Genomic DNA, 72,089 nt, shown 5'->3' with positions numbered 1-72,089 from the left:
ATGGTGATGAGGCGACCGTCATGGTCCCCGAGATAGACTTCTCGCCCAGGCGTCAACAAAGTGACTAGTTTGTGAGAGAGGGATTGTGACAGGTTGGGTGACGATCGTCATGGTGGTGATGGGTTAACTGTCATCCCTTGGAGTTGACAGTTCTGAGCAATTGACTCGATTTTTCAAGTAATTTCTAATGGCGATGATTGTTTACTATTGTTTGTTGTTGTTTGGTGAGTTTGGTGAGTATAGTCGATATGTTGGTGTTGGGTGAGTAAGTGAGTGATGTATTGAGTTATCTTATATGTTCCGAGTTGAGTTAAAAGGTAATCGGGTTGGGGTTTAGAAGGCGCCTGGACTCTAAAATTTCCTAATAAAACTGGAAGAGTCATGTACGAGCTCTAGTGAGTCATGAGTTGATTTTGTTGAGTGTTGAAGTGAAAAATTATCTATTGGTGGGTAATGTTGGGTATGGATATGTCTATATGTATTATGGTGAGTTATTATTATATGATGTGATGCATTATGGTGAGGTATGTGATTCGGATAAGAACCATTGGTGATGATTATTGTATTACATTGTTGTGACATTTCATGCATCATGTATATCATAGATAAGTAATTGACCATGATTAGTGATGCGACTAAATTGTAACACCTCATACCCAAATTCTCTTAATTAAAGTAAAAACATGCAATAATCATATTTAGCCTGCAAGGATGTCACACATCATCCTCAAATAATCATACTTTTCAAAACTTTTTATAACAACGCAACAGTAATCAACTTTAAACATGCTTTATAATATCTCAACAAAATAAAACATTTGATTAATAAAATTAATCCAATAACTCGAAAACATAAAAAAAAGCATCCCAACCCAGTGTTCCAGATCGGAGCACCGACGAAACTAAATAACGCACAAAATAACAAATTAAATGAAGATGCCTTAATGCCCTCCTCGAGATAAACATCATAGTGGTGTATTAAACATCAAGGATAGTTATACATAACATTAATTATCATTGTCACAGAATCATACACACAAAAAAACAAATCACAATCCAAATGTATTAATGCAATATACTCCTCCTCCAAAAATGCATGTGGTATCAAGGTTTGGATTTTAGAAGTATGTTACTGATTTGTCTACGTCTCTGGTTCCACTCTGAAACAGAGTGTTCTCTCTAAATAATGAGATCGTCATCAGCTCTCTCTGACCACTTGACCTCGTTTGACCGAAGTCCTTCCTATCTTCAATATACATGAATGCATGAGACTCAACAATAATTCTCAAAAAACATATTCAATAATTCAACTTGAAAAGGCAAAGAAATAGGATTCACATCTCATACTCAAAAACTCATCTTTCTGAACAAAATTCTCTCTGAAGAAGGTTCTCTCTAAACCACAATTTGCCAATGCAAGGCCAAACATTAGTTCTCTCTAAACTACACAACTCGAAAATATATTATACATTTATAGCTCAATTATATAAACATATAATATTTACACATACTCATAAACAGTGCAAATTTATTAACATATTATCTCAATAATACTCATCAATAGAGTAATTCACATTATTACTTATGTCAGATCAACAACAAGATAAGAGAACAAATATTAAAGGCAAATTCTAACCTTATCAAAACAACACTGAACCTGTTAGATTGCTCAATTTTCAACTCAACTCAGTAATATTATTATAAATTACTAAACAACTCATTTTTTATTCTTTTGCACTGACAACCTTAAACAAATACAAATATTACTCAAAAAATAACCTTATAATGTCAAAAGGCTTCAAACTCAACTCAAGTGTATACTATATTTTGATTTCCAACTCTAAATAACTCAAGAGAAACTATGATAATTCTATAACAACTCTAAACAAATAAAATATGACTCTTAAACTCATAAAAAAGGTAATGAAAGGTCACCGAAATCATGAACTACTCAAAACTCAAGCTTCTAGATTCAACTCGATCAATCACACGATTAAACTCTAAAATAGAATGTTTGACTTCAAAATAACGCCAAAAACTACAAACTTGTGATAAAATTATAAAACTCTCCAGTTTAAAATATCATTTAACTCTCTTTCTAACACATCTGACGACACACCAAATGGACTTAAGAAACTCAAGTTACGAGTGAAACATGATGATTAATTCAGGACTAAAATTGACTACGCCTCTGGTATAAAAATCAGCTAATTGCTATTGTTGTGGCTCTCCTAGACCCAATTTACCCACTTTAAAAGAAATAATATTGTGTTAGATTTCTAACACAATTGATAGCACCTCAAATAGACTTACGAAATCAAATTACACATGAAATAAGACGATTAATCCCCTTCTGTGTCTACCTACGATTTTTTGCATTTTTCTCCCTATTAAATAGATTCAAAACTCGAATATTTTACCTATTTGAGTTCTAACCCCCCCCCCCCCCCCCCCCCCCAAAAAAAAAAAATACACAGATAAGCAGCACCATTGAAAGTTCACAAAAATTAGGAAAAATCCGCCCTTTGAGATTTTTGTGACTTTTTATAATTTTGTCCAACAACACAAATTAAAGCATATTAACGGTACATGTAATATATATTCTATGATCCAATTATTATAACAACAAAGTATCAACAAGGATTTCAAGGAAAACAATACAACACTACCCAAGAATCAATCAGAAAGGTTTTTGGCCAAGGTTGTCAAACTTGCGAGTCTACTCAGACTCGTAAAGGGTCTGTCGACTCGACTCTCAAACTCGTACGAGCCTATGGAAAATTGAAAATGACTTAAAAAAATCTATAAGCGACACATACATGACACACACATATATTTTTAAACTTTTAAATGCCTCGTATATGACATAATTATATATAACAAAACACTAATTAACATGAAATATATATTTCATACTCCATAACAAATTTCTTAACAAAAAAAACTCGATAATAAAATAAACAAAATAGAAAAGTATGCAGCTAAAGACTTAGAGTACTAATATCTTATTAATTAGCTACTATATAAAGAAAGAATGATAAAATCGATAAGCTAATGACTTTAAACATCCAAAGCACCCGTAAAATCATCACTGTTAGACTATGGCACGGATCTAGAAGGGGGGGTTGAATAGATCCCAATTAAAAACTTTAGTCGGCGCTACCAATTTAAAAGAAAAATTGGTTTTAAAAATGTTTATAGGTGCGGAAGCGGCCGAGGAAAATTTGTCTAAAAACGAACCGTTATTGGAAAACCGGATATGCGTCAAGCTAATGGATATTGGATTAAAAGAGATACACTTCACTACACAAGATGCACAATCAATGATAGAGTTCACTTATTTGCAAGCCTAGTTCCAATGAACCAAAATACCAAATTGAAACACAATGCAAACTTAAGGCAACTTTGGCTTAGGCAATTTTACAAACACTTGGTGTGCACAAACACTCCAAGTGATATTTGAGTTGAGTAAGTGAATCAATTTATCCTAGTACAGTATGTTATTATACTTGGTATTTCAACAGCATTTTTTAAACACTTACTCAGCTTATATCAATGTTTGGCTAAAATTGCTTAAACTAAAATCACTTAATTTTAAGCAGAAAAACAGATTATGCTGAAAATTAAAGGAGACAGAGATTTGATGAGGCAGTTCCCCCGCCGTCCTCGCTTCGGGGTACGTCTGCCCTCAATTCTAAAAGTAGAATTGAGATGATTAATTAGATATCACCTGTGAGATTTAATCGTTTTTACAAGGAGTGCAAAGTATGTAAACAACAGAATTTGCAATATGTTGAATGATACTTCTTCTCCTTGCCCCTTGATTCAAGATGAATCAAGACCTTTGATTGTTGATGTTTGACCTCCGTTTCCTGCCACTCGTTGATGAACCTTCCGTTCTTCAACCCCTTGGCCCGGCTGATCACGAACACGAACGAATCAAACCCGGATTCTTCACTACTCAAACACCGACTCCGCTACTAAACTGATGAAGACTTTCTCTTATCAGTTACCTTCGCTCAGCTGAAAGATAATGAAGCAACCCGTCCAAAAACCCCCAAACGCAAACCGGTATTGGAGGATAAAACCCTAATGGTTTTATTCAAGAAAGAACCTGTCAAGACTTCAACTCGAACCCGATTCTTCAATCGCTACCTCGAACCTTATCACCTTCAAACTATCACAAAGCGCATCAAAAGTTATTGTGTGCAGTTGATGTATTGTGGACTGTTGAAGATGAAGATGATGAATCTTTGACAACTATTTCACTCTTTCTTGTTTCCTTGAACACTTGTACTCAAAAATAGCAAATGTTAGTTAATAGAAGTGTTTTGACTTCTATTTATAGTAACAGACAAAACCAAACAAACATAACAGAAATTTAAACTTTGAAATAACTCAGAAAGCTGAGTTTGCGCGCGAACGGTCGACCATAGGGTCGGCGTGCGCTGACCCGTGGGGCACGCGCCGACTGCATGCGTCGACGCAGGGATTTTTGCGCTGACCCGTGAGTTAAGCGTCGACCCTATGCGTCGACGCAAGGGGTTTTTGCGCTGACTCCCTCCAGTTTGGGCAGAGCCTTTGCGCCGACCCGTGAGCTTTGAGCTGACCCCTATGGTCGACTCAAAGCCTTCAAATCTGCAAAAAAAGCTGTGATTAGTGATTTTCATGTATTTGGTCATGATCGCACTTTGTCTATATGTTTTTGATGATTATAGTAGCTTTAGGATAACGTGAAAAAGAATATGGTGGGTAATGTGTTGCATTTGTTCGTAGACGTGCATGATGGTCTTTTGTCATCATCGAAACTTGATATTGTATGTTGTATGACACTTTGTCTTTACATACTCCCCCTTTTTGATGGTGACAACCCGTATAACTCAGCGTGACGAACATCATGCAGTATTGACACATTTTGCACACTCCCCCTTTCTTTTGTAATCTAAGGCCATTTGCAGTTTGTCAGACTGTTAGTTTGTCAGCATGTCAGCATTTTTCTCCCCCTTTGACAACATCAAAAAGAGAGACAGAGTAATTATTCAAGATTGCGACGACAAATTCACAGGCAGTAGTAGAAATATAGATACCAACGAAATAATATCACACAAATATCATTTCTTAACAGTAGTCATTAATTAAGAAGGAGAAAATACATAATGAAGTTGTGGTGCATAAACAGGCAAAGCAACAACAAAATACATGCAAAAATAGCAAGCAACATGTAAAGTGCATATGAATGGCTATTGTCTTAAGTGACGGTGTCCAGGATGGTAGCATACGCCTGGGTTTCTGCTGGGGTCAGCCAGAGTTTCTAGGTAATCAGTAACACCTTCCAGATGCCTAAGGCTCCCGGTGACTTGCCGATCCAAATCTGCATACCGTTCATTTAGGCTTGTGGAGAGATTGTCGAGCCGCTCATTTTGGGTTTGAAGTTGACTGTTAATTTGAGCAAGTCGGTCATCTTGGGATTGCATGAAGGTTTGTTGGGCAAGTTGCATGCTTTGCATCATCTCCAACAGCTCTGAAGTATCAGCTTGATGTGGAGGGGATGGAAGAAGTTCTTCCTCAACTTGGTGATATGGCTGGTAAAATTCACGTTGAGTTGTCCAACCTGAATGTTGCCATTCACCCCAGCCACCCCATTGTGGAGCATCTTCTTCATATGTATCCGGCTGATGTACCCAAGCAGAGCCGGAGTAGTCATCTTCACCATTGTGACCAATGGGTGAAGGACTGTCATCACCACCATTGTGCCCAACATCGTGCCTTGCTTCTTCCTCTTCTTCTTCATTTCCCTCTTCATCTTCTTGTTCTTCGCTTTCATCACTGTCAGCCCTTGGAGGAACGTATCCTCTTCTAACAAACTTATATTTCTTCCGCTCCTTGCACCACATATATCCCATCATAGACATGGTTTTTGTGCTAAACTCTTTGTCAGGTGAGATTGAAGTTAACGGGAAAGACGGATGACTAACATTGGCTGCTGTAAGGACTTCTTGGATGAAGGATCCGTAGGCGAGAGCAGTTCCTCGTCCGGAGTCCCGAAGATTATACATTCTACTAGCAATGTAGTATGGCCAGTTGATTTTTATCTTATTTTTCAGAATGTAAATCAAATGAACCTCGGACTGTTCGACTCTGGAGAGGCCTCCCTTCTTGGGCCGCAGGATGCGTGAGACAATCCATTGGAGAATCCTTTCCCCGGCGCTCAGTTTGCCAGCAGTGACGGTTCGTGGGAACAAGTCACTCTGCACAAAATCATCAGAATATGGCCGTTCCAACATGTCATTTAATGCACTCTTAAACTCATAGCCATCTATGTGATGAGAATCAGTCACCTCAGGCAGGGGATTTCCAGCATCATCCACAGACAAATCAAAATATTTGTTCCAAAAATTTGATTTAACTGATACCTTTGTAGAGCCAATTTTGGAGGAAAGCTTGTGTCCGCGAAAGTTCTCATGAAGACCGGAGTAGAAAACTCGGACAAGGTCTTCACTATATTTAGTGTTGCACTCCAAGAAGTTGATGAGACCTTGATGTTGTAGCAGAGACAGAACTTCCGGTAAGTGCATGCGTTCAGCTTCAAGTCTGTAGAACGCATGTTGTTGCACAATTCCTCGTTTACCGATGTCTTTGTTGAACATTTCGACACGAGCAGGTGGAACGAGTGATACAGCAGATACGGGAAGAGATGCACTGGATGATTCTCGGGGTCTTTTGCCGGAGGGTCTGCGTGATGAGGAAGCCATTTGAGTGGGTTTGAGACTGAGTGTTTGGATGTATAGAGAAGGTTTAATGAGGGTTTTGAGAGTGATTTTTCAAGAGAGGGGTTTTTCCCAATTTATAGTGGAAAGGTTAGGGTTTTGGGAAGATGGAAGATCAAAGAGCAATAGCCACTAGGTAGATGCAAGTTACAAAGTAGTGGGTAGTTTGAAAGGTAATGGAATGTAATTGCACATTTAATGATGTGAATGCATGAGAGATGATTTAAAATTTTGCAGAAAAACGAAATCTGTGAGCGTTGCGTCGACCATACCCCTGTATGCGTCGACGCATACTGTTTGATTTTTAAAAAAAATGCAAAAGTTATTTAATCATGCGTCGACCATAACCCTGGTGCGGTCGACTCATACAGTTTAAAATTTTCAATTTTCACTACTCAGCACATGCAATGATCAGTTTGATGCATAATTAACACCACATACAGCAATACACAACCAAAGGGATATAATAAGAGTATATATATATAAACCACATCATTTTGAGATAACATTTTGAAGTCATGAGATTTAGCAGAGAGATAGAAAGAGGAACAATATCACCTTAATGCTGAAGTGACTTAGTGAACATTAGACATGTGCTTGCAATAACATAAATTTGTCAGAAGTACAGTATTAAGGCTTAAGATGGAAGAATGTAAACAGCAGATTAGAGTGCCCTTTCAGAAATATCGAGGATGCCAAGTTCTCGGTGAATATGAAAGAAAGGTTCATTGGCTAGCGGCTTTGTGAAAATGTCCGCTAGTTGATTTTCAGTGTTTACGTGTTCAAACACGATGTCACCTTTCTCTACATGATCCCGAAGAAAGTGGTGTCGAATTTCGATGTGTTTAGTGCGAGAATGTAGCACAGGATTTTTGGTTAGGTTAATAGCACTCGTGTTGTCACAAAATATGGGAATACGTTCCAGTTTTAGGTTAAAATCCAATAGTTGTTGCTTAATCCATAAGATTTGGGCACAGCAACTACCGGCTGCAACGTATTCCGCTTCGGCGGTTGACAAGGCAACAGAAACTTGTTTCTTGCTATGCCAACTAACCAAAGAGTTTGAAAATAGATGACAAGTGCCACTTGTGCTTTTCCTATCCGATTTGCAACCGGCAAAGTCGGAATCGGAAAAACCTACCAAAGAACAATCATTACCTTTGGAATACCATAGTCCGTACTTCGGAGTACCGGATAAATATCGAAGTATCCATTTAACGGCTTTTAAATGGGATTCCTTGGGACATGATTGGTATCTTGCACACATGCATACGCTAAACATAATATCGGGACGGGAAGCAGTAAGATAAAGGAGTGAACCAATCATACCTCTATACCGTTTTACATCTACTTCCTTACCGTCTTCATCTTTGTTCAAGTTGGTACACGTAGGCATGGGGGTGTCTTTGGCCTTAGCTTTTGCCATGTCAAATCTCTTGATAAGGTCCAAACAATACTTTGTCTGGCTCACGAAAGTTCCTTCTTTGAGCTGTTTGATTTGTAGACCGAGGAAGTATGTGAGCTCCCCCATCATACTCATCTCGAACTCACCCTGCATAAGGTCAGAAAACTCTCTCACAAGCTTCATGTTAGTAGATCCAAAAATGATATCATCTACATAAATTTGCACTAGTATCAAGTGCTTTCCTTGACGTTTAATGAAGAGGGTTGTGTCAACCTTTCCTCTTGAGTAACCTTGATCTAGTAGGAACTTGCTTAGTCTCTCATACCAAGCTCTAGGAGCTTGTTTGAGGCCATACAAAGCCCTTTTTAGTTTATAAACATGATCAGGATACTCATGGGATTCGAAACCCGGAGGTTGTGCGACATACACTTCTTCATTTATGTGACCGTTAAGGAAGGCACTCTTTACATCCATTTGAAATAGCTTAAAATCCTTTGCACAAGCGAAGGCAAGGAGAAGGCGTATAGCCTCGAGTCGGGCAACCGGCGCATAAGTTTCCTCATAGTCGATGCCTTCCTCTTGGTTATACCCTTGCGCGACTAAACGCGCCTTATTACGGGTTATTACCCCGTTTTCGTCCAGCTTGTTCCTAAACACCCATCGGGTGCCGATTACTCGATGATCTCGCGGAGGAGGGACAAGGTCCCAAACCTCATTTCTGGTGAACTGATTAAGTTCCTCCTGCATTGATAAAAACCAGTGTTCATCGAGTAGGGCTTCTTTAGGGTTTTTAGGTTCCATTTGCGAAACGAAAGCGAAGTGATAACAGAAATTACTTATCTTAGACCGAGTTGTTACACCCTTTGAGATATCTCCGATAATGTTGTCGATTGGATGGTCTTTGGAAGACTTCCAAGCTTGTGGAAGATCATCGTTTGAAGGCGGATGATCTACCTTGGTTTCATCATGGAGTACATCTTTGTCCTCCTCAATTTTGATTGTGTCGGGTTGATCAATCCCCGGCTCGCCATTATTGAGTATGTCTTTGGTAGATGTACCTGCACCATGAAAAACACTATCCTTTCCGACGTTTCTCGGATTGGATTCATCAAAGGTAACATGCACAGACTCTTCTACTGTAAGTAATCGCTTGTTGTAAATTCTATATGCTTTGCTAGATTGAGAGTATCCGAGGAAGATACCTTCGTCGGCCTTAGAGTCGAATTTCCCTAAGTTTTCCTTTCCATTGTTTAACACAAAACATTTGCAACCAAAGACATGCAGGTGAGAAACATTTGGCTTTCGCCCTTTTAAAAGTTCATACGGTGTTTTGTTTAGAATGGGGCGAATGAGCACCCTATTCAAAACGTAACAAGCCGTACTAATGGCGTCAGCCCAAAAATATTTTGGTAAGCCACTTTCATTGATCATTGTTCTTCCCAATTCTTCCAAAATTCGATTTTTACGCTCCACAACCCCATTTTGTTGAGGAGTACGTGGAGCGGAGAAGTTATGATCAATGCCATGGTTACCGCAATATTCTTCAAATAGGTGATTTTCAAATTCACCTCCATGATCGCTTCTAATTGCAACAATGTTTGTGTTTAGTTTATTTTGAGAAAGCTTAGCAAATCGTTCAAAGGCGGCGAATGTGTCACTCTTACTTACTAAGAAAATAGTCCAACAAAATCGAGAAAAGTCGTCCACTATTACGAAACCGTAATAGTTTCCTCCTAGACTCTTAATCCTAGATGGCCCAAATAAATCCATATGGAGAAGCTCGAGAGGTCTCGTTGTTGAAACGATGTTTTTGGATTTAAAAGAGATCCTCGTTTGCTTCCCCTTTTGACAAGCATCACAAAGGTGATCCTTGGTGAACTTAATTTCGGGGAGACCTAGGACTAGATCTTTTGAGACTATTTTGTTAAGTAAGTCGAAATTAACATGTGCTAAACGTCTATGCCATAACCATGAATCTTCATTCATTGTTACAAGACATTTGTCACTTGTTAACGATACTTCATTTAAGTCAAGCATATAGACATTGTTCACACGAAGACCATTAAACATGCTCTTCTTATCATCAGTATGCATAATTTTGCAACAATCTTTTGAAAACGATACATTGTATCCTTTGTCGCATAACTGACTGATGCTAAGTAGGTTATGTTTAAGACCTTCGACAAGCAATACGTCAGAAATAGTAGTGGAAGAGGGATTACCTACACTACCTTTACCAAGTATTGCTCCTCGGTTATTGTCACCATAAGTTACATATCCCTTCTTCTTAGCCACGAAGTCAATGAAGAGAGATATGTCTCCTGACATATGCCTTGAGCATCCACTATCGAGAACCCATCTTCTCTCGGTAGTCTCGAGGCATTGTACCTGTGATAAGGTAATTAACAAAAGGAGGTACCCAATGGCTTATTGGGTCCTGAGTGGTGAGAAGCAAATTGGTTGCATTTAGGCATCCATTGATAAATGCCTTTAGGAACTAAAAATCTCCTAAATCTACACTTAGCAATGGAATGGCCTTTCTTGCAACAATAGAGACAAGAGAACTTTTCATTTTGATTACTTTTGCTATCTTCGTCCTTTATAACATATTTGTATTTTTGATATGGATTAACCATACTTTTTCGAAAGTTAGACTTATCAATAGCAAATGTAATCTTGGGCTCGAGAGCCTTGTCAAGTTTGGCTTTTAGGTTCCTTACTTCACCTTGCCAAATGTAACAAGTATCACACCCATAGTTCATCATTCTACTTTTAAGGTCCTCATAACTAGTTTTTGTGCTTTCCACTATAGAAGCCTTAAGTGCCTCAAGTTTCCTTTCGGATTCTTGAATTTTTTGTTCTAAATGAGAGAAAATTTTCTTATTTGAGGCAAGCCTTTTAAAGGCTTCTTTTGCTTCACAGTGTAAAGTTTCAAAAACAGTTTGCAGTTCATGATGAGACATACTAGAGGAATTTTCATATTTAGCATGTCGTACCTGTTTCTTCTTATTCTTTTGATGAGCAGAGAGACATAAATTTGCATTTTCATCTTCATCACTTGAGCTTTCATCATCGGAGGAGTCGCTATCGCTTTCCCAAGCAATGTATGCCCTCCTTGGCTTTGATGGTTTCTTATGTGATTTGTATGAATCTTTTTCTTTTGTCTTTTTATTCATCGGACAGTCCGGTTTGTAGTGACCCGGCTTTCCACACTTGTAGCACGACCCTCTAGTTGTTTTTCCTTTGGAGTCATCATTTTTGGAGAACCTAGATTGCTTCCGGAAGTTAACTAAGTTCTTCTCGGAATGTTGGATGCCGTTCTTTCTCACGTAACGGTTGTAGCGTTTGACGAACAACCCCATATCTTCACTCTTGTCCTCTTCTTCTTCGTCACTCGTAGAATAATCACTTTGCTCTTTTGCTTGAGACTTTGAGGAGGAAGTCTTTAGAGCAATTGATTTCTTTTCGCTCACCTTGGCTTTGTCTTTCTTATCTTTCCTTTCATGTTGTTCCAAGCTTAATAGAACTTGTTCGTGCTCTTGTAGTTTGCCGAACAATGTTGTTAAGTCCAATATGGTAAGATCGTTTGCCTCTTTGATGGCGGTCACTTTCGGCTGCCATTCCCTGTTAAGACATCTTAAGATTTTATTAGTAGCAACATCATTGGAAATAGGTTTACCTAGTGAATGTAATCGATTGATTAGATGAGTGAATCTCTTTTGCATGTCGGCAATGGTTTCCCCTTGCTCCATGAAAAAGAGATCAAACTCTTGCGTTAGTGTATTGATTCTAGCCAATTTAACATCGTTCGTCCCCTCATGGGCAATTTGAAGTGAATCCCACATGGCCTTAGCAGTAGGACAATGGGATACACGATAGTATTCGTCTACCCCTAATGAGGAGATTAAGATGTTTTTGGCTTTCCAATCATAGTTGTATTTCTTTTCATCATCATCGGTCCATTGTGCTTCAGGCTTAGGCAATATTTCATTATTCTCATTGGTCATGGTTATTTCAATTGGACCATTGAGAATAACATTCCATATTTTTCTATCTATGGAATTTATGTGCACCCGCATACAGTCTTTCCAATAACTATAATTTTCACCATTGAAAACGGGAGCTCTATTGTAAGCCCCTTTAGGTTCGTTAGCCATTTTCTATCAACGTTGTATTTTTGAAGCACGGAGTGAACCGGAGCTCCTGATACCACTTGTTAGACTATGGCACGGATCTAAAAGGGGGGGTTGAATAGATCCCAATTAAAAACTTTAGTCGGCGCTACCAATTTAAAAGAAAAATTGGTTTTAAAAATGTTTTTAGGTGCGGAAGCGGCCGAGGAAAATTTGTCTAAAAACGAACCGTTATTGGAAAACCGGATATGCGTCAAGCTAATGGATATTGGATTAAAAGAGATACACTTCACTACACAAGATGCACAATCAATGATAGAGTTCACTTATTTGCAAGCCTAGTTCCAATGAACCAAAATACCAAATTGAAACACAATGCAAACTTAAGGCAACTTTGGCTTAGGCAATTTTACAAACACTTGGTGTGCACAAACACTCCAAGTGATATTTGAGTTGAGTAAGTGAATCAATTTATCCTAGTACAGTATGTTATTGTACTTGGTATTTCAACAGCATTTTTTAAACACTTACTCAGCTTATATCAATGTTTGGCTAAAATTGCTTAAACTAAAATCACTTAAATTTTAAGCAGAAAAACAGATTATGCTGAAAATTAAAGGAGACAGAGATTTGATGAGGCAGTTCCCCCGCCGTCCTCGCTTCGGGGTACGTCTGCCCTCAATTCTAAAAGTAGAATTGAGATGATTAATTAGATATCACCTGTGAGATTTAATCGTTTTTACAAGGAGTGCAAAGTATGTAAACAACAGAATTTGCAATATGTTGAATGATACTTCTTCTCCTTGCCCCTTGATTCAAGATGAATCAAGACCTTTGATTGTTGATGTTTGACCTCCGTTTCCTGCCACTCGTTGATGAACCTTCCGTTCTTCAACCCCTTGGCCCGGCTGATCACGAACACGAACGAATCAAACCCGGATTCTTCACTACTCAAACACCGACTCCACTACTAAACTGATGAAGACTTTCTCTTATCAGTTACCTTCGCTCAGCTGAAAGATAATGAAGCAACCCGTCCAAAAACCCCCAAACGCAAACCGGTATTGGAGGATAAAACCCTAATGGTTTTATTCAAGAAAGAACCTGTCAAGACTTCAACTCGAACCCGATTCTTCAATCGCTACCTCGAACCTTATCACCTTCAAACTATCACAAAGCGCATCAAAAGTTATTGTGTGCAGTTGATGTATTGTGGACTGTTGAAGATGAAGATGATGAATCTTTGACAACTATTTCACTCTTTCTTGTTTCCTTGAACACTTGTACTCAAAAATAGCAAATGTTAGTTAATAGAAGTGTTTTGACTTCTATTTATAGTAACAGACAAAACCAAACAAACATAACAGAAATTTAAACTTTGAAATAACTCAGAAAGCTGAGTTTGCGCGCGAACGGTCGACCATAGGGTCGGCGTGCGCTGACCCGTGGGGCACGCGCCGACTGCATGCGTCGACGCAGGGATTTTTGCGCTGACCCGTGAGTTAAGCGTCGACCCTATGCGTCGACGCAAGGGGTTTTTGTGCTGACTCCCTCCAGTTTGGGCAGAGCCTTTGCGCCGACCCGTGAGCTTTGAGCTGACCCCTATGGTCGACTCAAAGCCTTCAAATCTGCAAAAAAAACTGTGATTAGTGATTTTCATGTATTTGGTCATGATCGCACTTTGTCTATATGTTTTTGATGATTATAGTAGCTTTAGGATAACGTGAAAAAGGATATGGTGGGTAATGTGTTGCATTTGTTCGTAGACGTGCATGATGGTCTTTTGTCATCATCGAAACTTGATATTGTATGTTGTATGACACTTTGTCTTTACAATCACCACCACCAATATCATCACCATCATCTTCATTGGTATCTTGAGCATCATCATCAAACTCTGGCTTAGATGAAATACCATCTTCATCATTAGCCAAATTTAGATTGCTTGAAGTTATACTTCCACCTAATTCAACATTGCCACCACCACCACTTTGCACAACATTAGTAACAACAATATCAGTTTCCACAACATTGTTAATAATAACACCATCTTTCTCAACTTTAACTTATGTTTGCACATTTCTTTCATGAGAATCTTCAATTATCCATTCATCATCTGAATGAATATCTTAAAATGAAAGAACAACACTTTTTTCTTTTCCTTTTCTATTTTTCAACTTCAAATTATACATGACATAAACCAAGTTATTAATCTTTTTTTGATGCAACATATTTCTTCTCTTTGTATGAACCTACAAATCAAATAATAATTCAACACAATATTTCTAAAAAATTTAAAATAAAGTATATAAACAAACAAATAATAATTCATTACCATTTCAAAGGAACTCTAATTTCGTTCACAACTAGAGGAGCTGCAAGTTAAGTTTAAAACACGAATTGCAAACCTCTTTAATTATGGAGACACATATCTATAGAAATTCCACCATTCAAGAGGTAACATATCCTTCCAAGAGTTCTTTGTAGCTTCACAACCAAACATGCTTCTAGTATAATGAAAGTCAATCATTTGCTTAAGAATTTTGTTGCGCTCAACAACATCATTTACCATCCTATTTAAACAACTGAGCAACCTATTTTTAACTTCGGCATCCTATTCTTTAAAATTATATTCATATTGGAACTGAGGATTAAGATGATATGATGTGGCATGTTAGGGCCTACGAATTTGGTTATCCCAAAGTTCATCAATGATTTTCAAAATAGGTGCATATCTAAAAATACCAAAAATTCTATATTACAAACAACAAAAAATTAATTAAAACATTGAAGAAATTAAAAGTAAGAAGGTTTAGCTTTTCTTAACATTGTTGAATTTGTTTTTATCCTCTCTTTGACTGAATCCGTCTTTGCATATAAGAAACCCATGGAGGGATTTTCTTCAGAGTCTACCAATTTGAGGACCTCCGTGAGAGGATAAACTGTCTTCAAGCATATGAAAGTGTTTCCCCAAAAACCCCTATCTAAAGTCATAAATGTGACTTATTTCCCCTCTTTTGTAGATCCAAACCTGTTTGAATTCCATTCTTCAGAGGTGAACAAACTCATCGAAGCTCATTTATTATCATTCAAACAAGAAAGTGTTAAATAAGTTATGACAAATCTCATAATACCAGGTCTGATCAAATCTTTTCCTTTAATATATTTCTTCAACATGCTTATGAGCATTTTTCTCTCTCTCTCTCTCTCTCTCTCTCTCTCTCTCTCTCTCTCTCTATATATATATATATATATATATATATATATATATATATATATATATATATATATATATATATAGTGATTTATCTTTTTTTTATAGTAACTTGATGAACTTTCATATTTTTCTCAAAATCCTCCAAAATCAAATCAATATAATGAGCAGCCCATGGAGTCAAATATAAATTCTTCCGTGTTTGCATCAACATTTCACTCGATGCTTTGTAATTTGCGGTATTGTCAGTAACAACCTAAATCATATTCTCCTCTCTAACATCTTAAAAACTTTGTCAATAGTTTTTGAAATACCAGAAGTATTTAATGAATATAGGAAAACCACCCCCCTTTGGACTATTCACTAAAAAATGGTGAATCGATTGCCTTTTCTTATTAGTTCATCCATCATACATAATTGAACAATCAGTTTTCTTCCACTCCTTTTTATAATCCTCAAGCATAACATCAGTATCCTTCATAATTTTATCCAAAAGTGCTTCTCTTATATTATGATAGAAATGAGGTTTATAACCAATTCCATACTTTCCAATCATCTCACACATTTTTTCAAACTCTTCATTTTTAATACATATGAAAGGAATTACACTTGTATAAAAAACCTTGCTACCTTTTCATCAACTTTTTCTTTCAAGTATTTTTTCACCATTTAGTTAATTCTTTTTTGAATTCCAGTAGAAGAACTAGTAACAAACTTCCTTTTCTTTTGAGATGTAGAAATTATATCTCTTGAGATTCCACCTCACAAACATCGCTCTTAATGTCCATCCATTGTCTTTTTTTGGAAGCCAATTGATATGATTTAGCAACAATCTTCATAAACAAATATCTAACATCATCAGGCACAAAAGCACAAGGTCCAACACCATCTATGTTACCAACTAAGTGGCGTTTGAATTTAAATATTCTTCCACTAACAATCTTGGAGCAGTATTTGCATTTAACCTTTTTACCGTTTCCAAGAACATCAATCTCATGTTGCTATCTAATATCAGTCCGACTTCCAACATAATTTTTTCTAGTCCCTTTAGCTCTAGGGTTATGTTTCAAATTCTTCTCAATCAAAACTCACAGCGCAATGACTATAATACACGTCAGAACAAATTTCGCTGGAGTATGTTTCAAATTCTTATCAATCAACAATATGTTTCAAATTCTTATCAATCAACGATATGTTTCAAACTTGAAAAAATGTCTTTGGAAGTCGGACTGATTTAACAGTGTGTTTCAAATTCTTCTTAATCAAAATTCACAATGCAACAACTACAATGCGCATCAGAACAACTGCAATGATTGCAATCACAATATATGCAACCGCAATTTAAAATTATGCCTCTGCTCAAACTCTTTTATCCTTATGTCAAAACTAATTCTGAATTGAGGTGCTTTTATTTCAGTATCATCAACGTCATTCAGTCACCCATCTTTTTATAACACTTGGTATGCACGTTCCTTATAATTATTATCATGAATAATTAGTTAATTACTAAAACCTCTAGCATGTTTTCATTATTTCAAAACTACGAGAATGCATTTTGTCATAACGTTAATCACAATCTTGTCAAAGTTGTAGCAATGTATTTTCAAAACATACAAAAACGTTTTCGTCCATGTATCAAAAGTTTTCTAAACAATTTATTCATGTGAAATTGATAAATGGAGATCGGAGTCAGTGGACCTAAATCACCTAATTAACCAATGGTGCATCACGTTTACATAATATACAAGATAAACATGAACACCCAAATAAAACATATAAGAAAATACTTACAACAAAAGATTGATTTACGACAGCAAACGCGAACGAAGCAAGAGATAAAATGAATACACGCCGTCAATGAAGGGAGAAAGAAATGTTGCTAAAACAAGAGACTATGAGAGAGACTTCTAATTTTCGTACAAGCAAAAAAATGTTTTTTATTTAAAAACAAAATAAAATATTTGGGGAATTTGGGCTTTTTTGGGTTTTTTAAAATAAAAAATAACAATATTTAAAAAAATTCATAGACTCATAAACTTGTCATAGACTCATAAACTTGTCATAGACTCGTGAGTCTATACGAGTTTGTGTGAGTCTACCTGAGTCTACTCGAGTTTATCAAAAAACGATTCTATGTACGAGTCTATCCGTGTTTGCTCCCTAGGCTCGTAAACTCGTACGAGTCTACTTGCGAGTTTGACAACCATGCCTTTGGCCACAAATATAAAGGATATAAACACAAACAAGACAAAAATTCCAAAAGTAAATAATTAATAACCTTATACAAGGTATTCAAGAACATGACATAAGGGTTTAAGACAACCTTTTCCCCACAAACACACAAACAACAATCACAAATACAAAAATTTACAAGAAAAGAGATAAGAGGGTTATGATCCCTTACTACCCTACTGCCTAAACACCTCTATGTAAAGAGTTTCTCCCCTTACCTCGAAATTGTAGTACGCTGATTTTTCTTTCCCTTGAGATCGACCTCTCTCTCCTTCTTGCGATCGTTCAAAGTCTTTTGCCCATACTTCTCCAAAATCTCACGATCTTCCTTTTTTCCACCTTTTTCACGTACTGTGTCAAAGTCCCAACACTTTATCTATTTATTTAACCTAAAATTTCCAGTTACTTTCTTCATGTTGAGTGTAACACCCTTCTAAATACCCCAAAATATTTAATTAAAAATAATAACATATCAATCAGAGTAATTATGCCCCGAAGGGTGCCACACAATCATTTCACAGCAATCATCAAAATATCCTGTCATGCTCATTTATTTGATCAAAATAAGACTCTCTTGCATAATTCGCAGCGGATACAAAATATCGGCATTCAAATCATGTACTACATTACATGTAAAGTTGATCAACAACTAAATTAAAACATAGTCAAACATCCCCTCCCGATGTTACATCTACCAGAGCATGACCCACTAAGGACGACACTAGACTTCATAGCACTAGCTTCTACTCAACTCACTGCTCGTTACCTGAAAAATAGTTGTAAGGGTGAGTTCCTCAATCAATATAATAAGCATTATAGAACAACATGTAATGCTAAGCAAATAACACATTAATTCACCCTAATCAGACTACGCACTCAGCAACGGCAATATCCGTTCAAACATCATACTCAACGATAAAATCTCAACCATATTCAACATTAACAACACAACACACAACACGCATATAATACTGGAATACATCCATTCATATTATAGGCCATACATTCATTATGCAATGAGACTCTATGCATGCGGTACCGACTATGTTGTGAACATATAGTTCAACCTCACCGTCCAAATCCAGGCACGGCTACCAAGCTCACTAGTCCCACTCATTTGAGACATAGTGACTCACTCACTAATTCCTCACCATGGGAATTAGCTACCACCCCAAATGGGCCATGCTATGCACGCTAATCACCTAGCATGCAAACATCAACAACAACAATCAAAATGATTTACTCACTAATTCCTCACCATGGGAATTAGCTACCACCATAAAGGCCACATATGCATGCTAATCATCTAGCAATGCAACATCAACAACAATTTAAGAATAGACACATGCTCACACTCTAAGCCATAAAATAGTCTATTCACCAATGCATACATTCACATCATCATGTATACCGTCATATATCATCAACAAAAGCATATCATATCATGCCACATAATCAAACATAGTATTGGCACGCTCTACTAATACCTATACTATTCAAAACAACGGGAAATGATCCCTACAACATCATACATCAGCTAAGTTACATCACTCAGCCTAAACAACCAAAACTGCACGACCACTGTTCAGGAAAATCACAAATCTGCCCATACGCGTATTGCCTATGCCCATACGCGTATTGCCCACGCCTGACCAAATCCATACGCGTATTGCCCACTCTCATACGCGTATTGCGCATTGCCTCGCTCAACTCATACGCGTATTACCTGTCTCATACGCGTATGCTACGCGTAACAATCTCCCATTACGCGTACCAACAGAGACCAATTTACGTTCAAAATATCATCTTTTTCACCCATACGCGTAAGGCCTCCTCCATACGCGTACCAGCCATCTCATACGCGTATTGCCTAGTGCCATACGCGTATGACCAGAAACCAGAACTCTCAGATCTGCAATGGCTTTCTCTGCTACGAGATCTATCCAGTTCACCCTTCCACAGTCCAAATTTCACACAATATTACTCATATCATCTAACCCGAATCATCCCCTATTCGATTTCACAAATCCTAACATCACTACATATAATTTCTACGAATTCCTTCGATTAAAAATCCCAATTTCGTTCATCCCAAAATTTCACAGATTTTCAGCATACATCAATCTAATCAGAGGTAAAACAATGGTTTATTACTACCCAGTACATATCATCCCATAATACCCGTTAGTCGATGATAAACCCCCCTTACCTGAGTTAATCCGGCAGTCTCCAAGCTCCAAGCTTTTCCTTCCTTCAACCTTCGTTCTCTGGCTTTTTGCCCTTTCTGCCTCTTTTCCCTTTTCACGTGAAAATAACCTTTTTACCAAAAATGGGATTTTTCTAAATTCCAACTTATTTTATTCCAATAAAATAATAACCCAATAATTATTATTCCAAAATAATAATAATAATCCAAACTTCCAATTATTCAATTAAATTAATAAATAAAAATATTAATTTAAATTAAATAATTATCTTATTTTAATTGGGGTGTTACAACTCTCCCCCACTAAAAGAGTTTTCGTCCTCGAAAACATACCTCAAACGAACAACTCCGGATAAGACTCCTTCATCTGGCTCTCAAGTTCCCAAGTCACATTGCCACCTGCTGGTCCTCCCCAAGCTACCTTCACCAAGGCAATCTCTTTACCCCGCAACTGCTTCAACTCTCGATCCTCGATCCTCATAGGTGATGTTTCAACAGTCAGGTTATCTCTCACCTGTACATCATCTATTTGGACTACATGCGACGGATCATGAATGTACCTCCTCAACTGAGACACATGAAAAACCTCATGCAAATTCGCAAGCGACGGCGGTAAAGCGATACGATAGGCTACCTCTCCTATCCTCTCCAAAATCTGATAAGGACCAATAAATCGAGGTGTCAACTTCTTCGACTTCAAGGCTCGACCAACACCAGTTATCGGAGTAACACGAAGGAACACATGATCTCCCTTTTGGAACTCAAGTGACTTCCTCCTCTTGTCATGATAACTCTTCTGACGACTCTGAGCAATTCTCATCTTCTCCTGAATCATCTTAATCTTGTCCGTAGTTTGTTGAACAATCTCCGGTCCAACCACAACACTCTCACCGGACTCATACCAACATAAAGGCGTCCGACATCTCCTACCATACAAAGCTTCAAACGGTGCCATACCAATGCTCGAATGAAAACTATTGTTGTAGGTAAACTCAATCAAAGGTAAATAACAATCCCAAGTACCTCCTTTTTCCAAAACACAAGCTCTCAAAAGATCCTCTAGTGACTGAATCGTCCTCTCAGTCTGACCATCAGTCTGCGGATGATATGCAGAACTCAATCTCAGCTTAGTTCCCAAAGCTCTCTGCAACCCTTCGCAAAACTTCGATGTAAATCTAGGATCTCTGTCCGAAACAATACTCGACGGAATACCATGCAAACTTACAATCTTCTCAATATACAACTCAGCCAATCTCTCTAACGGATAATCCATTCTGATCGGAATGAAATGAGCCGATTTTGTCAATCTATCCACAATCACCCAAATAGCTTCAAAATTCTTACTTGTCCTCGGTAACCCAGAAACAAAATCCATACTGATACTATCCCACTTCCACTCTGGAATAGCCAACGGTTGCATTAGCCCAGACGGCTTCTGATGCTCAATCTTTGACTTCTGACAAGTCAAACAGGAATAAACAAAACTCGCAATTTCTCTCTTCATTCCCGGCCACCAAAATAACTTCTTCAAATCATGATACATCTTCGTAGCTCCAGGATGAATACTCAAACCACTACGATGTCCTTCTTCAAGAATACTCTTCTTAAGCTCAGTAACATCCGGAATACACACCCGATTACCAAATCTCAAAACACCATTCTCATCAACTCTGAATTCACCACCTTGACCTTGATTCACTAGAGTCAACTTATCAACCAAAAGCACATCGGATTTCTGACCCTCTCTGATCTCATCCAGAATCCCACTCGTTAACTTCAACATTCCCAATTTAACACTATTGTGAGTACTCTCACACACCAAACTCAAGTCTCTAAACTGCTCAATTAAATCCAATTCCTTAACCATTAACATAGACATATGCAATGATTTCCGACTCAATGCATCAGCCACTACATTTGCTTTACCCGGATGGTAATTCAAACCAAAATCATAATCCTTCAGAAATTCTAACCATCTCCTCTGTCTCATATTCAGCTCTTTCTGATCAAACAAATACTTTAAACTCTTATGGTCACTGAAAACTTCAAATCTTGACCCGTACAAGTAATGCCTCCATAACTTCAGAACAAATACCACGGCTGCCAACTCTAAATCATGTGTCGGATAGTTCCTCTCATGAACCCTTAGTTGTCTCGAAGCATAAGCTATAACCTGCTTATTCTGCATCAACACACCGCCTAAACCCAACAATGAAGCATCACAATAAACCTCGAATAGTTCCGACGAACTCGGTAATATCAGGATAGGAGCAGTAGTCAACCTTTTCTTTAACTCTTGGAAACCTTCTTCACATTTTGAATCCCAAACAAAAGCTTGCCCCTTTCTAGTCAACATTGTCAACGGTAACGCCAACTTGGAAAATCCCTCAATGAATTTTCTATAATAACCTGCAAGTCCAAGAAAACTCCTTATCTCAGAAACTGACTTCGGAGCTTCCCACTTAGACACCGCTTCTATCTTAGAAGGATCAACAGCAACACCACCTCTTGAAATTACATGACCAAGAAAACTAACTTCTTCTAACCAAAATTCACACTTAGACAGTTTAGCAAATAACTTCTTTTCTCGTAGAACTCCCAAAACCACTCTCAAATGCTCAGCATGCTCTTCTTCAGATTTCGAATACACCAAAATGTCATCAATAAACACTACCACAAACTTGTCTAGGTACGGATGGAAAATCCTATTCATATACTCCATAAACACTCCAGGCGCATTAGTCACACCAAAAGGCATTACAGAATACTCATAATGTCCATACCTTGTTCTGAAAGCAGTCTTCTGAATATCTTCAGTTTTCACACGTATCTGATGATACCCAGATCTCAAATCTATCTTGCTGAACACACTAGCACCAACCAATTGATCCATTAAATCATCAATCCTCGGTAAAGGATACCGATTCTTGATCGTCACTTTATTCAGTTGCCTGTAGTCCACACACAACCTCATAGTACCTTCTTTCTTCTTAACCAATAACACTGGAGCACCCCACGGTGACACACTCGGACGAATAAATTTCTTATCCAACAAATCTTCCAACTGACTTTTCAATTCAGCTAACTCAACAGCAGACATACGGTACGGAGCCATCGATATTGGTCTAGTACCAGGTACCAAATCAATCGAGAACTCAACTTCATGTTCTGGTGGTAATTCATTCACTTCTTCAGGAAACACATCAGGAAAATCACACACCACTGCTAGATCGCCAATCACCAGTTTATCTTTAGCCTCCAAAGTCGCTAACAGCATAAACAACTCTGCCCCATCTGCTACTTCCTCATTCACCTGCCTGGCTGATAGAAACAAACTCTCTCCTTCCTCAATCTCAGGAAATATCACAGTCTTATCAAAACAGTTGATAGAAACTCGGTTAAACACCAACCAGTTCATACCCAGAATAACATCAATCTGCACTAGTGGAAGACACACAAGGTCTATCCCAAAATCCCTACCAAAAATACTCAAAGGGCAACTTAAACAAACTGAAGTAGTAGTCACTGAACCCTTCGCAGGAGTATCAATCACCATACTACCCAACATCTCAGATATCTCTAACTTAAGTTTCACCGCACAATCCAAAGATATAAAAGAATGAGTCGCACCTGTGTCAATAATAGCTACAAGAGGAAAGCCATTAATATAACACGTACCTCGGATCAAGCGATCATCTGCAAAAGTCTCAGAACCTGATAAAGCAAAAACCTTGCCTCCTGACTGATTCTCTTTCTTTGGCTTAGGACACTGTGGACTGATATGACCCACCTCTCCACAGTTGAAGCAAGTCACAGTCTTCAACCGGCAGTCTGCAGCCAAATGACCACCTTTTCCACATTTGAAACACTTCTTCTCATTACTGGTACACTCATGGATACGATGTCCAGCCTGACCACATCTGTAACACTTAGCAGGAGCACTAGAATCTCCCCCACTAGGCCTCTTCATCCCACTCTGTCTCTGGAAACCCTTGCCAGCTGCATACGGTTTCCCACGATCAATCTGGTTCTTACCTTTCCTATCAACCCTTTGCTGATAGCTCTCTGCTCTAGCCTTGGAATCCTGTTCAAAAATCCTGCAACAGTCAACTAAATCAGAAAACACCCTGATCCGCTGATATCCAATCGCCTGCTTGATCTCGGGACGCAACCCGTTCTCAAACTTCACACATTTGGAGAATTCCCCAGTAGCCTCACTATAGGGAGTATAATACTTTGACAGTTCTGTGAACTTAGCAGCATACTCAGTAACAGACCGGTTACCCTGCTTCAATTCCAAGAATTCTATTTCTTTCTTTCCTCTGACATCCTCTGGAAAGTACTTCCTCAGAAATCTCTCTCTGAACACTGCCCAAGTAATCTCAGCATTCCCAGCAGTTTCCAACTCAGTGCGGGTAGCAACCCACCAATCATCAGCTTCCTCTGACAGCATATGCGTACCGAACCTGACCTTCTGGTTATCGGCGCACTCGGTCACTCGGAAGATTCTCTCAATCTCCTTCAACCACTTCTGAGCACCATCTGGATCGTATGCTCCCTTGAACATTGGAGGATTGTTCTTCTGGAACTCACTCAGTTGACGAGCAGCTCCCATTCCCACCACATTCGGATTCCCTCCAAGTACTCCAGCTAGCATACCCAGAGCCTCAGCAATCGCAACATCATCTCTACCTCTTCCAGCCATCTCTATTCTGAAAACCCAACAAGTTAAAACAATAAGTACTGATAGGGTTACACAACACCTATCCCGTACAGGGGAAACAGAATAATTACGACTCGACTCGACCGACTATGCTCTGATACCACTAATGTAACACCCTTCTAAATACCCCAAAATATTTAATTAAAAATAATAACATATCAATCAGAGTAATTATGCCCCGAAGGGTGCCACACAATCATTTCACAATAATCATCAAAATATCCTGTCATGCTCATTTATTTGATCAAAATAAGACTCTCTTGCATAATTCGCAGCGGATACAAAATATCGGCATTCAAATCATGTACTACATTACATGTAAAGTTGATCAACAACTAAATTAAAACATAGTCAAACATCCCCTCCCGATGTTACATCTACCAGAGCATGACCCACTAAGGACGACACTAGACTTCATAGCACTAGCTTCTACTCAACTCACTGCTCGTTACCTAAAAAATAGTTGTAAGGGTGAGTTCCTCAATCAATATAATAAGCATTATAGAACAACATGTAATGCTAAGCAAATAACACATTAATTCACCCTAATCAGACTACGCACTCAGCAACGGCAATATCCGTTCAAACATCATACTCAACGATAAAATCTCAACCATATTCAACATTAACAACACAACACACAACACGCATATAATACTGGAATACATCCATTCATATTATAGGCCATACATTCATTATGCAATGAGACTCTATGCATGCGGTACCGACTATGTTGTGAACATATAGTTCAACCTCACCGTCCAAATCCAGGCACGGCTACCAAGCTCACTAGTCCCACTCATTTGAGACATAGTGACTCACTCACTAATTCCTCACCATGGGAATTAGCTACCACCCCAAATGGGCCATGCTATGCACGCTAATCACCTAGCATGCAAACATCAACAACAACAATCAAAATGATTTACTCACTAATTCCTCACCATGGGAATTAGCTACCACCATAAAGGCCACATATGCATGCTAATCATCTAGCAATGCAACATCAACAACAATTTAAGAATAGACACATGCTCACACTCTAAGCCATAAAATAGTCTATTCACCAATGCATACATTCACATCATCATGTATACCGTCATATATCATCAACAAAAGCATATCATATCATGCCACATAATCAAACATAGTATTGGCATGCTCTACTAATACCCATACTATTCAAAACAACGGGAAATGATCCCTACAACATCATACATCAGCTAAGTTACATCACTCAGCCTAAACAACCAAAACTGCACGACCACTGTTCAGGAAAATCACAAATCTGCCCATACGCGTATTGCCTATGCCCATACGCGTATTGCCCACGCCTGACCAAATCCATACGCGTATTGCCCACTCTCATACGCGTATTGCGCATTGCCTCGCTCAACTCATACGCGTATTACCTGTCTCATACGCGTATGCTACGCGTAACAATCTCCCATTACGCGTACCAACAGAGACCAATTTACGTTCAAAATATCATCTTTTTCACCCATACGCGTAAGGCCTCCTCCATACGCGTACCAGCCATCTCATACGCGTATTGCCTAGTGCCATACGCGTATGACCAGAAACCAGAACTCTCAGATCTGCAATGGCTTTCTCTGCTACGAGATCTATCCAGTTCACCCTTCCACAGTCCAAATTTCACACAATATTACTCATATCATCTAACCCGAATCATCCCCTATTCGATTTCACAAATTCTAACATCACTACATATAATTTCTACGAATTCCTTCGATTAAAAATCCCAATTTCGTTCATCCCAAAATTTCACAGATTTTCAGCATACATCAATCTAATCAGAGGTAAAACAATGGTTTATTACTACCCAGTACATATCATCCCATAATACCCGTTAGTCGATGATAAACCCCCCTTACCTGAGTTAATCCGGCAGTCTCCGAGCTCCAAGCTTTTCCTTCCTTCAACCTTCGTTCTCTGGCTTTTTGCCCTTTCTGCCTCTTTTCCCTTTTCACATGAAAATAACCTTTTTACCAAAAATGGGATTTTTTTAAATTCCAACTTATTTTATTCCAATAAAATAATAACCCAATAATTATTATTCCAAAATAATAATAATAATCCAAACTTCCAATTATTCAATTAAATTAATAAATAAAAATATTAATTTAAATTAAATAATTATCTTATTTTAATTGGGGTGTTACAACTCTCCCCCACTAAAAGAGTTTTCGTCCTCGAAAACATACCTCAAACGAACAACTCCGGATAAGACTCCTTCATCTGGCTCTCAAGTTCCCAAGTCACATTGCCACCTGCTGGTCCTCCCCAAGCTACCTTCACCAAGGCAATCTCTTTACCCCGCAACTGCTTCAACTCTCGATCCTCGATCCTCATAGGTGATGTTTCAACAGTCAGGTTATCTCTCACCTGTACATCATCTATTTGGACTACATGCGACGGATCATGAATGTACCTCCTCAACTGAGACACATGAAAAACCTCATGCCGCCTTAAAAAACTGGAATTCCTTATTTTTCTATTTTTTATGATTTTTTTTTCTGTTTTGATAGTTTTAGAAAATTCCGAAAAAATTCTCAAAATTTTTAATTGACGTCATTAGATTAATTTCGGTGTTAGTTTATTTTTCTAAATTTATTTTAATCATTTTCCTTCATTGTGTTTGTTTTTGACTATGGTTGACCAAAGAACTTTAAGGCAGTTAGCTGTCCCTGATGTGAATTATAATGACATGTGTATTGAATATCCTGAAGCTGACACTCCTTTTGAACTAAAATCTGGTTTGATACACTTGTTGCCAAAGTTTAATGGTCTTGCAGGTGAAGATCCACACAAGCATTTGAAAGAGTTCCAGGTGGTGTGTTCTACACCATTGAAGCCTGAAGGGATCACCGAAGATCACATCAAACTTCGAGCTTTTCCTTTTTCATTGCAGGGTGCAACAAAGGATTGGATTTATTATCTCGAGCCAAACTCAATTGTAAGTTGGACAACCCTGAAAAAAGTGTTCTTGGAAAGATATTTTCCTGCCTCCATAGCTGCCTCAATAAGAAAGGAGATTTGTGGTATTAGACAAGGCAATGAGTCACTGACCGAGTATTGGGAGAGATTCAAGCACTTGGTATCTAGCTGCCCTCAACACCAGATCACTGAGCAACTCCTCATCCAATACTTTTATGAGGGGTTGTTACCGATGGACAGGAACATTCTTGATGCTGCTAGTGGTGGAGCATTAGTCGATAAAACTCCAGCTGCTGCCAAAGCCCTTATTGAAAATATGTCTCTTAATTCTCAACAGTTCACCACTAGAGACAATTCTGTGCAAAGCAAAGGCGTGAGTCAAATTCAAGTTTCTTCCAACAAAGCTTTAGAGACCAGAATTGACGAACTCACTGCCTTAGTCAAACAACTGGCAGTAGCAAAACCTCAAACAACAACTTAGTGTGGCATTTGTACTTCTCCTGAGCACCCGACCGATACTTGTCCTATTCTGAGAGACGAGTCCATTACTGAGCTGCCATAAGCTTATGCAGCCAACCTTTACAATCAAAACAGGTACAACAACACTCCTGACATGTCCACCAACAAATACCATCCCAATTGGAGGAACCATCCCAACCTTCGATATGGAAACCCGCAAACCAGCCAACAACAGAACTCACCTCAAGTGGCTGCCCCTGCACCTTCTGGACCATCCTTGGAGGATCTTGTTAAGCAAATGGCCGTGAACAACCTCCAGTTCCAACAAAGGACCGATGCTAGCATTCAGACCTTGAACACACAGATGGGACAACTTGCTACTCAAATAAATAACATGCAAGCTCAAGGTTCGAACCAACTTCCAGCCCATACAGTTGTCAATCCGAATGGTCCTAATGCTAATGTGAGCGCAATTTCTTTGAAATCTGGAAAAGCTACAAAACCAACCCCTGAAAAAAATAAAAAAATCATTGAGGTAACTTCTGAACTTTCTCCTTCTGAGCCTCACCCAGCTGAACTTTCTTCTCCTTCTTCTATTGTGGTCGAAACTGAAAAAATTAAAGAAAAGGAGTATGGGCCACCAGTCCCCTTCCCACATAGAGTTCTGAAAAATAAAAGAATTGAGGAGGGAGACAAAGAAAGAGAGAGACTGGATGTTTTCCGAAAGGTTACGGTAAACATTCCGCTACTTGATGTTATTAAGCAGGTTCCAAAGTATGCAAAATTTCTAAAAGACTTGTGCACAAGTAAGAAAAGGTTGAAGGGCAATGAGAGAGTAAATTTGGGACGAAACATTTCAGCCCTTTTCCAGCCTAAACATTCACCTGAAAAAGCTACTGTTTCATCCCTCAATCAGGCTATACCCCAAAAGTGCAAGGATCCAGGAACTTTTTATATTCCATGTACCATTGGAGATAGTAAATTCGACAATTGCATGCTTGATTTGGGAGCAGGCATTAATGTTATGCCTACTTCTGTTTATAATAACCTTGATCTTGGTCCTTTACAGCATACAAGTTTAATCATTCAACTAGCGAACAGAAGTAATGCTCGCCCTATTGGAGTAGTGGAAGATGTGCTTGTTCAAGTTAATGACTTGATTTTTCCTGCAGATTTCTACATTCTGGACATGAATGGAGAAACAAATTCAAGCAGATCGCCCATCATTTTAGGCAGACCGTTCATGAAAACGGCGAAAACAAAAATTGATGTCGACGATGGAACCATGTCCATGGAATTTGGTGACATTGTCGCAAAATTTAACATTTTCGATGCCATGAAACATCCCTTGGAGGAGAATTCTATTTTTCATATTGAATTGATCTCTGAGTTGGTTGATGACACCTTTTCTGAATTATTTTCACTTGATTTTCCATCTCTATCTGAGTTTGATGATGTTTATTCATGTGATGATTGTACTAACACTAACCTTTGTGTTGTTTGTGCTGAGATTGATGCTGCCTTGCAGGGTGATAGTATAAACGAAGTTGTTTATTTGGATGAAGCTCTTGACATTCCGGCTGCCCCAAACATACCATGCATTGAACAACCACATTCTTTAGAGCCTAAACCACTTCCCGAGGATTCATATTATTCATCAAAGCTTCAACTTAATCAGAAATATAAGAAGGGAATTGGATGGACCTTGGCTGGCACTCGTGATATTAGCTCATCCATATGTATGCATAGGATCTCACTTAAAGATGAAACAAAAGTAGTGAGGCAGCTCCATAATCCTTTAATTCTTGATGTTGTAAAAAATGAGATCACTTTTACGTGTCCATTCAACACTTTTACTTATCAAAGATACTTCTTTGATCCTGGAATACAAGACAAATGCATTAATCAAAATTTCAAGGTCAATGGACACTCCCCAAAGCTACTCCATGAGAACCCGACTTTGGAAGAAGAGACTGTAGAAGAGATCTCTTTGGGAAAGGCTTCTTATGCAATCACTTATCCGCCTTGACTCCTCGGGTGTGTTCTTTCCTTTCTCTCACTCTTATTTTATATTTATGCTCTTTCATTGAGGACAATGTATGTTTTAAGTGTGGGGGAGGGAACCATTTATTTGTTTGTTTTCTTTGTTTTATTTTTCTTTGTTTTTAGTCATTAAAAAAAAATAAAAAAATGCATCTTCTTGAAAGTTTTAGGCTATAGGTTACTTTGAGTCGAGTTTGCGGAGACTTGGGAAAAATTCACAAGATCGGTATTGTTTTAACACCGTAAGTCTCCTGCATATGGAAATTGAGTTGAATTTTTATTATGTTTTAGCCTTACATTCTCATCCTCTGACAGCTCTTGAGTAGTTTATTTCAGTAGTCAGCACTATCTCACACACACTCTACGCAGGGAAGCCGATGAATATAAGTGAGTGTTCCGAAAAAGAAAAGAAAAAGAGAAAGAAAAGGGAATGCACCTTCTAAGTTTGGTGACCCTCACCCGGTCACTTAACCCAACGGATGTAGAACTATAAAAAAAATGAAAATAAGACTCGTTGTGAGTTGGTTCAGTGGTTTCTGGTGCTGAACTTGGTAGGGAGGATTACGGTCCGATCCCCCGCAACTACAACTGAGTAAGCAAAGGGTTATGTCACGTAAGTACTAGAATCCCGTGCAAAAAGGATCAGAGTCACTATCCGGTCGCCTTGCTATGAGTGTGTGGAGATAACGGGCTTAATGTGATTGCGCCTGAATGAAAAAGAGCCAAAGAAGGATGAGTAAGTTAGGCTTTAATATAATAACATGATTCGAGTTGATTTGTGTATTCAGGAGGTTTATGTCTGCATAACTGTGGATTAGTGTTCTTACAATGTCCTTAGTGTGCAAGATTAGTACCTATCGAAGCAAACTTAACTGAAAATGACTTGTAGCCTAGAATGAGTAACCGTTGATGTGTCTGTGTTTTGTTTTGTTTTTCATTTTGCTCGGAGTGCAAAAGTTCAAGTGTGGGGGAATTTGATCAGTGCATTTTGATGCACGTTCTTCCATGTTTGTACTTAAGTATTTCTTCGGTTTGCTTTGATTATTTTTATATTTTAATGTGTTTTCATAATTTATTTTATTTTTGCACTTATTTAATTTTCGTATTTAATTTTCAGCATTAACAACTTTTGCGAGAAAAATCATATCTTGAGCTAGGAGTATCGGATCGAGGCATGCTACTAACCGATGGAAAGCTAAGAAAAAGATCTACAACTTTTATATTGAAGCCAAAAGCTGATTCGGAGTGCATACATCTCAATTAATTCGTTGGAGTTTCGTACTTTAGAAAATATTTTCTTTTGGGCCATTTGTTGGGCCGAATTTAGGTTTTCCGGCCCAGTTTGAATTATTAGTGAAACCCTTATTCTGTTTAAAAGGGAAGCCGCGGTACTGTAGCAAATACACGATAACTTTTGCTTTTGTACGATCATGAAGAGAAACTAATCTCCTAGAGTCAATCTGCTGTAATCGAATTTCCAAGGCTTTGAGGTTTTTATTCTATCAATTTAATTTCGTTCTCTTTCAATTCTATTCTATGAAATTTCATTTGCTTAATCTGTATTTTGTGGAATGGTTTTGATTAAATTCGTATGATTGCATTCCTAACCATTAATTGCCGTTTTCGTCGCTTTGTCGTTAAATTGCGTTTGTAAATCGTGTTTGCTTAATTCACGATTGTATTTATCAGTTTGCTTAATTCAGAATATAGGAATATAAATCTGTCATATATTTATTGCGCTTGTCAATCGAAAAGTCAAAGGAGCCACAAAGGTGGTTAGTAAGAAACGTTTCGTTGAAGAGTGTAAACGACGCCAGAGTGGTGATTAAGAAAACGTTTCATGCGATATAGTAGTTTGTGTAAGTAAGAAGAGATTCCACTTGAGGGGGAGCATTGTGGACTCACACTTGAGGAACATTAAGTGAGAGAATCCACCCACCTATCTATCACCTTAAGGTTTTGGGTGAATATATGGCGTGTCTCTCATAAAGGTGTTGCTATAAAAAGAAGAACTCTTACAATGTTTAATGCTCCCTAGTGAGAAACTCCCCTAATAAATGGTATTAAAGTCTGGTTCGAGAACGAGATCGACTTACTTGTATCGAAAAGTCAAAGGAGCCACAAAGGTGGTGAGTAAGAAACGTTTCGTTGAAGAGTGTAAACGACGTCAGAGTGGTGATTAAGAAAATGTTTCATGCGATATAGTAGTTTGTGTAAGTAAGAAGAGATTCCACTTGAGGGGGAACATTGTGGACTCACACTTGAGGATGAGTGTTGAGAATGTATCAAACGTGAGTAATATGAGTAATAGTCCTACATTGATTGAAAATATGGAGACTTGAGTAGTTATAAGTGAGAGAATCCATCACCTATCACCTTAAGATTTTGGGTGAATATGTGATGTGTCTCTCACAAATGTGTTGCTCTAAAAGAAAGAAGTCTCACCATATTCAATGTTCCATAGTGAAAAACTTCTCTAACACTTCACCCCAATTTTCCTCCCACTCCCACTAAACCCTATTTTCCATTTTATTTTTATTATTCAATATAATACTCAAAATAATTATTTTATTTTAATTTGAATAATTCTCTCATCCTCGATTAATATGGTAATGAGAAAATTGTTCCACTCTACAAAACTGAAAATAATTGAATACAAATAAAACTAAAAAATTAATATTATTCGAAGTTAACTTGAAATTATTCACAATTAACTTTAATTATGTGTTTTTGTGATTACTTAATACATTAATATCTAAGTTTGCATTTTTGTTAGAGTCATTAATGCTATCTCAATCAAAATCCAATATCCATTCCAAGTATGTCGGTTGAAGGCACATGTTAGAGTGGAAACAACGCGTAATGAAATTACAATCCCATCCTCTTCTTCTTCTTCTCTGAAACTCTGTTCCCATCAAACATTTCAAATCCATAAAACACCCAAATCAATTTCATGGCATAAAACCTAGAATCGATAAACAAAAACACTACCTTTAAGAAAATTAATATTTATAGAAAATCTCAAACCTGGCAAATCTTGGAGGCTTGAGGGCTCGTTCTTCGTTGAAGCAACCTTCCCTTGATTTGAACGACGACCACGAGGACTGTAGACCTTGGCGTCGTAGAATCACCATGGTTTTTTCCTGGGCTTCTGCCTTCAGGATCACACTTCTTCTTCTCCTTCTTGCTGCTGTTATTGCGGCGTGTTTCACTCTTCCTATTGAGAAGGTTTCTTTTTTCTTACACCCTGTCTTCGATTTCGCTTCTGGGTCTTTTCAATTTTTTAGGTTCAATTGTTCTATCTTATTATTGATTTTGAGGCTTGTCGATTGCCCTTAATTGGATTTCATGTTTTTGTTATGCAGATGATGAAGGACTTCTTAATATGGGTTGATCGTGATCTTGGCCGATGGGGTCCACTTGTTTTGTAAGTTAGTTTTCATTTTTTATGGGATTTTTTGGGTCTCATAGTTGTGACATATTGTTTGAATCTGTGTAATTTTATATAATTGCAAATGATGGAGTTGTTAGTTGTTAAAAGGAAATATTTTGTTGTGAAGGAGCTTATTAGCTTAGTTGAAATATCTGTTGCTAGAGCTTTGATATTGTTTTTCCTGGCTATAACATAAAGATTGTTATAGTTAACATCATTTAGGTTTGACTTATTTGTTTTTCATGTTATATCTTATTTCTATTGATAAGTGTAATGGTTCAATCTTCAATTTGGAGCTATTCTTTTCTGCTAAGCCTAATTTGGAAGCTGTCTCTTATTAAATAAGTTTACAAGTTTTAGAAGAACTTCATTACCCTTTGGACTTACTAGTGAAAGGCCTGAGATGTTGCTGTATGCATGAATTAGAGTTATTGATTTCTATGAATGTTGAGTTGAGTGTTCCTTAGATCATATTGTTTTTGTCAAATAGCGGTTGGAGCGGCGCTAAACTGCTAGAGTGTAGCGGAATTTGATTGGAACAAGTTTCTATTGTTCTGCTATTCGCTATTTTAGTACATTGTGTCTTCGAATAGTTACTGTTGTGGTGCTCTGGCTCTCTAGCAAAGCGGAATTTGAACAAATTGCTATTTTCTGCGATCCGCAATTTACAACATTGGATGAAGTCCCTTTGTCATAGGTGTTGATGCTTGATAGTATTGTACCATATTTGGAAGTCTCTTTCGTAGATTTTTTTTTTGCAAAAAATATAGCAGGAGTGTAACATGTTTGTCTTAAATCTTAATTGTAGGTTACATGTATCAGTTGGCACAATTCATAACTCGATATTTTTTTGACGATTTTCAGGGCTGTTGCTTACATTCCATTGACTGTCCTGGCAGTTCCAGCTTCAGTTCTTACTGTAAGAACTAAGAGCTATTGTGTTAACTTGGCATTTCTTGCAAAAGTTGTTTATTTTTTGTGAAATGATATTCTTCACTCAAATACTAGCAATATATCTGCTTGCAACTTTTGCTTAGGATTGTTAGATAATTGTATCATCTTTATGCATTTTTATATTCAAAAATTGAATTCATCACGGGTTATCATGATTCATATGTCAGAAACTGGTATCTATAATGATAAAATTAGTAAACACAACAATTTATTTATAACAATCTCTGGACTGTTATCACAGAACATACTAAGAGTTCTTACAATGCTACAAATTAGGATATGACACATAAACTAAGAGGTCTAACATCCAATCCCATAACGACTCAATAGTCAATACTATCCAATCGCAAATAAATAATTCTCTATTTATTCAATAACTGTTTAAAACTTACCTACTGGCTAATAACATAATAACTGTAATTGGTTCAGATCATTCCATTTGAACCTCTAGGCCGCCTCTCATAATGTTATACTACTAAGAGGTCTAACATCTTGTTGCTGAGATCTGGCACCCGTCCAAGGTAAGGGTGGGAATCGTCGACCTGCTCGCTGCCCCTGTTATTCCCTGTCCGTGTCCTCTGGCCCCTCACAGCCTTCTTTGGGCCCCTAAAATTGTCAACAAAAAAAAAGAAAAATAAACAAGTATGACTGATGATAACACTTATCGGTCTGGAAATGCATCACTGGTATTTCTAAATCATCAATTGATCCAAAAACGTACTTGTTTTAAATGTCTGGTTCTTATCACATGGAACTCAATGCCAGTTAGGATTCAGATGCTAAATGTGCTTTATCTGTTCCAATAAAGTATGCTGCTGGTTGAATAATAATGATAACAGAGCGGGAATCGATGAGTAGTTCTACTGCAGAGGATGGTCGCTGGACAACATGAATGGACACATCTACCCTTCCTAGTATTAACTAAGTTCTATAAAGTCAATCATTCTCTTTACTGGTTGAGCTTTGATATCTCTCTTCAGTTTGTAACTCGGGATAAAGGAAGCATGCATCAATGATGCGAGCAAAATAAGTAATCAGGGAGATGATTTCCCGTGCAAGGACTTGCATTTATTCATTTCTTTATAGATTTGTTGCGATTTTCTTCATGTTATGAATTTTTAGCTGTGATTGTTACTTTCAGTTCACCTTTTATTTGCTTCATGCTTTTATTTCCAACTTTATCATACAATCTGTTGAATAAGAAGAAAGCTTGTAAAAGCAAAGTCAGATCAGTCTCCTTACTTGTTACAATATACTCCCTTTTCAGCTTGGTGGTGGTTATCTTTTTGGGCTTCCAGTGGGCTTTGTTGCCGACTCTATTGGTGCAACTGTTGGTGCAGGAGCTGCATTTCTTCTCGGAAGAACGGTAAGTTTTCAGGCTTTACATTTACAAGTTTTTTGTCAAAATATACGAAGTTTTTGGTCCACTACTTTCCACCGAGTAGCTAGATGATTCCAACAGGGTGACCTTTCTTCATCACGTGATTTTGCTATCTTGTTTTCATTTCAGTTGGAATTCATTATGATACATGTTATTCTATATAATGGTATAGTTATTTGTATCCTGTGAGGTTTACTTATTTAAATCATTGTCAAATTGTACAGATTGGAAGACCATTTGTTGTTTCTAGGTTGAAGGATTATCCTCAATTTAAATCAGTGGCAACTGCGATACGGAGATCTGGATTTAAGGTTTGTAGGCGTCTAATTGATTAATAGTGTGAAATTATTGAGTCTATTTTGTGATTTTATTGTCATTGCTTAAGAAGTCTATTACTGTGGTATTTCTTTGTCATCTGATTTTTTTAATTCAAAATTTCCTTATTTGTCCTTACAGATTGTATTACTGCTTCGGTTTGTTCCACTGCTACCATTTAACATGTTAAATTATCTCTTGTCGGTGACTCCTGTTTCACTTGTGGAATACATGCTGGCTTCCTGGTTAGGAATGATGGTACCGTCTTCTCCCTTGAGCAATTATATATTGGGAATTATCCTAATAAATTTCATTGTGCTTTACGATTTATAGGTCGTTTAGACCTGATTGAATTTCTTCTAGCAATCACTCTCTTGCTAGCTGTTTGCCGAAAGATGCATAGGCTTAGCGATGATCTTGAAACCTTTGAAAGCTATCTTTTTTACTGCAGTATGTTAATGCTTGATACTGTTTTTATTGCAGCCAATAACACTGGCACTTGTATATGTCGGAACAACTCTTAAAGATCTTTCGGATGTAACACATGGTTGGAGCGAATTCTCCAAGACTCGTTGGGTATGAGATACTGTCATAAATTACTTATCTTAATGTCTTTGAGGCACTGTAGTTTGTCTTATGCCTGATTTCGTTCTCTTGTCGATGCAGGCATTTATCATTATCGGTCTCGTAGTATCGGGTAAGTTACATTGTTTTTCATATTTTTCATTTTGAATTAATGTTTTAGTTAATAAGTTCTGTACTCTAAGTTGGGATGTTTTGGGTTATGTGCAGTGGTTCTTATGATATGTGTTACTAAAGTTGCAAAGTCTGCTTTGGATAAAGCCTTGGCCGAAAACGAAGATATCGACATCGATGGGGTTACATCATCCTCGCCAGAATTACCAGTTGTTGCTGAACAAGCATCAGAGCTTAACCACCCACTCATAATTAAGATAGATTCTAATGAAGACAATCATGAAAAGTAAATTCATTTTTTGTGTAAATTCTTTCTTCCTCTCCTTATAGTTGATTTTTTTTTTCCATTGATGTTCAAGAGATAGCTACCTACCAGGTCTTCATATTTGTTTGTGATTTGTACAGTTCCAACATTAGAAATATAGTCTGTGACAGGAGTTTTTAATCCTACCATCAAGATGACATTATTGACTATGACAAAAAAGTTCATGCTGTTATTTTGTACTTCACACATGCTGCATTTTGACTTCGTGTTTTAGATTTTACAGTTTCTTTTTATATGCCTTCCTTTTGCATTCAAAACGAATGTAAAACTGACAGAGTATACACTATCAAGAGATGGGCTCTATGAGTTCCCTCTATAGCCATGTCTCCTGTTGCTGAGACCTCTTTCATGTCTTCTCCTGCAATGTACCTAGTGTTAACTTTACATCTGTAGACTATAAGTGGCTAAGTGTATGGCATCTTAGACTAGGTCATCCTAGTGTGAATTGATTAAGACTTACTGTTACAAGACTGTAATATTCCCATTCATTTTAAGGAAAATAACTTGTTTTGTTCAGCTTGTTGTATCGACAAAGCTCATAGATTTCCCTCTTTTACTTCACACACCGCACCCTCTACATCTTTAGAACTGGTTTATAGTGATTTGTGGGGTCCTTCTCCTAATTCCTCCATCTTAAGTTTTATTACTATATGTCTTTTTTGTAGATGCTTATTCCAAGTTTACTTGGATTTATATACTTAAATCTAAGGCTGAAGCGCTCTACCTTTAAAAAATTCAAGTACATTGTTGTTCAAGCTTAAGCTTGATTATAAATTGTTAAGAGTGTTTTGTTGTGTCTGTTTTCTTTTTTTAGGCCTTACAATGCTCATAAGCTTGACTTTAGGTCTTAAGAGTGTTTGTTCCTTAGTTACTCTACATCTCATAAAGGATATTATCGACTCTCTTTAAATGGCAGGTTATACATCTCCAATGAGTATGGGTTCCCATACCTTGACCTTTTTCCTAAGCACAACTCTAGTCTTTCCCCTACATGTATTCCTTCTTCCTCTTCTATTCATACTGACACTCAACAGTCCGCTTCACCATCTACTTCCACCATTGAGTCTTTTCACTCTGATGAAATTACAACCATCAAATCTTCCAGTTTTAGTGGTCTCTCCTATTTCATTTGGTTCGGTTCGTGTGGTAGCTTCTAGCTTGTCCCAGTAAATTGATATACCATCCTTTAGTTCCTCTCAGTCTCTTTCTCAACATAAAATGTTATTTCCATTTCTTCGACATACTGGTTAACTCACATCATATGCAAATTAGAGCCAAGTCAGGTTTCTCTCAACCTAGACTTGAGCCCATACTACTACTTACTTACTCTGAACCTAAAAATGTTAAGCATGCCCTTGCTGACTTGAAGTGGATGTCTGCAATGCAAGTTGAGTATGATGCCTTGATATAAAATAAAACTTGGTCTCTTGTTTCTCTATCCTCTCATAAATGAGTCATTGGTTGCAAATGGATCTTTAGGATAAAGGAAAATCTTGACGGGACAATTAACAGGTTCAAGGTTATATTGGTTGCAAAAGGTTTCCATTAAAGGCATTGCTTTGACTTCACACAAACATTCTCTCTAGTGGTCAACCAGTCACACTTATGGTTATTCTTACCATTGCAATCACTCATCACCGGTCTATCCAACAAATTGATGTTAATAACACATCCCTAAATGGGTTGTCTAATGAGGAAGTCTACATGAAACAACCTTAAGGATTTATTAGCTCCAACTCTTCACTTGTGTGCAAGTTACACAAAGCACTATATGGTCTCAAACAACCCCCTAGGAAATGTTTGAAAGACTTCAAGTTGCCCTGCCCAACCTTTAGCTTAAAGAAAGTATATGTGATCCTTTTCTCTTTACTTATTTCATCAATGGACTTCCTCGTAGTTCCAATACTATGCTTCAAGACATTACCACCAAGATAAACATTGCATTTTCTCTCAAACACCTTAGTGACCTTGATTATTTTCTAAGCATTGAAGTCAAACAGGCTTCTCATGAGTCTCTTCTTCTCACTTAAACTAATTATATTAGGGGTTTTCTTCAAAAAATGAATATGATTGATTCTTACCCTATGACTACTCATATGCAATCAACTTACAAACTTACCAAAATTGGATCTGCTGCCTTGATCGATCCTTTCCTCTACAAATCTAATGTAAGAGCATTATAGTATGCCACCATTACAAGACCTGATATAGCTTATGCAGTCAATAAAATGTGCTAATTCATGTTTCACTCTCATGAGTCTCATTGGGTGGTAGTCAAAAGGGTTCTCAAGGACACTCTTGGGCATGGCTTGCATCTTTCCCTTCACTCACCTAAAATTTCACCATCCTTGCAAGTCTTTTGTGCCGTTGATTGGACAGTTGGCCCTTGATGACAAAAGAATCACTTTTGGTGCAACCATCTTCTTTAGTTCAAACAATTGTTGATTTATTTTGGATTCAAACACTTCTTAAGGAGTTATATGTTGCTACTAAACTTCCTATGATCTTGTGTGACAACCAATAAGTTGTTCTCCTTGCACACAATCCCATCATGCATTTTGAAACTAAGAATATGGAGATTTGTTATTTTTTTTTTGTTAGAAAGAAGATCTTGACAAAACAACTTGATGTTGTGCACATTCCTAAGACTGACCAGCTAGCTGATGTGTTCATTAAGCCCAAGGGGTGTATTAGAGATAAGTTAGTTTATGATAGTTCTAACTAGTATAACTGATATCTATTTGTTCAATTTGTAAGTCACCTGTAATAACAGGTTAGCTGGTTACTACTATAAATGTAACATGTTACAATAATCTATAACTACCAAATCATCAAATAGAAAGTTAATTACAATTGAATATGAACTAACATTATCCATCATAGTTTATTTTTAATGAAATTTTTTCAGCAACTCAATAATTAAAAGGCTTAATTCATCTTTTAGTCTCTCAAGTTAATTTATGGTTTCTATTTAGTCCCTCAATTCAAAGACGTTACAATATAGTCCTTTAAGACACATCCGTTAGACTTATATGTCCCTTCTGTTAAATTATAGTCGAAAAACATTAAAAAAACGCCAACGTGACATAGTGAATTAGTGAAATGACATATTGTTGTTGTTGTTTCAATTATTAATACACATGTTGTTATTGTTGTTTCAATTAGTTCATACTTTTAGAAATATAATGTCTGAACACTAGTTCATACTTCACATTGTCTGAAACCCTAGCTATTGCGAAGAAGAAGAAGGAATTGTTTGAAACCCTAGTTGTTGCGAAGAAGAAGAAATCGAAGACACAACTCATCAACTACCACCTTTGTTCATTTCCAGTCTAAGGTACGTTTATGTGCTTACTATTTTAAAAAGCAAACCTTTAACATTTTCTCCTATTTCGAAGACTCACTTCTACATTTTCTTCTGCATTATTAGGTCATGAGTGATATGTTTGAGTGTGTTATCTATCATGGAAGTGTGTTTGTTGAGTTTAACAGATTAGGTTACAACGAGTTATAGGAGGTTTTGCAAGTTGACCCTGATTTCTGGAGTTATTTTGAGGTGCTGGGTGGGTTAAAGAATTTAGGGTACTCAAAAGTGGAGAGTTTGTGGTATTATGATGTAATGGATGATAATGAGCTAATATTGTTGAAATATGATGATGGAACAAAAAGAATGAAAATAATTGCACTGATCAATGGGAATGTACATCTATATGTCATGCATCCAGTTTATGGGAAAGAGCAAATATTGTCTCTAGAAAACAGTCTAGGACCTAATGGTATAGAGAAGACAAATTGAAAGATGACACCTTGGATGGTTTGAATAAGGTGTAAAAGGAACTTTTGATGATTTGGAGACTTTTGAAGATTTAAATAATATAGGTGACAAGTTTGATGAAGGAGGGGCCACTAGTGTAGAAGATACAACTGCAGTTGATCAAGAAAATTCATTTGAGAATGTTAATTTGAATGAGACCACTGAGGGCATTGACCAAAAAGATTCATGTCAAGATGTTAGTTTGGAGGGGGGCACTGTGTCTGAGGATGCAATAATGGATATTACTTTAGAGGAGACCACTGATTATATGTTATGTGATCAAGAAGCTGATATATTAGATGACACACCTGAAGGAGAAGAGCGATCCAAAACGCAGCGGAATTTAAAAATTTATCCTTTAGTGATCCTTACGAATGGGCATGATCAGTGATAGAATCGTTACCTCTTGTGGTGATTGTAACCTTTGATGCAGATCTACGGAGCGATCACGGACGTTGAACGATGACAACGCCTCTACTCAGTCCACACGAACGAATTCCTTCAATCTCAGTGCTAGCTGCTACGAATGAAGGCTTTGAGTGAGAGAGAGAGAGAGAGAGAAACGAAATTGCAATTGCACAAATGCTTCTGCACAAGGGTTCTATTTATAGAACCACTTGTGTGGGCTGCAAGCTAAAAAGCCCACTTAAGTGTATGTGGCCCATATCTTATAATATGCCAAAATCACTTAAGCGCGTGGTACCTTACCATATTTCGTATTCTACTTAAGTACACCGTACCTTACGATGTTCTACAATTCACTTAAGTGAATCGTACCTTATGGTGTTCCTTAGTTACTCTATCTCTCATCAATCCGTCCTTTTGTGTGTGACCCTGTAGGTTTTCGTGACATTGGAAATTATATTAAATCACGTATTTAACATAATAAACAGTGAGCGGTATCTAGTAACACATCACTGCTACCCAAGACACGAAAATATCATGTGATGTGACAAATCCTTTTGTGATAATACTTATGTGTACAATTTCCCTTTTGCCCCTATGTCTATATTGAACACAAGGCATATACCGTGTCATCCTTGTCCAATTCAATATTGGACCCATAGATATTTATCCTGTTATGCAGGATGGGCAAATTCCATCTAGGTCACTCATGTCCCTCAGCATGCTTCGTGGAGTACCCATCAACTGTCTTTATGGTCATCCAGTTACGGACAATGTTTGATCAGCAATAAGGCATTCGAATCTACATCTAGGGTCCATAGTGGTTTCAAGTCGAAGGGTGGTATACACCATTATCACCATGAGAATAACTTATGACACTTTGCATAACATTCTATATAGTATTCTCATAGCGGGTCAATCCAGTATAAATATTACTCTTAATATTCATACCTATGTTTAAGACTTGATAACTCCTTATCCATGATCCATGAGATGTGATCATCAGTCTATATACATAATAGTCTTAATGCTTTAATGTTATCCCACTTCACAATAAAGCTCGACTACGAATACTTTAAGAATAATGTCCTTATGTTAATGTGATCTCATGATTAAGTCACACTTGATACATTAAACGAACTAGCTATTCTAGGGACTTTATTAAGTAAACATAATAAAGAAAAATCCTTTTATTATTAATAAATAACTCTGATACAAGTACCAAAAGTATTGGCCTCTAGGGCTTACACCAACAACACCGTATCTAGTACGTGTTCAAAAAGATTTAGTAGCCGAGGGACTTATTTGTAACCAACCTGAAGATAAGGGCCTGGAATGTAATGAAGAAGATGAAGATGGTGGTAGTGAAAATGACAGTGATTTGAATGTGAAATTTGAGGATTCTGATGAGGATGCTATAGAGTTAGTGAAGAAATTACTGTGGATAAAGAGGATAGCAAAGGAAAGGGGAATGAGAAAGGAAAATTTAAAGGAAATGGGAAGGGAAGAGGAAAAGTTAAAGGAAAGGGGAAGGGAAAAGGAAAAGGTAAAGGAAAGGGGAAGGGGAAAGGAAAAGGGAAAGGGAAAGCCAAGGTTGGGATACTAAGGAAACAAAGGGAGGTGGAAGAAGTAGTTGAAGGAGGTGGTTCAATTGATAATGAAGATGAAAGAGGTTCCAAAGGAAAGCTTTAGAGATTTGAATGACATTGAGGAATATGATAATGATGAGTTACCCAAAGAGTATGATAATGAATATGAAGAAGTGTTAAAATGTGATTTTCCAACATTCAAGCTTCCAAAAAGAATGGAGGATTACAAGTGGGAGTTAGGGACTTATTTTGCTACTAAGGAAGAATTTAAAGAGACATTTAGAATATATGCTATTCATTCAGATAGAAACATGAAATTTAAGAAAAATGACAACAAGATGATGAGAGTCATATGTAAGAAAGGTTGTCCATGAGAGTCATACTGTGCAAAATTACAAGATGAAGAGACTTGGCAGTTGAGAAAAATTATGGACAAGCACACATGCAATATGTATTATAAGGTTAGGTTCCTTAATTCCAAATGGTTAGGCAAAAAAATTTAAAGTAGTGTAAGAGAGAGTCCTAGTTTGAAGTTGACTGATATAATGGAAAAAACTAAACAAAAGTGGAATGTAGGGATAAATAAGACACTTGCATATAGAGAAAATTCCCTTGTTATTGGCATTGTTGATGGTTCATTTAGGGAGCAATATACACGAATCCATGATTATGGTCATGAGTTGTTAAGGGAAAACCCTGGATCAACTGTAAAAAATTATAAGTCAACCATTTCAAGGTGGAGAGGAAAGTAATGAGAATCCTGAGAGGTCTTTGAATCCACATTTTCAAAGAATTTATATATGCCTTAAAGTTTACAAGGATAGTTTTTTCAAGTGCAGACCTATTATAAGTTTGGATGAGTGTTTTTTAAAGGGATATTATGGTGGACAAATACTTGCAGCCATTGGGAGGGATCCAAATGACCAAATGTTTCCAATAGCATTTGCTGTAATTGAGGGAGAAACCAAATATTCATGGAGTTGGTCTTTGGAGCTATTGACATCTGATTTAGGAGGTGTCAGATTATGCAAGACTTATACATTTATAAGTGATCAACAAAAGTTATTGACATCTGGTCTGTTTTAATTATTGATTACATATTTCAGCAGTTGCTGCTACTGAGCCTAGCCCAACTCCTGCTACTCAGCCTACCCCAACTGTTGCTGCTACTCAACCTACTCCAAATGCTACTACTGTTACTCATCCTACTCTAACTGCTGCTTTGAGTCAACTATCATTGCCTGCTACTTCAAGTCATCCATCACTGGCTGCTGCTTCAAGTCAGTGAACACCAACTGGAGGTTCAACTCCACAACCACCCAAAAAGAAAAGGAGACTTCAAAAAGGCCTAAAACTTATTCTTGGCCAATCCTAATACTTATGCTTTGTTCTTAACCACTTTTGTTGGTCCTGTTATGTAACATATGCCTTACAATGCCTATTTTGTTGTTTATGACTTATGTCTTGTAATGCCACGTTTGTTGGTTGTGTTCTGTAACATATGGCTAACAATGCATATTTTGTAGTTTCTGACTTATGGATTATAATGCCACTTTTTAATGACTTTTAATGTAACCTTTTGTTATGATTTATAAAGCAGCCTTTGGTTATGACTTATGGTTATATGGCTCACAAAGGTGTTCATTGGAAACAAAATTACAAAATTATGCATCTGACAACATTGTTATGACTTATGGTTATGTTCTGGTATGCTCTGAGGTGTTCATTTGTAATGACTTATAATGCAACCTTATGTTCTATCAACAAAATTATGGTTCTGTCAACATTATCGCTAATAACATAATGACAAATTCATTTAATTCATAAACTCATTACATAAAATTACATTGGTTCTGAAATGTTCATTGGAAACAAACATGACATTTCACTAATAACATCATGATAATTTCATTTCATTCATAAACTCATTACACGAAGATACATTTCATGACATACACACATAAAAGACAGTGATTTCATAGACTGATAAAATGAAAACCTAAAAATACATTGTTACAAATATAACATTCAACACTAAGCTCAATATTCCAACCACAATGGACACTTTCAACAATCCTCTAGTCTGACTGATTTCATTCTTCAATTTGTACACTTTCTTCTTTTGTCTTTGAATCTTCAAATCCCTTTCATCAATAATGTCGTCATCTAACCATTTGAAATAATTGTATCTCTTATGCATATGATTCCTGTAATTTCTATAACCCCAAAATTTCCTCCAAAGTTTACAATGTTCATGTCACCCACAGTACGAATGATATTTTCTTCTTCGCAAAAACACTCTCTCATCTTGCTTCTACTGATTACCGACCCAGTGTTCCAATAGAAGCACTGTCTGGAAATTTTGACATTGGAGAAGATGAAGTTTAAAATCCTAGAAATAGATTGAGGAAGAAGGTAAACACAAGAGAAGTTTTTTTTTCTTTTCACAATGGGGTTGAGGAAGAAAGAAAACACAAGAGGAGGTTTGATTTTTACACGATGGGATTGAGGAAGACAATAAACACAAGAATGTTCAACATAACCTAGACAACCTTAAATAATGATTTTTTAAATAATTTTGATGAGTCATTATAGTTGGCACACTAAATTGGCACAAAATAACGTTTTCACATTTAAACTAATGGAAGTGACCAACATTGCTAACAAAACTAATACTATAGGATCAAACTGTAAATTTTTTTTATTAAGGGACTAATGCGGAACTTAAAATTAATTTATGGGACCTGTGAACTAATTATACCTAATTAAAATAAAAATGATGATTTTACATGAATTTGTGGTTCAGACAAAAAAATCACCAATCTTTTGTGTCTTTTAACTCATTTGCCCATTGGAAATGTATCTTCTATTTTCTCATTTTACATTTAAAATTAAAAAATAAATAATTTTAAAATAACTTTCTTTACTAAAATGACATTTATTTTGATAGGAGATATGAGTGTTCAAATCCAAACCGATCCAAAAAATTGAAAACTACAAAATCGAAAAATTATTGAATGTGTTTGAATGTCATTTTATAAAAACCTTCGGTTCAGATCGAATTTCGGATTGATTTTTCAAAATTGTTCCAAACCAAACCAAACCAAACTAAACTGCACGTATATATTATCATATTTACTTATTTTTCATTATATGATATTGTTGTATTAATTTATTATTATATAACACTTATTTTTTTAATATTATTTATTAGTGTGATTTTATTAATTTATTTTTATTATTTCATAAATTTCAATCATAAACAATCATTATCATTTTATAATAATAAAATTTTAATATAATATTATATATTATATCAAATTTATTATTTATTAGTATTTTTATAATATTAATAAAATATATTTTATAATTTGAATATAAAAAACCGATTCAAATTAAACGACATAAAATTAAATAGATTAAATTAAATTCTTTCATCAATCATTTAAAATCAAACTAAATCATAAATAAATTTATATTTGGTACAATAGTATATTGTGTGAAAGTGATTCGTGAATCGACTTCAACGAGTTGCATACATGTTACACTGTTCCTTCACATGTTGGTTCTTAATGAACTATTAAAGTGTTGTCACCAACCAACCATATACTAGGTTACATTAAATAACCAAACCGCTTCTAGGTTCTACACCATTTTGGGACTTCTGTTCTGGTTTGTGTTCTAGTTTCATAAAAATTCCTTTATCTTAATAGTCTAAGTGAACTTCATCAATGTTAAGTTCTTATTAACAGAAATGATAAATGCAAAATTTAAAGAAAGAAAACTTTGGTGGTGGTGTGAGACAAGAGTTACATGTGAACTCTCATAGAGTGATTTATTTGAAATAAAAAAATATCATTAAAATTAATTTTTAATATATTTTTAAATTTTTTATTATTTAATTAGTATTAATATTTGATAAATGATATTTTAGTCAAAATATTATTATTACTTTTTTTTTTAATTTATGTAAAATAATTAACTGTATCACTCAATGAGTAAAAAAAATTCTGCAATTGGACCACAAAATTGTCTATAGTGGAGAGTAGGTTACAACAAAAGAAATGGGTTGTCGTTGGATCCCAATAAGATCTGTCCTATTGATAAAAAACAGTTTTAATTAACTTTTTTTTCTCACATTAATTAGAATACACACAAAAGATGCATATCACAATAAATATCTATGTTCTGGACTTTCCTCTGTTCTATGTGAAATAATTCATATCAGTCACAATCTTATTTCATTTCATATATTACACTATTGAAGGTTAAACTATATTTTTTGGTTATCACTCGTGACACTTATGTCCATTTTAGTGAGTGTTTTTTACAACTTTGTCTTCTTTCATTAATTATATATATATACAACTATTCTTTTTAATATTTTGAATTTTTTAAAATCATTTTCTCCATTATTTTTCCTTCTTTTATATTTAAGTTTTCGTTTAAAAAAAATACCTTTTAAATTATTTTGATTATCAATTAAGTTAATTAAAATGTTAGTTAACCGATGAAAATGCACCATTGAGTTCATCAATTTGAGGACATCATAAGTTATTTTCAGGAACACAAAATCATGTGAGAACTTAAAGATTAATTTATGGTTGACCTAAACAAAAAGTGGTGGAATTGTAGAAAATATCAAACCACTACATGTTCTATGTGCATGGCATAATAATCTGGTTACGTTGTAGTTTTAAATAATTACTTCATACTTATCTAATTTCTTTATTTAAAGGCCATACTTTGTCTAAATTGAAGGATATTGACATTCTTATAAATGAAATATATAACTCTTAGAAAACGTTTAAAATTTAGTTGTATTAGTATTTAAGAGAAAAGAAATCAATGAAAATTTGTGTCAGAACCGTAAAACATTTAAAAAGAAATTTAATTATTGTCTAAAATAACTCTTTTTAAAAGTATGAATATATGGTCGGAACATATAAAATAATTTTCATTTTATAAATTGATTTGTCTAGTTAAGATATACCCAATTACATTGTCATCTATTATCAGATTTCTGCTATCAAATCATCTATTATTTATTTTTATGTTTCAGATGTTCACTATTATATGTGAAAAAGAGTATTAAACAAAACAGATATTTAATATATATATATATATATATATATACCAACGACACAAAAAATACGAGAACAATAAACAAAATAAAATAAAATGCAAAAAAAAAGCAACATAAAAAAATCAAATCGAATAAACTAATATAAGAGATGACGATAAAGATTAAAAACACCAAAAAAAAAAAATATAATTAATGGAGGTTGAAGGTACTCAAAATGTTATCGACTCTTATCACTCGAATAATATTGTAATTTGGAGTAGAAAACATAAATTAAAAGAAAGTTTGTACCTATAAGTAAAATTAAAAAAAATGTTTGTACGTATAAGTAATTATCATACTATTGTAATTTTATCCATCATATTCTCCAATTTTCCAAAGAAACTCATTTTATGCCAATATCATTAACTATGAAGTATAGTCCAAAAAGTTTAGAAGCTCAATGCTTACCAAAGAAAAGGAAACGCGTTTCTTATTGGAGGGGAAAGTTATTTATTTTGAAACTTGAATTGAATAAAAGGTGAGGCAACATCATATGCTACCTCATCATGAATATATGAATCCTTTTATATGGGGTGCCAATAGTATCTTTTCCTACCCCAAAGAATCAAAGGAAAATCCATTTTTTAATTTTTGTCAGTGTAGGTAAACTTTTCCACTGTTTTCTTGTGTTGAAATTTGAGAGTTCATTAGGCCCTACCATTTCCTTAATGGAAGGGAAAAGAATTATTCTATTATAGTGAGGCTTCTCAAGTGCACGTCTCTACATAATTTGTTTTATTTTCTTTAGGATCACACAACAGCAGAAAACACTTACCAACCACTAGAGTGACCCACAAGAAAGAGTTCAAATAATTTTAAAAAAAAAAGAGTCTAATAACTACATTGTGTATATAATTTGATAAAAAAAATTAAATAAGAGCAATTTATTTTATAAATAATTTATTAAAATTTATCAAAAATGATAAAGATCCCCATTTGAATGATATTTTAATGGTCCAGATTAAATACACATGTATTTCTAATATAGAATTACAACCATATCAAAAAAATCCATAATACATACGTACGTGATAAGATATGATTGGTGCATAATTATTAAATAATTTAAACTCCTATAATATTAATTCTCATTGACAAAAGTTGCCAAAGAACTCATCTTTATTAGAAGGACATGAATGACTTGAAGAGACTTATATTATATATATATATATAGATACATAAATGAGGCTTCTATATGACAAACTTTTGTGAGAACATTAAGATGACTAAGAAGCAATTAGAGTCTATGATGGAGAAAATGAGAGGTTTGAGTCTTGTATCATTTGGCGGTTGCTTTGATAGCTGCTATGATCAGACTTATGGATTAGGGACAAGGATTTGTAACCTGAGTGATAGGCCAGTGGAGTTGCAGATAAGGGTAGGGTCAATACTGAAGAAGGTTCATATTTTGAAGCCAGGGTGTTCTAAGAGAGTGAAAAGTAAAGGCATATATAAGGCTTATATGCCTGGGAGAAGTGGAAGCAATGATGTGGGATTGAAGAGTTTGTTGTATTACTATGATGAGACTTGTCAACCTTATATATGGATTCATGATGTAGGGGGTGATTCTTTAAGGATGGTGAAACAACAGTATGTGAGTCTTGAGGATTTGAGGGAGTGTTGTGAGATTAGGATCTTGAGGGATCAACACAAAGGTTGCATTTCGGTTTGTAAGAGAACTAGACCTGATTTATGCTGAGTTTGAATGTTGTTCTAGTCTGCATTGTTTGTTATGGGTGGGAAATAACAGTTTGGTTTCTTGTTTTTGTGTTTTCTTTTGTTGGGTGTGTTATGAGTTGCAGAACATATATATCCGTTGTCATGTTTGATTGTTTTATTATATGAATTTTCTTAGAGATATAATAAAGGTCACATGTAATTACATGGATTAACATTAATTATTTAGAATATGTTTTGAATTATTAATATATGATGATATTTTTTTTCTAAAATTTATTAACTAATTATATCTTTTGACCAATTGATGAGCATGTATTAAGCTTGTGTTGTTTATAGATCTGTTAGACTGATATAAATGCAGATCAGGTAAATGGTAGCTTTTTCTCAGTGGACTCTCAGAGGCTGCTTTGATTCTAGGTAGATAATGTTGATCTAATCATATCGATCTAAGATGATGAATGTGATTACTGATCTAGGATTCTAGTTGATGCTTCTCATTGTTCATATGTATTGTTTAAAAAAAAACCTGCTAATAATACGATCCCTTCCCATTCTTGATGTTGTTTTGGAAGATTTGTCCATGACTTTCTAACTGGAATTCCTAAATTGCACAGATTTAAGGTCATCCTAGTGAGGCACTAGAGCTTGACAAGTTAGTTTCATACTTCTCTAACACCCACACACTCTTGACTAACATATAATTTTTGTAATTTAAAATATATTTTTTCAAAAACATAGATATCCGACCCTGCGGGATGAATTTCATTCTCCAGACCCATTTAAAATCATAACAAAACTCTATTAGACTGACTCAATACAAAGATTGTTTGTTAACACCTAACAAAATTTAAACATAACACACCTAACAAAATTTAAACATGAAACCTAAAGGACAGTACTTTCACCAACTGTCCAACCCCTGCCACCGCTTATAACCCATTAATATTAGTTAAATTTTGGAGGGAATGTAGTTAAAATCCAAGAGATCATTAACATTATTACTACCTCCCATCTTATCATCATTTTTGCAAATGAATTAGAAAATTAAATGAACCCTAAAGTTCGATTCATCTCTTATCTTCCGGAACATGTGCCAAAAAAAAAACTAAGATAAAAAAGAGTAAGGAAAACTTGAGAGATGGTGGAGATATATAGTTGGGGATGATATTTGGAGTTGGTGGCTACATCCATTTGAGGGAGAGTGTCTCTCTGGAATGAGCTTTGCTTCTAAGAACATCCCTGCTCAGTTTGTTCTTCTATTACACTTTTAAACTAACAAATAAATCTATAAAAAAAGTTATAAATAAATCAACCTATATTTCCATGTTTTAGGAATCCAACAAAATCAAAATAAAATTGTAACTGATGATAAATGAAGTTTCAGACACTGCTTTTACAGACTGTCGTATAGTTACTTTTGATAGAGGGCTAAACTATACGTAATTTTTTCCCCACAAGCATACATGGAAATCAATCTTTTTTACCAACAAAATAATAATCAAACATATGTAGCTCCTCCAATCAGACTCCTTTCACAAAAGTTCAGCTACACCCAAGTTTATCGACTTCGTAACTTGTATTTTACACAATGTCACATCACTACCTGGATCTGTATGGCAGTGTAATGTCCATATAGTTCTACAGAAAGGAAAGTAAATTAAATTTATTCAAATAGGGAGTTTAAATCTCGAATTGACAAAAGGGTGCAAGGAGGCAGAAGCAGAAAACCCTCCTGCTCAAATACTTGACAGATTGATTATATAGGGCATGTCTGAAGAAAACTTGCTGTATGAGATACTGGAGAGTGAGCCTCGTATGAAACAGATGTATTACAAATTAAAGCATGACTAAATATCAAGGCTCAGTTTAATGTAACACCAAGTTGTTTGTTTCCTTTTTTATCGTGATGACTTCTAATCATGTACTTTCAAATTTGGATATACATAGCTATAAATGAATGGAGTCGTCTTTTTTAAGTTAATGTCACAACCTCTAGACAGAACCTGGACCCATTGCACCTGCCCGCAATCTCAACATTTCAGTCCTCTTGCTTCTCTCCATCACTTCCACTAGCCATTCCGCACTTTCCCTGATCCCCAGCCTGCAACATTTCAAAGGAAAGTGATAAGAACTAGAATTGTAATATAAAGAAATAGGGAAGAATCCCCTAGATTACAGAACAATAACACAGAACTTCAAGGGTCTGTGCCCTCCCAATGCCCAAAAGTCCCAATTCACTCAAATGCCTAGCTGCCCATTTCAATCCAACTTATTGTTCATAGGCAGTAAGTTGGATTTTCACCTACCACCTATTAATTAATAGTAACAAACTAGGAGACTAACTAACTCTAATACCCTCAAGTAACATATACACATCAGAAAAAAGTCCATTCAGTAAGCACTTAATTATGTACTAGCTTGGCTTGATGGTTATTTTCCCCTTACATCAGATATCTAGATCTTTATTGAAAATAAAATGGAAATGGATCATCAGAGGTTGAGATTTGAAAAGTTTATACAACCTCTCTCACTTACCCATCATATGCTGACACAGCTTCAAACATGTAGACTCTTTCGTCCAACTTCTTTAAATCTAGATACCGAGCAAGTTCTTCAGATGATACTGCTTCAGGAAGATCCTACAATAGCAAGAATGTCAAGCATGCTGCCATCACTGTGTTGATACGCAAACCAAAGAGGGCAAAAAGAAAAAGAGGAAACCAAACATTTGTTTTTTTGGAGAGGAAGAGAATAGGCACACTCACTTGCTTGTTTGCTAAAATCAAAAGAGGGGCTCCTTTGAGATCCTCATGTCGAAGCACCTTTTCTGGTAAACAAATCAGTTATTAACTCATCACAGTGCTGTTTGGTTTCGAGTAATAGTTTCGACATATCTAGTACTATTGCAACTGCAAGCCAACTCCTTAAAGAAGTATATATTTAGTTATTCACAAATGCTAAAATCAAGTCTCACTAACCAAGTGCAGACTTTGAATCTTCAAATCGTGAGGGACAAGATGCATCTACAACAAATACTACAGCGTGTGCCTCTTCATAATATTTCTCCCAGATTGAGCGAAGACCAAGCTGATAAGTGGGGAAATTAAATTAACATCTTATTATATGAAAATGGATAGCAAGATCAGTATACAGAGGGTCAAGTATGACATTTTCACCAAATGATACACTCTATTCCTGCTAGGCTTACAGTTAAAAATGAAGCACTCAATCAACTGTCCATGCATATTAGACTAATTTTTCAATTACAAAATCCCCTTCAGCGTTGCCAATTGAAGCACTAAAACTCAAGTTTCAGTGATAAAACGGGTAAAATTGATAGTTCAAATTACATAGTTTAATTAGCAGTTCTTATAAGTAACCATAATAAAGAAACCGTTCTAATATGTTGAATATAAAATATCAAACATATAATAAAAACAGACACTAAACCAGTTAGTTTAGTGCCATAAAAAAACAGTTAGTTTAGTGGAGTAGTTGCATTTTGATATTTTAAAGAAGCACAAAAAATTAAACCACAAGAACCATGTAGATGTTAAACATATTAGCTATCAAAGTTCTAGACCGAAATGATTTTGACAAGCAGCTCATAAAACTAGAGTCGGTGAACAAAATAATTTTGCCAAATCAAATTAACAATTCATTCTAATCTCATAATTATAGAATTTACAAACATAAGTATTGCCTATCTATTTCTGAGATACCTGGCCTCCTAGGTCCCAGAACACAAGCTTTCTATTTGCCACTTCAATACGACCAATATTCAATCCCACAGTTGGAACAATTCGATCCGGAGGAAGACCTTCTACATTCGTGTACACCGACTTCATCTTCTCAAGCAAAGTCTACAAAATTATTCATTATATAGCAATTCAAAGCCACACAACAAAGCTCAATAATTTCTTAAAAACTACGGGATTGAAAATTGTCTTACCGTTTTACCAGCCTTGTCAATCCCTAAAATGAGTACATGAAGTTCTAACTTACTGAACATGTACTGCCAAAGTCCATAAAATAATGAAAACATCCTTATCCTGTTTATGTCAGCTAAACCTTCAAGGATAGAAGAACATGAAGCTCATGCCATATTACTCAAAAACTCGAGCACTATTCACGGATTCACAATTTCATCGGCATACAGAATTCCTGTACAAAAAACCGAATAAAATCGGTAAATTTTCTTGAATAAAGACAGCCTCTAATTAGAAACACACTAATTTCAATTTAATAGTTACAACAGAAATTTCCAATGGCAATGCATAAATCTGAGTGAAAAACATTATCACAACAAAACAAGTTTCATTTTTAAATTATCAATCAAGTAATTTCTGAATCGGTAGAAGCATCGATGTATATACTTCTTTACGCATTTCAATAATGATCCGCTAGATCTTAGTGTCACTTCATTCAAACATTAACATACCTAAACTATACCTACATGCATGATGCAAATACTGAAATATGAATTGCGAATTTCCATATACTTGTGCGATAGAGGTAGAAAACAGTAAAAATGATGAAAGAAACGAATCAGAAAGTGGTACCATCAGAAACAGTGGCAATTCGATTGAATCAATTCAGTTGCAACAGATCAGGGAACTAAGAAAGAAAAAGAATTAGTGCAGATGAGAGTGGCGAAATTAGGTTTACCGGCGTCTACGGTGGCACGAACGGCGATAGATGGTGGTTGAAGAAAGACACGGCACGGTGGAATCGGATCGAAGTTGTGCGATTTTCTAGAATCTATATTTTTTGCAACGCGTAAAGTAAGAAAAATGAGCATAAACATATTCGTGGTTTAAAAATACATTTTTAGTCAAATAAAAAGTTTTAGTTCAATATAATTTTTTTAAAATATAACCATATCACAATTATTTATTGATATAATTTTAAATGTATAAAAATCTAATACTTTTAAAATATAACCATATCACATTTGTTTGGATCTATGCAATGAAATAATAATATTTTATTATTCATATCATTTAAAATTTGATGGAGCGGAATGTAATAGAGTGATATAGATTTTATATCATTTAATCACTTGTCATAATATTTTTTCCCCTTCAATTTAGACGGAATAAATAATTTGTCTTATTCAATTTTAAAATTTTCAGAGTGAGATGTTTGTTCCGCTCTTTTCCATTTCTATTCACTTTATTTCACTCCATTTCATTCCGTTATCTAGTATAATTTTTTTTAATTAATTTGAATATGATCTAAATCTTATATTTTATATTATTTTTCTGTATTAAATTGAGAAAAGGGAATTATTTTTATTATATTTGGAATTTACAAATATTTAAAAAATATATAAATATCTGTAGTATCAAATAGAAAAAATATTTAATTTTTGTGCAGTATTTTAGTTTTGGAATATATATTCTTTATTTAAACAATGATATTTAAACGATTTTTTATTTATAAATATTGGAATAGAGAAATAGAAAATGAGTGATACTTAATTTTATACCGGTAATCAATAATCATCCTGCATTTTGTTAAATTATATTTAAAAACTTAAATTATTTATATAATAAAATAAAATAATATATTTTTATTAATTAATCATGTAAAAAAATATTTAAACATCTCCATTAAATCCATAAAAAATATATATAAATTAACTTGATCTATGAATATACCTCTTAGATCTGAGTAAATCAATTTTTTTAAAATGAAAAAGGTTTAGGATTTTTATGGATACGTTTAACTCAACAAATAGACAACTTTGTGGATTTTTTACTAATATAACCCAAGTTTTTAAATTATTTTCCAAAATAACCCAAGTTTCAAAAAATTTCCCAATCTACCCCACCTTTAATAGGGAGGCGCCAATTGGATTCGCGCCCCCTCTTAAAAATTACAAGGAGGCGCCAATTGGATTGGCTAGGGCACCTGCCCTAGCCAATCCAATTGGCGCCTGTGTGTATTTTTTAAGAGGGGGCGCCAATCCAATTGGCGACTCCCTTAAAAAAGCCTCAAATGAAAAAACTTCCAACATGAAAGTTGTAGATCTTTTCAAAACAATGAATTTGGATATAAATTTTGCAACATTTGGATTTTTTTTGAGAAAGTTATGGGCAGTTGAAGTTGGACTTCTGAGTTTTTCAACTGTTGTCTGACCTATAATGTTTTGTATTATTGCATGTGTTTCTTTTACGAATATGAATTTTTGTCCAACATAACATTTGAAGTAGACATCTTAAATTTTGCAATGCACTTGGTCCCACCTCAAAATAATTAAAAATGAGTGAGTTAGGTATCTGCGAACTTGACCCAAAATTAGGGTTTCTGTCAGAATGACCTATAATGTTCTGAAATTAATGATGAGCTTCCAAGTTTCAAATGGATTTTTGATGAACATGAAAGTTGTTCATATGGCGACTGTTGTTAAAACTTGAATGGAGGCGCCAATTGGATTGGCTAGGGCAGGTGCCCTAGCTTAGGGTAGGTGCCCTAGCCAATCAAATTGGCGCCTATGTGTATGTTTTAAAAGGAGGCGCCAACTCAATTGCCGAGTCCATCATAAAATGCCTTTTTTGTATTATAAATAGATGCGTTGTGTGACCTATTGTTCCACAACTCAAATAATCATTTGGCTATCATGTTTGGTGTTCGTCGCCGATACGGTAAGGTGATTTATGCGAGAGACAAACCTCAATTGGTGATGCTGTTTTGGAACATCACCACGTTAGATCAACTGAAGAGGGAGCTGGTTCGATGGTTAGACGGGAAGATACCAGAAGGGGAAAAAATCAGAAGTATTGAGAGACTTGACAGTATCTTTGGTTGGGTGCGAATGAGGACTGATAAGGATGCTAGGGAAATGATGTTCGGTCGAGACGACATTAATTTGATTGTTGTAATCAGTTAGAATTATTTATGTTTTCAGATATTTTGTACTGATGTTGGTTATGAAACTCGTTGTAACAAGAACTTAATGATATATAATGATTGATTGTTACAGAAATACAATGTTACAAAAAGCATAAGATGTAGATACAATGTTACAAATAGCTTAAGATCTAGATATCATATTACAATAAGCTTAACACCATCATGAATGTATATAGTCGAGGCTTTTCAGTACTACCAATGGAGGATTACTGGCCTCCATATGAAGGAGATATTGTTTGGCACAATGAAGAGATGCGTAGAAAGAAGAAAGGAAGGCCAAACAGGACACAACAAAAACAACTGTCCCAATCTAGGAGCATCATCTAGATCTTAAGCTTATTGTAATATGATATCTAGATCTTAAGCTATTTGTAACATTGTATCTACATCTTATGCTTTTTGTAACATTGTATTTCTGTAACAATCAATCATTATATATCATTAAGTTCTTGTTACAACGAGTTTCATAACCAACATCAGTACAAAATATCTAAAAACATAAATAATTCTAACTGATTACAACAATCAAATTAATGTCGTCTCGACCGAACATCATTTCCCTAGCATCCTTATCAGTCCTCATTCGCACCCAACCAAAGATACTGTCAAGTCTCTCAATACTTCTGATTTTTTCCCCTTCTGGTATCTTCCCGTCTAACCATCGAACCAGCTCCCTCTTCAGTTGATCTAACGTGGTGATGTTCCAAAACAGCATCACCAATTGAGGTTTGTCTCTCGCATAAATCACCTTACCGTATCGGCGACGAACACCAAACATGATAGCCAAATGATTATTTGAGTTGTGGAACAATAGGTCACACAACGCATCTATTTATAATACAAAAAAGGCATTTTATGATGGACTCGGCAATTGAGTTGGCACCTCCTTTTAAAACATACACATAGGCGCCAATTTGATTGGCTAGGGCACCTACCCTAAGCTAGGGCACCTGCCCTAGCCAATCCAATTGGCGCCTCCATTCAAGTTTTAACAACAGTCGCCATATGAACAACTTTCATGTTCATCAAAAATCCATTTGAAACTTGGAAGCTCATCATTAATTTCAGAACATTATAGGTCATTCTGACAGAAACCCTAATTTTGGGTCAAGTTCGCAGATACCTAACTCACTCATTTTTAATTATTTTGAGGTGGGACCAAGTGCATTGCAAAATTTAAGATGTCTACTTCAAATGTTATGTTGGACAAAAATTCATATTCGTAAAAGAAACACATGCAATAATACAAAACATTATAGGTCAGACAACAGTTGAAAAACTCAGAAGTCCAACTTCAACTGCCCATAACTTTCTCAAAAAAAATCCAAATGTTGCAAAATTTATATCCAAATTCATTGTTTTGAAAAGATCTACAACTTTCATGTTGGAAGTTTTTTCATTTGAGGCTTTTTTAAGGGAGTCGCCAATTGGATTGGCGCCCCCTCTTAAAAAATACACACAGGCGCCAATTGGATTGGCTAGGGCAGGTGCCCTAGCCAATCCAATTGGCGCCTCCTAGTAATTTTTAAGAGGGGGCGCCAATCCAATTGGCGCCTCCCTATTAAAGGTGGGGTAGATTGGGAAATTTTTTGAAACTTGGGTTATTTTGGGAAATAATTTAAAAACTTGGGTTATATTAGTAAAAAATCCCAACTTTGTTTCTATAAGAAGAATAAGAAGTCTTTTTCAAGAGTTTTTCTATATAACAATATTTTTACAAAATTAACTTTTCTTTATCTAAGTAAAATATCAACTTTATTATGGCATCACGAATATTATTTAAGTCAAATATTACAATTTAGAGGATAAATAAAATTTAAAAAGTAATAAATAAATAAATTGAGATTTGTTTGAATAGTTGTTGGATAAATAAATGAGCAGTAGTGGTAGCCTGCTGTGTAAGGAAACTCAATAAAGGCAAAATACGACAAGATACGATACATACGCGCTTTTACCATAGAAACAGAGAAAAACCGAAGAAAAAAAAAGACTCGGCTACTTCACCACCGCGATTTCTCACCCACCACCGCAATTTCTCACCCACCACCGCATCTTGTTATTTTCTCACCCTTATCACACTCGTATGGGTATTTCGTGGAGCAGTAGTAGAAGAAGAAACAATTTCATTCACAATCCACCTCAACAACCACCTTCACTTCCACCACCACCACCACCACCTCATTATTATTACTCAACTGAATCACATCCGCCGCCACCACCACCACCTCACCAGCAAGGTTACTATTATCCCTCAACCACCACCGGCTATGCAACTACCCATCCTCCTCCTCCTCCTCCTTCTCTTCAACCTCAGACCCATTCATTTTACTTCTCTAACCCTAATTCAAACGTCAACTACGCCAATCCTCGTGTCATGTTCCATCCTTCTTACTATGTAAATCAACACGCCTGGGGTCCACCTCCTCCTCCTTTACCTTCTTCTTCCGCTCCACCTCCATATGTTGATCATCAAACTGCTAAGAAAATTAGGAACCATGTCAATGTTCATAAAGATACTTTGCGCCTTGAAGTTGATGAGCATAACCCTGATCACCATCTTGTTTCTTTCGTTTTCGATGCTGTATATGATGGCAGGTAAGTGAATTCCCTTGCAAATTTGGATTTTACTTGTTTCTTCATTTTAGACTGAGTTCATTATTGTTCTATGATGGAGAAGAATTGTTATGAATTCTACTATGCAGATTGTAAAAATACATATTATAATGCACGGGGAGGGGTCCATTATATAATCATGCCAATATTGTGTAATTTTGCATCCTCTTTAACTTAGATGATTGAACTCTTAAAATGTCACTCCTTTTAGGGATTTCCGGCTAGATCTTAAATTCAGAAAGACTTTGATCTATATGATGATTACAATTCAAAAACAACCCAGCCTTATTCAACTAGCTGAGCTTAGCTACCTGGATCAAACGGCATCATAGTTCTCTATCATATGTTATATCTTTATGGAAACAATTGAACTCTAGGTCTATTTTGATAATTTCTTTCTCCTATGGTTTTTCTTGGTCATCCTCTACCCCCAAACAATTGGGATATTCTCCATCGGGTGTACTACCAAAGGTATCTTTAGGTCTAGTCCACACATGCTCAACTCTCTCTAATGCTCAACTCTCTCCTATCCTGCCCCATAGTATTTTTACCCGGTAATAATTTAAAAAAATGAATAAATTAAACATACTCGACAACGATGCAGACACATCTATATTCAGAGGTGTTGTATGAGACACAACATTGTAAGCCCATTTCTCCTTTGTAGTGCCAGTATAATATGGACTTGGGGATTTTTTCCTAATCATTGGAAATTTTTTCATTTTAGCTCAGTTTCTCCTCTTTGGGTCCAATAGACCAATATGGCATTGAGACATTGAGCCTAATAATGTAATATGGTATCGGTGAAAATCTAGGTTTCTTTTTTCTATCTTCCGCCGCATCTCTTCATCCTAACATACTAACATAGGGTTCCTCTTTCTCTATTTCGCCATGTCATCTTCTGAATCCAACGATGACACTCAAGAAATTCCCACAAAACACAATGAAACCACAAAGACCCTATTTACGAGCGAAAGTCGCTTAAATCCCGTCGCTGTTCTTGTGGCAAACCTCCTCACCAACCAAAACTATCACAATTGGTGCCGCTCGATGAAACACACTCTCTCCTCCAAGAACAAGATCAAACTTCCAAAACCACTTTCATCGAATCCGTATTGAGCGATGCAGATTGTGCATCGATTCTGATATGAAGATTTTATGGGATGAGTTGGAGGATCTTCGTCCTACCCCGATTTATTCTTTGTTCTTGCGTTGTTCAATACAAATGTGCTCTTTCTACTTCAGTCAGGGAATTCAAGAACCCTTTCTCAAGTTTGCAAGTGATCCAAGATATAACCATGTTGTTGCATTGCTCCCAAAGGTCAAAATATGAATTCGATGAAGGTGGTTTTGGAAGTTTGCCACAATTGTCATAGTTTTGGTCGGTGAGAGGGTTTGCCACAAGGATTTTCACTCGGGGGTGGAGATATGTGTTGCGTGGATCTTGAGAAGGGCGCAATGCCAAGATGGTGACGGGGTTATGCTCATCAACTTCAAGATTAAGATGGTGACGGGGTTATGCCAAGATGGTTAGGATGAAGAGATGCGACGGAAGATATTGGGCTCAATGCCATATTGGTCCATTGGACCCAGTATTGGGCTCAATGCCATATTGGTTCAATGGACCCAAAGAGGAGAAACTGAACTGAAGATTAAGAAAAAATTCCCCAAGTCCTTATTATATAGGACTGGTACTACAAAAGAGAAATGAGTTTACAATGTGTAAGGCCCAAATAGCAAAAACAGACCCTAACACTAAATACATTGTATTGAAAGGAAAAAGAAAAATACAGGAATATTAATATATACTTCCATGCAGTATGCAGAGCAGAGAGGAAGCCTCTGCAAATATACCTGTATAACTGAATTTATCTTTAGTCACCTCAAATTTGATGAGAGTAGACAATTTTGATGCCAGTAACCCTAAGACAATCTAAGCCATGTCTAAAAGTCAGTCTCTGAGGTACCAAAAACATCCAAGAATTGAGTTTCGGTAAAAAGAAGCTTTTAAAAAGTGAGGTTCTTAATAATGTGCCGATGACATGATTGGATGAAAATTAGTTATTTTGGAGAACATAATGTCATTAATGAAATTGTGATAACGTTGGTTTCATCCATGTTATTTAACCGTGCGTGGTTAAACAATATTGCCGAGGATGGAGGTTTTTAAAGTGCACATAATACCGGAGGTCTCTAGAGCAATTCACAAAATAGGAAATGGTACCATTCACAAGATTAGAATCTCATATCTCCATATTTTGTCATCTCTTTTCTAACATTAATACAAATATTAATACTTATACTTCTCTGATACTTTTGGTTGCATTGATGTAGTTCAAGATCACACATTAAAGTTCTCGACTCTCCCACTAAAACCTTTACTCTTCTGCTTTTACAAATGTAATATTCTGCGTCGGTCTCTTAGTTAGAACAAAAGAATAGTTGTTGTGTTGATATGTAAAAACAAAAGGAAGCATGATAAAGGATAAAATCAGGGTTACTTGAGAACTTATCTAGTTATATGCAGAGAAAGATACTTATTATAACTACCAGGGCTCCTTTTATATGAGAAAATACAATCAATCAACTCCTTAATTTCTGAAGAGATATAAGGGAAAAAAAATAAACATAAATTTAGAATACTAAGAAGAGGAAATAATATATTATATTTCAACACCCCCTCAAATTGGTGCATAGATATCAATCATGTCCAACTTACTTATCAAATATTCAAATGCTGTCCTTGTCAAACTCTTGGTTAAAATATCAGCGATCTATTGACTCGAGAGAACAAACGGTAAGCAGAGAATACTAGAATCTATCTTCTCTTTGATGAAATGGCGATCAATTTCAATATGCTTTGTCTGGTCATGTTGAACAGGATTGTGTGCTATGCTTATAGCGGCTTTACTGTCACAATATAACTTCAATGAGAGTTCTACCACTTTTTTGAGTTCTTTCAAAACTCTAAGAATCCACATACCTTCACAAATACCTTGAGCCATTGCTATAACTTCAACACTACTTCTAGCAACCACTTATTTTTTTTTGCTTCTCCATGTTACTAGGTTCCATTACAAAAATGTGCAATAGCCTGAAGTTGACTTTTTATCTGTAAAAAATTCTGCCCAATCTACATCAGTGAATATTGCCACGTTTTTATCATTGGTCTTCTTGAAGAATGACTCTTTTTCAGAAGTTGTTTTCAAGTAACACTAACTGAGAAAGCAATGTCAGGGCAAGTATGAGCTAGACATATAAGTTTTCCAATTAACCTCTGATATCTTCCAATGTTAACTGGTGTGTCTCCCTTCTCCCAAAGATTAGTATTTGGGTCCATAGAAGTGTCAGCACACGCTTACGACCACTCATACCCATCTCTTGTAGGAGATTAAGGACATATTTTCTCTGAGAAACAACAATTTCTTTTTTTGATTTTGCTACTTCCATGCCAATAAGATACTTGAGTGAACCCAAGTCTTTGATTTCAAATTCTTTTGTTAAACTTTTCTTTAATCTCTTCATTTATGCCACATTATCATTATCACTTGTAAGAACAATATCATCAACGTTGACAATTAGAACATTTATCATCCTATTTTGACCTGACTTTGTGAATAACATATGACCTACATGTCCTTGGATCTAGGTTGTTAATCTCGGATAGCGGCGTAGCGTCGGACCCCTAAAATGCTATAGCGGCATAGCGGATAGCGGGATGACCGCTATTGTGAGCTTTAAAAACCAAGATAAATACTTAACATGAATACATAAATACTTAAAATAAATTCCAACAACATACATAATGCCTTAAAAATAGAAGTTGCAACAACATACATAAATTCCATCAGCACCACAATATAAGTTTCCATCAAAATCAAATCATTCTTGTGCTCAAAATGACTAAACCAAATTATAAATGTAAACAAAATGACTAAATCACACATGTCTCATCTTCACTTCTAAGTACCACCACATTAATGTCATCTTGCTCATCACTTGATTCAATTTCAAACTCTTCTTCTTCCACCTCCAACTCCGCATCTCCATTAGACACTAATGTAGCAAGTCTAGAGTTACTTGTAACTCTTGTTGGTTCATTAGGCCAACAACTTCCCAAGTCAAACCCTCTTCTCCCAAAACTAAATAGATGAGAAATCAGCAAAACATAGGAGAAATAGATGTGAATGGATGAGAAAGTGAAGAAAAAGATGAATAGGTGAACAAGAATGTGGAAGAATGAATGAGAAAGATCCACCGCTTGCTAATTTTTAGGTTGAGAAGAATGTGGAAGAAGAAAATTTGTGAAGAGAGAGAGAATTGGAAATGACCTAGAGCATCACTAGGAGCTTTTATATTAGTGAAATAAAATGGAAAAATATCAATTTGCCTTGAAAAAAATTCAAACTTACAATATTGCCCTTATCTTCACAATAGCTGTTGGTAAACCGCCATAGAACCGCTATAGTGTTGCTATTGTGCCACCATGACATCACAAACAGCGGCCGCTATTTCTGCTATCGTGGATATCAGTTAGCAACCCAAAAGCGTGGCGCCTAGGTCCCGTACTGTTATGCTATAGCACGCTATCGACAACCTAACATTGGGTATATCTTTGTTTTTTCAAAGACTGTGTAAAATTTTCAAACCAAACTCTTGGAGACTAAATTAATTATAACAAGGATTAAAATAAGAGTTATATATGTTTAGAAGCATAACTTAATTAAATTGAATATAATATTGTTATATATGTTTAGAAGAAAGAGTTGGGAAGAATCCATATGATGGATTAGAATAAAGAGTTATTCACTCAACTGATAAAACTCGAGAGTTCTATTAGATACATTTGGAAGGAGTTCATTCTTAAATAATTGAGTTTTGTGTAATCATCCTACCGCTGACTTAAAACAAAGTGAAATATGAATCTTTGATCTATTAGAAAATCTTTCCATGAGATTTTTCGAATCAATCTTTAGGGTCATTTGGGTTGAGTAAAATAGTGGGAGTGTATTTAATTAAAGACTTAATTGAATATGTTTTTTAATGATACTTATATCTTCACAATTTTTAAAATGTAGATTACCACGTCAACAAACACTTGAGACAAACTTTCTAGATTGACAGCAAAACTTAAGGATTGTTCTCAAACATGAGAAAAAGTTGTATTTCTTAGACACACCCGTTTCCGAAGAGGAGCCTCTAAGTTCTCCTCTTAAGACTGAAAGAGGTGCTTATAAGAAGCATATTGATGACACTTTAGAAACTGTCCGCCTCATGCTGACCACCATGAACTCTGAATTGCAAAAACAAGATTAGAACATTGCAGTGTTCGATATGATCAAACACCTAAAAAAGCTCTATCAAGAGTAGGCTAGCGTTCAATATGATCAAACACCTAAAAAAAGCTCTATCAAGAATAGGTTAAGCATGAGAGGTTTGAAGTTTGCAAATTCCGTTTTCAAGGCAAGGTAGCTGAGGGAGCCTCATGTAGGTTCTCATATACTCAAGATGATTGGGTATGTGGAGAACTTTGACATACCTAATCATCTTGAGTACATGAGGACCTATAGGGGCTTCGTCACCTAGCTTGCCTTGAAAAAAGATTTTGGAATTTCAAACCTATCATGTCTAGCCTACTCTTTAGGTGTTTTATCATATCGAACGGTGTCATGTTCTCATCTTACTTTTGCAATTCAGAGTTCATGGTAGACAACATGAGGCACACAGTTTCTAAGGCATCATCAACATGCTTCTTATAAGCATCTCTTTCAGCCTTTAGAGCAGAACTTGGAGGCTCTTTTTCGGAAACATGTGGCTCTAAGACATACAACTTTTTATCATGTTTGAGGACAATCCTTAAATTTATGTGACAATCTAAAAATTTTGTCTCAAACAATTTTTTATTGTCAGAGATTGATCGTAAAATGTTGTTTGAAGTGTTTGTTGACATGATAATCTACCTTCAAAAAATTGTGAAAACATAAGTATCGTTAAAAAAATATATTCAATTAGGTCTTTAATTAAATACAGTCCCACTGTTATACCTGAAGGTTGCTATGGTTTCTATATATGATTGCATAAGCAAGAACTCCAATTGTTATTCTAGATTTTGAGTAAACTCTTAAATTTTGAATCATATTGGGAATTTGGAGACTTACAAAATAACCAACCGATAGTACAGCTGTATCTAAGAGACACTTTTATTTGGACCAAAAAGCTTCTTTCTTCCATCACATTCATTCATTATAAACATGGTTTTAACTTTTATTTCTTGTGAGGCATTTTCTTTGAAAATCACACGAAGCGTGTTTGATAGACTCTAGGTAACTGGTTGGCGTTTATCTTCATTAATCTGCTTTTTGTGAATTTAGTAGAAATTTTCTGCTTGGTAAGCTATTAAGCTCTCAAGCACGGATACTCCATTTTAGATAAAGTACCGGTACCGGGTACGTACCGGATACCAGTACTCGTACAGTACGCGTACGATACGCACCGAAGTCGTATCAATTTTTTTTGTTTTTTTTTTAAGTTCGTACACCAACCGGTACATATTTGGTACCATGTACCCAACTTTTTTTAATTTTTATTGGATAGTATAATTTGGGCTTTTTTTCCTAAGTAAAAATTAGGTTAATTATTCTATTTAGAAATAAAAAAGTTCTTTCACAACCAAGTTCTTCATCTTCTGTGGAGAGAAATTGAAGCACAATTAAATTTATTCACATATTTGAAAAGGAATAGGCTCAATTCAAAGAGGGCTGAGGAATTAATTTTTGTTCATACAAATCCTTGTCTTCTCATATTAAGGTTTATAATGTTGGAGCAACAAAAATATAGGATATTGGTGGAGATGAATGAGATCTATTTGACGTAGTTGATGTTTTTTAAGTTGTTAGTCTTTCTCTCGATAAACCTGAACTAGAAGCCGTTCTTTTTAATGATATCATGATTTATGGATACTTTTTAAGTGTGATTTATTTATGTTAATTGCGTAGATATTAATTTTTTTTAAGCAAATTGTTTTGTAATTTTAATGTTTTGTAATTATTTAAACAATATAACACCTTTGTTATTTTTATAATTGTATTTAAAAAAATTATACTAACGTACCCGTACCTTAGTTTTTCTAAAAAGGCCGTACTCCGTACCAGTACCTATGCAACGCAGGCTATTAAGTCTTAGAGAAAAAATCTACTCATGTTAGAATTAGTGGTCGAAGGAACTCGAAACGTGTAAAATACATATTTTAGTTAGGTATGCATCATTTATGTAAAGAACTTGTCACAGCAATATTCACTATAACAACTGTTTGTGCTCTCAAATCAGCTTTGCCCGTGTTCTGGTTATAAGCAGACTATGGGCAGTTTCATTTTACTTGTAAGCTTACATTCAAGTACTAACAAAAGAACTGAATGAAACCACAATTTATGGGTTGAAGTTGCAATTAGTTTGATTGGTTAATTGTATGAAATGATTGTACTAAAATGAGACCATTTGAAGATGGAGTAAATATAATTGTATGATGGAATTTGGAATGTTTTTGCTTCTCTTAACTTCTTTACTCCTTGTATTTGAAATTTGCAGCATTACTGTCTCATACTTTGCGAAGGAAGAAGATAAATGTAGGTTTGTTCCACTCTTTCCTGATGCATTTGTGCCAGTCAAAGTCCCCTTTGAGAAAGGAGTTGGCCAGAAATTTGCCCAGCCTTCAGGAACTGGGATTGACCTGGGCTTCTTTGAGTTGGATGATCTTTCAAAGCCTTCACCTGGAGAAGATGTCTTTCCTCTTGTAATATGCGCTGAAACATGTTTGGAAACTCCCTCGGAAAACGAAACTCCTAAAACTCCTGATGATTCTGTGCTAAATTCGTCCCCTCACATGCAAATAACTCAAGCTGTCTTGGAGAAACGTAACGGTGCTTTCCAGATAAAAGTAATTAAACAGATTCTGTGGATTGACGGTGTTCGCTATGAGTTGAGAGAGCTATATGGAATAGGAAACTCAGAAGCTTCAGGATTTGATGACAGTGATCCTGGGAAGGAGTGTGTAATATGCATGACTGAACCAAAGGATACAGCTGTCTTACCTTGTCGACACATGGTATGTTTTCATTTTATGTTCTTAGCACTTCTATCGCATATTATGTGTAAATATAATAACTTTAATTATGGATGATCGTGTCTCAGTATTAAATTTACGCTGTATTCATTTTCTGTTGTGATCTTTCTCACATTACATCCGTTGTACTTTATAGTGTATGTGCAGTGACTGTGCAAAAGCTCTGCGCCTTCAATCAAATAAATGCCCTATATGCCGTCAGCCCATTGAGGAACTTATGGAGATCAAGGTGAAGAGTGGCGATCCATGATCTTACCATGCCCGTGCTAAGTTGAACTGCACGACATTCCCTAGAAATTCCTCACTTGTTTGTAAGAAAACTTTACCCTTTTACATTTCTGCAGTAAGGTGATATATGGCAATTTTCTTTTCCTTTTTTCTGTAAATCCTAGTCAATAAGTTGTCTATAGTTCCGGTGTGTATGTGTTCAAGGGAGGATTTGGTCATTTACGCTTTGCGATGATGGAATGTTACTCCCGTGTCATCTATCTATAATGTACAGGTCATAATTTTTCTGTATTTTCTTAGCAATGTTTGAGAGATCATTTCATTAGCGTACACCTAGTTTGGTCCTAATGAATTTATGTAAGTTATTGTAGATTTAATCATATACTAGTCATTCATGTCTTAAACTCTACATATGCAAGGACAATAATAAGGGTAAGGTATCAATAAACTTTGGTATCTTCTGCAACCTTTTGCAAATAAAGCTTAGAAAATTCCTGAATATACAAATCAAAGAAAAAGGAGGTACACATATATTTTTAGTGTGCCTTTAGCATTTTGCTTCTTTACTATGTTTGGAACAATGGAGTAATAATTAAAGCAGGTGAAGCATTGGAAATTAATATTACAAAATTCATGAATTCTCTTTTGTGGTAAAAGCTTCCCTACACCTACACTCCATTATTAATTTCCATATTTATATACTATATGCTATAAAATCTAGTGCCATAAAGAACATGCCATGTGCTAGATGTAACTGCAACTGTACTCTTCTAGATGAGGCTCAATAAATGCACTCCCTTCTCCTTCTATCAATCACTGTCTAAATTAAGGCAATATGTTGTCCTCTTGTGAAACCATCACTGTAAATAGAAATGGCTTTGCATGGTTACCCAAGCAATTCCTCAATAGCACCTTTGGGACAAAATCTGTAAAATCATACCCCCAAATATAGAATGGCCTATTCATCTCAATAAGAATTACCCTTTGCTACTTCACATATAAAATCCATGCTATGTTATAGGTGTGACAATCATGTATGTAGCAGAGTTTAGGCAGGGGATAATGAGGCCACCATCCACAAAAAAATCATGTTCCACAACCGTTAAGAGATTGTCAAGAGGACAATTACATCCTTGTTGCAAAGCTCGAGCAAGGAGAAGCGTGATCCATTAGCGTGGTACAAGGGCAAAACTCCGAATGCAGCCCCACCAGCGTGACCGTGAGGAAGTGGAAGAATAGAGAGGAGAAATAGCTTGTTGCACAAGGTAGATCCATATCAAAGTTGTCATCATGGGGTGGATCTAGTGGAGTTAGAGGGCATACCTATTTTTTATTGTGAAACCAACCATTTCCATTCAAAAAGTGTTGCATTATTTGTACAAATTAGGATATGAGCACAATGACAAATAGACATATAATAGAAATTCTTGGTTCACTTTCTTTCTACCTGGGTTTAAATTATTTTTTAGCCTTATACTTCCAAGTACCAACTAATTAAACTATACACAATTGAGTCTCATAAAGAACCAATAAACAATGCCTTATGAACTAACTCCAATGTCTCTTTCTTCATACTAAGGGCAAGAAAAAAAACATAGTTGTCATAGCTGCTTATTTTGTCACCATTATAATTTACAATGATCTTTGACTATTAATGTGTCATGTTTAAAGAGATAAAGGGTTTAATATGAACATGGTTTAAGCTTTTAAAAAGGCAAACACCAATTTCTTTGAGAAAAGGAAAGTACATAAATTAAAGGAAAAAAACAAGAAACCTGGAACATGATTCATCAGGGTCCAAAGGGTTAGATAGTTCTGAAGTTGCTTTTTTATATTCACTTGATTGGTGTTAAAGTAGGGCGTGCATTATTTAATCCGGAGAGTTCTATTATTAGTTATATACACACAACATAATTGGTAACTTACTTTCTAAAAGGCCTTTAAAATGTGGCCAAAAATTCAATTTTCAATTCACACTAGTTTTGGCACCAATGCTTGAAGAGAGACCCCATAATTTCAGGTGTTCCCTTTGAATTCCATAGGGTGGTTTTGCTTTTTGTCTTAAAAAGTAATTTGACATTTAGTGGTTGGTTAAATTATTTTCATTTCAATGTATAATGAATTACTTTTTAAGACAGTTAAGTCATGGAGCATTTTGAAAACTTTTAAGTCTATTTTTTATAACATATAAGCACCATTGATAAATCTTTTCAATTACATGCTTAAAAAGTTAGCACAAATCCAATTCATATGGTTATATATTAATTTAATTAGAATTTAATGATTTCAAATCTTTCAACTCATGATATTACATTCTAAGAATTTCAAGTGAGCTCATTTTACCATAGTTGTCTCTTGGATCTTTGAAGTATCAGAACTCCATGTTGGGAGATTGTTTCTTCCTTCTATCCCAAATACATTGCACTTGCCTGGAATTGAGAGAAAATTCATCATCTTCTGATGCTTTTGCAGGGTCTTTATCTTTTGATTCTTATGCTTGTATAGTCTTGATCAACTTGTTTTTAGATTTTAAAGCAAAAGATTTTGGTTCTTTCGGGTTTATATGCATCAAGATCTATCTCATGACTTAGAGGGAGGGAGGGAGATAATGAGGTTTTCAAGAATTAAGTTGTTTAGATTCTCAATAAATATTACCTTTTGTCTCTATATTTTTAAGAGACAACTAAGGATTTTTTTGACATGGTCAACATTAGTATAATTTTTTTTCAACACTAAGTTCAGAGACTAAAGTTTGAAATCTAGAAAATATAGTCTCCATGTTTACATCTTCTTTCATTTTGAATTTCTCGTACTTCTTTTTCAAAGCAATTTATTTTGGATTTTTTTCACTTGTTTGTTTCATTTACGATTTAGTCCGAGTAAATCAAATATATCTTTTTGTTGATTCAGTGTCACCAATCTTATCATACTTTTCAAAGGAAATGGTTGTTACAAGATGCTTTTGACTTTATGATGCAATTTGTGATTTTTCTTTTGAGCATCATTCAAAGCGAAAGGATCAAACTTCTTCCTTCATCATTTTTTGGATGTTCATAGCCATCAGATACTAGCTTCCATAAATCTAGATCTTGAGAGATAAATAAACTATATTAATTATCTTCCCACTATCCAAATATTTCTCTATCAAACATTTGAGGTTTTATTGAGTAAGAAGTGATGGTTCCTTCATTATTATCATGATTAATCATGTTATTCTCAAAGATCTTTTAGTCTTAAATGGTCAAGTGATTAAATAAAAAAGCAGAGATCTTATTCCAACAAAAATGTGAGAAAAATACAAGAAAAAATGTTGAATTCTGTTAGTCAATTAATTTTTTTTTGTTTGATTCAAATGAAACTCAAGTAAACCATAATTGCTTGAAGATAAGGAAAGAGAGATTAAACACACTTAGTTCATCTCGATTCAGCCATTTAACTCAAATTTACATCTATTCCCTCACACTTAGACATTTTCACTATAATCTACATGATTACAAAGTTCACTAAGATATATTTTGGTCCAAGTGATATATATGTTGAACAAAATCTTTTTATCAACTCAAGAACACCGCATATGTAACAACTCGTATAATATATATCTAGAATAATATCATACAAGTGTTAAATCTTGGTACTGTCACAACATAAGTGCCTAATGGCATCAATATATATACATGTCCAAACTAAAACATCAATGAAACATGTTATACAATAATGCCTAAACAATAAAAATCTAAGAACTATGAACAATATCTTCATTGCACACAACTCCACAGCGGAAGATTATAATGAACAACAACCCTTGAAACATCCATAACAGCTTCTCTTAGATTCAACCTGTAAAGAATTACCTGAAAAAAATAACAACAATGATGGGATGAGATAATAATCTCAGTGAGTTCTCCTATCCTATAGGTCCACTCGGCTCTACAGGGTTTCTAATCAATATTCAGCTCATATCCAACTCAAGTCAACAAGGGAACGAAGACTTGAGCGATGGGGAAACTATCTCGCAATTGTATGACAACATGCATCTGAGTTCTCATAACTCAACCACGATCATTATTCAGATTCACGCAACATCGATCCCCAACCGGACCTACATCTAGGTCAAGGCTTGGTTCACGCATGTCCGTATGATTCGACTTTCGCGGTGGATATCAGGTTCCCCTATGGGAATCTAACCCACTTTTAAGAACCATCACCCGTATGGGACTCTAACCCACCTAAGGTATCTTTCACCGTATGGGACTCTAACCCATATAGGTGTCCACCTTTCCCCCATGTCCGCCATGGTTGGGGCTCAAACCCAATTGAGGCTTGAATCATTGGTCCCACATCCCAATGCTTACTC

At 35.7% G+C, this 72,089-nt stretch overlaps 4 protein-coding genes across 4 annotated transcripts; 3 read left to right on the top strand and 1 right to left on the bottom strand.

The window, feature by feature from the left end:
* The first annotated feature begins 32,913 nt into the window (after positions 1 to 32,913).
* On the top strand, positions 32,914 to 37,428 carry LOC127078592 (uncharacterized). The gene is made up of 9 exons (XM_051019036.1): positions 32,914 to 33,368; positions 33,506 to 33,567; positions 34,438 to 34,492; positions 35,795 to 35,893; positions 36,133 to 36,219; positions 36,365 to 36,481; positions 36,707 to 36,799; positions 36,890 to 36,920; positions 37,016 to 37,428. Exons 1-9 carry the CDS (start codon positions 33,273 to 33,275, stop codon positions 37,207 to 37,209), a joined length of 834 nt encoding a protein of 277 aa, XP_050874993.1. The 5' UTR covers positions 32,914 to 33,272; the 3' UTR covers positions 37,210 to 37,428.
* Positions 37,429 to 49,306: 11,878 nt separating this feature from the next.
* On the top strand, positions 49,307 to 50,075 carry LOC127078585 (uncharacterized). The gene has a single exon (XM_051019030.1). The coding sequence runs from the start codon at positions 49,373 to 49,375 to the stop codon at positions 49,874 to 49,876; it is 504 nt and encodes a 167-aa protein (XP_050874987.1). The 5' UTR covers positions 49,307 to 49,372; the 3' UTR covers positions 49,877 to 50,075.
* A 1,127-nt stretch (positions 50,076 to 51,202) lies between these two features.
* Positions 51,203 to 54,692, bottom strand: LOC127078578 (uncharacterized). Its single transcript, XM_051019022.1, has 8 exons — positions 54,526 to 54,692; positions 53,810 to 54,021; positions 53,580 to 53,720; positions 52,836 to 52,944; positions 52,623 to 52,684; positions 52,393 to 52,496; positions 51,848 to 51,958; positions 51,203 to 51,495 (listed from the first exon to the last, which is right to left on the bottom strand). The coding sequence occupies exons 2-7, from the start codon at positions 53,900 to 53,902 to the stop codon at positions 51,850 to 51,852; spliced, it is 618 nt and encodes a 205-aa protein (XP_050874979.1). The 5' UTR covers positions 53,903 to 54,021; positions 54,526 to 54,692; the 3' UTR covers positions 51,203 to 51,495; positions 51,848 to 51,849.
* Positions 54,693 to 58,677: 3,985 nt separating this feature from the next.
* On the top strand, positions 58,678 to 68,139 carry LOC127078571 (probable E3 ubiquitin-protein ligase LUL4). The gene is made up of 3 exons (XM_051019016.1): positions 58,678 to 59,370; positions 66,973 to 67,489; positions 67,644 to 68,139. Exons 1-3 carry the CDS (start codon positions 58,859 to 58,861, stop codon positions 67,755 to 67,757), a joined length of 1,143 nt encoding a protein of 380 aa, XP_050874973.1. The 5' UTR covers positions 58,678 to 58,858; the 3' UTR covers positions 67,758 to 68,139.
* The last annotated feature ends 3,950 nt before the right edge of the window (positions 68,140 to 72,089 follow it).

The sequence above is a fragment of the Lathyrus oleraceus genome, chromosome 1 (assembly GCF_024323335.1).
Source record: "Lathyrus oleraceus cultivar Zhongwan6 chromosome 1, CAAS_Psat_ZW6_1.0, whole genome shotgun sequence".
Classification (NCBI taxonomy): Eukaryota; Viridiplantae; Streptophyta; class Magnoliopsida; order Fabales; family Fabaceae; genus Lathyrus; species Lathyrus oleraceus.
The sequence above is the reverse complement of the archived record's forward strand: the minus strand, read 5'-3'. Positions and strand labels throughout refer to the sequence as shown.

Excerpts from the sequence above, each read along its gene's own strand:
- LOC127078585 (XM_051019030.1), top strand. The coding sequence starts at position 49,373 with ATGACAAACTTTTGTGAGAACATTAAGATGACTAAGAAGCAATTAGAG.
- LOC127078578 (XM_051019022.1), bottom strand. The coding sequence starts at position 53,902 with ATGTTTTCATTATTTTATGGACTTTGGCAGTACATGTTCAGTAAGTTA. Across the intron at positions 53,721-53,809 it reads TTGACAAGGCTGGTAAAACG|ACTTTGCTTGAGAAGATGAA; the intron begins GTAAGACAATTT and ends ATAATTTTGTAG. Across the intron at positions 51,959-52,392 it reads GCTGTGTCAGCATATGATGG|GCTGGGGATCAGGGAAAGTG; the intron begins GTAAGTGAGAGA and ends GAAATGTTGCAG.
- LOC127078571 (XM_051019016.1), top strand. The coding sequence starts at position 58,859 with ATGGGTATTTCGTGGAGCAGTAGTAGAAGAAGAAACAATTTCATTCAC. Across the intron at positions 59,371-66,972 it reads GATGCTGTATATGATGGCAG|CATTACTGTCTCATACTTTG; the intron begins GTAAGTGAATTC and ends TGAAATTTGCAG. Across the intron at positions 67,490-67,643 it reads TCTTACCTTGTCGACACATG|TGTATGTGCAGTGACTGTGC; the intron begins GTATGTTTTCAT and ends TGTACTTTATAG.
- LOC127078592 (XM_051019036.1), top strand. The coding sequence starts at position 33,273 with ATGGTTTTTTCCTGGGCTTCTGCCTTCAGGATCACACTTCTTCTTCTC. Across the intron at positions 33,568-34,437 it reads CGATGGGGTCCACTTGTTTT|GGCTGTTGCTTACATTCCAT; the intron begins GTAAGTTAGTTT and ends GACGATTTTCAG. Across the intron at positions 36,220-36,364 it reads TACGGAGATCTGGATTTAAG|ATTGTATTACTGCTTCGGTT; the intron begins GTTTGTAGGCGT and ends TTGTCCTTACAG.